The sequence below is a fragment of the Gossypium raimondii genome, chromosome 3 (genome assembly GCF_025698545.1).
Source record: "Gossypium raimondii isolate GPD5lz chromosome 3, ASM2569854v1, whole genome shotgun sequence".
In the NCBI taxonomy this organism is placed as follows: domain Eukaryota; kingdom Viridiplantae; phylum Streptophyta; class Magnoliopsida; order Malvales; family Malvaceae; genus Gossypium; species Gossypium raimondii.
Window position 1 is genome coordinate 52,862,545 of NC_068567.1, and position 72,089 is coordinate 52,934,633.

Consider the following 72,089-nt stretch of genomic DNA (forward strand, 5'->3'; position numbering starts at 1 on the left):
AGATTCGGGATGTTATTTTCACATGTGTCCCAATAGAGAATAGTTCTCCATATACAATTTGGTTGAAGGTGGAGTTGTGCGCATGGGAAATGATTCATCGAGTAAGGTAATTGGTATTGGTACTGTTAAAATTAGGATGCACGATGGGATGATTAGGACACTCTCAGATGTCAGGTATGTACCTGATTTACAAAAGAATCTCATCTCCTTAAGTATTTTAGACTCGAAAGGTTGTAGAATCAACATCGAGTCGAGCTACATTAAGGTGACTTGTGGAGCTCTCGTTTTGTTAAAAGGTAAAAGGACTGACAGTTTTTATATTCTAGAAGGTTCTACAGTGATCGGTGAAACTGGATGTCCCTTGTCCGTTACGGAGTCAAAGTCAACTCGTTTGGAGCGAAGACAACTTGGTCATAAGAGGGAAAAATGCATGACTGTTTCATTGAAGAGAAGTTCTCTTTTGAATGCAAGTTTTGAAAAGTTAAAGCACTATGTTCGTGAAAATCAGACCCAAGTTAGTTTTGATTTGGCATTGCACAAGTCGAAGGCTAGAAATTTTCCAACTTCTAAGCACAGATTCGACTCAGTTAATTCCCTGCATAGTTCAAGATAGGCCCGTGGTGGGCTTTGGCAAAGATGGCATTGTGAGAATTCGTCTCAAAGTAGAGATTGTTAGACTCGTGTGGCCCAAATTCCAGTTAAATAAGAAATTGCTTGCAAGTTAAGTTAAACAAAATATAATTTCTTTTTAGAAGATTTAGTATTTATTAGTATAATATATTTAACATTTATTAGCATAATTTTTTTGACCTACGAATTTAGCTTATAAATAGTCTTTACGAATTTAGCTTATAAATAGTCTTTTTTTTATAACCTTAGAAAACACACCCATTAAAAAATTAGAACCCATAACACTGTTGGAGAATTTTGTGTTTACGTTTAGAGGGTTCTTTGTTTTCGGGTTTCGGGGTTTAGTTTTTTTATCTCTATCTTTTGTACTCTTCGTTCTTTTGCCATTATAGTAAAAATTATATTTGCCCGTGGTTTTTTATCCTCTTTGGAGGAGCTTTTCTACGTTAAATTTGTGTGTTTAATTTCTCAATTTCTTTCGTTATTTTAACTTGTTTGTTGCTTAATCGGGTCGATTCCCAATATGAATATTATCTAATAATAATCTTGGATTAGAAACGTATTTTGATGGCAGTACATAAATGTTGTACCAGTATGAATTATGTACATTTTATATGCATATGGCTAGTGGGGGTGAAAGATGGCAATAAATCATGTGCCGTGTCCTGGAGGTCGAGGTGGGCTAACATAACATGCTGGCTGGCTATCAAACACCTTCCTATGGCTGCTAAAAAGTTTTAATTCCGCTAAGTTCCAATTGATTCGTTGGAAATGAAAATGGCCTCTTGCCTTCATTCTTTCTGTGCATTTAATTTCAAGAAAAGAGAAAAACGTGTACTCTTGCAAAAATAATCATTTCTCTCCACAATATATATCAAAATCAAACCAATATTATTGTGTACTATATATATGTGAAATAATTAATATACGCGTCATGCAAAAGTTTTCAAATTGTTTTAGGAAATGGATAATGATTTTTTCACATGTGCGATGTTCATATATATGATTTAGATGTAAACCATTAATACAGATATGTGCTCTGCTGGCTTGATTTCGTCCATACAAAAATATGTGTATGTATGGAGTTTATAACTTCTGCATCAAAGTTTATCAATTTATGTATGGTGAATCATCTATATACAATACTTCTTAATTGTGACAGATACGTCTTTATAGAAAGGTGTGTGTGAATATTATCAAATTCCTTGAAAATGAATCATCAATAGTAATACTATTGCTTTTATTGAATTTAATTACAAACATTCTATTAAATACATATGAATTTTCACATTTATTTGAATTTAAGTGTATATATTGATAAGTGTCTAATATGAATTTTACAATAGTAATTTTAATAATTTATATATTTATAATTTTAAAAAGTTAAATTAAATTTATATAATTTTAAATGGTTAAAGTGTATTTTATTATTATTAATTTAAAATTTTATAAATTATAAAAGTCTAAATTAAAATTTTACTATTTTAGGAAACCATGCCCTTTGATATTTGCTAAGCTCCGCGACTGGTAGATATGATAAAATCTTTTAAAATAATTTTTCATATATATATGAACGCTTATATATCCATACTTATGAGAATTATATTGTCACTTTCATTGCCACCATTGAAACCCTCGGGAATATAAGTGGGAGAATTGAGGAGTTTGAACGTAAAAAGCTAACCCATATATGCAAATTAAGGCAACAAATGAAAGAGAAAATGGGATTAATTTAATTTGATGGTTGGATGTATAAATAATCTGATGACATGTAAGGGGTTGCATGGATGACGATGATATGATATGATATGGAGGGGGCATTCCCTCCATCATCTCACAAACTGTTTGTTTCACCCTTCATCCCATACTGACCATGTGGATTGCCAACTTATTGACCTTGACCATTCATTACCTATACATTAATTATTTGTTCTTGAATATATATGGATAAAAGTATTATGGAAGCTTTTGTATCAAGAGTTAAATTGTATTTTATTTTATTTATTTAAAAAATGGATAAAGTAATCCATGTACATTAGATCAAATAATAAATTAGTCCTTTTGTTAAAAAAAATTCAGTTTTGCTATTAAATACATCAACATGAGGTATACATGGCACACTATATATCATTGTTTGGTTATTCCTTCAACTATGTTAGTTTTTAACTGTACAAATGGATAGACTTTTCAATAGAAAAGATCAATTTACTTTTTAATGTAATATATAAGGACTAGGTTGCTCATTTTTTTTAATAGAAAAAGCAAAATGCAATCTGACTTTTAATACATGAACCTCCATAATACTTTTATCGATATTTGTGGCAATTTCCCTTTTCCTCGGTTTGTTCCAAAATTGTTCCCTTTGTATCCTTTAGATGATATTGAATTACTTTGGTTTTTTTGAAAGAAAATGATATTGAATTATATTATAGATTAATATTTGATACATTATCGGTGTATAAGTCTCATGCACCATCATTGAACCACATTAAGCCACCTCACAATGAGCAAAATAATTGAGTATTTTAGGACTTATAAATAAATATAGATAAGTTTATTTAATTATAATTAAAATTAATTATAATTAAAATTAATTATATTTTTTCTCAACTTCTTTCCAGTGTATAGAGATAGGAAAACTTCTCCAAATTAGGTTTTGGCCTTTGGGATTTTTTTCTCAATTTAGAATTATTTAATTGATTTTCAACCACCAAACAGTTATTTATAATCATCTATTTCTAGGGACAACTAAATTTGTCAGTAAGGCAGGTGAAGATCAAAGGTGAAGAATTTACTATGGACATCTATTCCTATAGAGATATAAACACCCATGAAAAGTAAAACAACTGAAATCAACAATAATTCATCACCTATGGAAGTATTGTTGTTAGCAATATATTTTATTACAATAATCGTTAAATCTGCTGGAGTTGTAAGTTTTTTTTTCTTTTACAGTAATCATTAAATCTATAATGTTAACTTTCAAGATACTAAATGAAGCCAAAAGATTGTCAGAATAATTTAATGTGGGAGAAGGAGAAGATAAAAATTCACAAAAATAATTCTAATTGTTTGGTGATTGGAAATTAGTGAAATATTTTAAATTGAACCAAAAGAATCCCAAAAACCAAAACCTAATTTAGAGAAGTTTGCTACATCAATATATAGGGAAAGGCTTGACAAAAATATTATTAATTTTAATTATAATTAACTAATCTTATCAATATTTATTTATAAGTCCTTATATTTTATTATTTTACTTATTGATAAGGTGATTTAATGTGACTTTTTAATAGTACATGAGATTTATACACCGACAATGCATCAAATATTATTCTTATATTGTTTAATGCAACTTTTAATCATTATTTAAAATTATAATTTTATAATTCATTGATGGATGTTTATGAATAATTTTCTATCATAATTATTGAAAAGTAATCAACAAAAGTATAATGAATAGGATCTCAACCCATTTTTTGGGATGTCCAAGGAATTAAATTTTACAAATATGATTAGAAGAAATTAGATATAAGAATTGCTAAGTTATTTAAATTCAATTTGAGTATAAATATGAATATATATTTAATATAAGTATACTTAAAATATTTAGAATTTCTTATATAGTTAGAGGATTTTACATGTTAAATACAAATAGAAAATTTTATAATTACATTCGACCTTATTTATAAGAGTCTCATTTGTTTGTTGAGATTTAGTCTGCTATAGAGAGATAGTTGTTATACACTTATAACAACAATTATAGAAAGATAATTGTTGTAAACCTATCATAGAATTTATATTGTGAATTTTCATGAAAAAAGTGAGAATTATGTTAAAAAAGAAGAAGGCTAAAGTACTAGAAAAAGCCCTTTGGAACTAATTTGAGAATCAATTGGGGCCCTAGTTGAAAAGTACAATCAATTGGAAGACACGGTTCTACCGTGAACATGGAATGCTCCTCACCTCAAGAAATACTATGTGTAATTTCTTACTCCTTGAATAAAAATATTATCTTTATAAATACTTGTACTTGGTATAGTTTAAAGGTTTTACGGTTTAAGATCGGAACCTTCAAAGTAGCTAGCAGACCTACGCTCTCAACTGACATTATAAGAGCTCGCAGAATTAAACTTGCAACTCCGACACAGCTAGTGGACCTACGCTCCCAACGAATGTCATAAAAGTTTGGCAGTTTAAGATCGTAACCTCCAAAGTAGAAAACGAACCTACACTCTCAACTAACATTATAAGAGCTCGCAGAATTAAGCTTGTAGATCCAACACAGCTAGCAAGGCTACATTCCTAGGTGGCACTTAAGGCTTACTTGATTTGAGATAGTAACTTAGTTTCCTTCGAGTTTGCTGATTTAAATTCACAACACAAATGTATAAGAACATTCAACTCAAAATTGATAATAAGTCACTTTAAAAAAAACCATTTGTCATGACCCGATAGTTAGGGGTGTCGAAAGTGAGGTTTAGGACTTCATTCCTATAAAGCAAAACCATAAATATTTTTATTAAATATTTACGAGGTTAGTTTAGTAGTGAATTAGATTTTAGTTAAGTAATTTTCATGAATTAGGAGTTATTAAGTTACAGGGACTAAATCGCGTTGAGGTCGAAAGTTGAATTACAAATTTAAATAAACTAAAGGGACAAAGTAGCAATTATACCTTTAATTCTTTTAACTGGACGGTAGAAGGGTTAAAACAATTAATGATATGTTATATATATATATTGCAATTTTAGTTAACTATAGTATATTTATATAATAATGATAATAAATGAAATGAAAGCAAAGTACTAAAAGAAATAAAGAAAAAGAGAAGGGAGAAACGCACGGCGTTAGGGTCTTAAGCTTTCCAACTCCAATTGGTTAGTCAATTTAGTCCCGTTTTCTTGTAATTTTTATATTTTTGAAATCCTGGTATTTAGAGCTACCCGACCCTTGTTGTAATTTTTAGTGTTGTTCAAGATTTTGGATGTTGCCATGGTTGAGTATTTTAAGCATCAAGGATTAAATTGATAGATTTTTAAGTTAAAAGTGAAAAAGGGCTAAATTGTAGAATAAATTGTTAATTTTGAGTAATAGGGCTAAATTGTAAAAAATTTAAATTAAGGAGTATAATTGAAAATAGAGAGCTAAAATTTAGCTTAGATTGAAATTGGTATAAAATTGAGGTTAAATATGTATATTAAATTTAGTCTCGATTTAGGGACTAAATTGAGGATTAAGCGAAATATAGTAGAAAAATTGAAATTCTTGTGATTTGAGTGGTATGTTATTAATTAATTGGAATTATTTTATTCCGTAGCAAATGTCATTTCGGAATCCTCGAGTAAGAAGGGGAAAGACAAGGTTGACATCGAATAGCTCGGAATTCACGGTTTGTGTTTCTATAATCCGAACTCTTGTAAATTGTTGCATTTTGAACTATTATGCATGGTAAGACATGAGGTGAGTAGTTTTGTTAAAATTGGGATGAAACAGATTGAATTGAATTGATGAATGTTTATAGGATTTAAATGTGTGTATTGAGAAATGTATGTATTTGTATATATATGACAAATTGAACATATGTTTGAGAATTGTGATTGTTAATGAACTAAATTAAATTCCTATATGTTAGAAATATATATATTTATATATATGGAAATAAGACATTGGTTATATTGAAATGTGAAATGAAACTCTATTAACTGTTCGGGCTAAGTTTGATATAGATGGCATGCCAAGGATAGGAAGAGTTCAGAGATTTCTTCGACCTCGAGTCGATGAAGCACTGGGTGTCAATTTACTTCGGTTTAATTGATGATACATGGATGTCAACTTATATAGCGCTAGGACCAGTTATTACTTCAGATTTATCCAATGAGGCATTGGGTGCCAAACTGGTGTGTTGGTTGGATCCATGTATCCGTCTGAGTCTGAGTTGTGTTAATAGGGAAAATTAAATAATTAATTTATGTGTTTGATATTGAGACAAAAAAGTTGAGAAATGATTATGAGATGAGAAATGAAATATGAAATGATAAAATGAGATGTGAATTTTGAAATGAGTTCAAGTATTGATCTAAAAGATGAATCATGCCATTGCATGAGTTGAGATTAGTAAATGCTATATATATATGAGATACCATTGATATGTATTTGAACATGTGGAATCTAGTAGATGTAAATGAAGAATGATTAAATTCGTATTATCGAACTTATATATATTTATAACATTGCTTGTTACATTGCTTGCATTTTAACTACTTATATTAAGTTTAAATTGTTCAAATTATAAAAATAGCATTGAGATATACTTAGCGTGCGGTTTTGTTTTTCGTGCACAGGTTAGGTACTTTTCAAATTTTCGCCGACTCAACATCCAACCTCAATCCCGAGCTCAAGTGTGGTGATATTTTATTTTGTAATGGCATGTACTTAGGAAGTTTTTTGTTTGATGTTGTTGATATTTGATAGTATTTTGGTTTTTAAGTGAAATAATGGTCATTTGTATATATGGTGGTGATTGAAGTAGTGTTTTGGTATGTTGCATAGTTTAATCTGTTGGTATGTCTTTTAGCTTGATAGCCTAAGTAGCTAAAAGTTACATCTATATTGGCAAATTTGGTATGAATGATAGTTTTGAATGGTTGATGTCTTGTATATTTGTTTGAAGATATAAAATGTGGTACCAATGAGGGTACATTGGTTAGGCACTTAAGATGGTTGTTTTGACTTGTTTTGAGCATGTTTAATCGAGTTTTGAATAGGTGAAATGGATGGTGATTTGGTTGTTTCATGTCCAAGTAAACACAATGCGGTAAAATTGAGTTCTAAGGTACATTTAGACACAGACGGCCTGAAACACACTTTGTCACACGGCCGTGTGTCACACACGGGCAACACACAAGGGAGTGTGCCTTGACCGTGTTGAAAAATTAGTATAGGTGTACTTTCCACACGGCTAACACATGGCCGTGTGACCCAAATCAGTGAGTTACACGGGCAGAGACACTGGTAGGACACGGCCGTGTGTACCAAGTCAGTGAGTTACACGGGTAGAAACAAGGGCTGGGAAACGGTCGTGTGTCCCAACTTCAAAAGTTACAGGATCTACCGCATTCCACACAACCTGGCCACACGACTGTGTGTCCCCTGTTTCTAGGCATTTTGAGATTTCACCCTAAACTTCTAGAATTATTTCAAATTAGTCCATGCCTGTTTTTAGACTTTTTAGTGTCTCGTAAACTCATTTTAAAGACTGTAAGAATATATTTTACTCTGAATTGGTATGATATAGCATGATTCGTTATTGAATTGTATAAGACATGATTATGGAAATATTAAATTAGCATACATTGCCCCTATAACATGTGATGTTAATATTTAACTTGTACCATTACTTGCAATGAAATTAAATGTTTTGATTGGTTGGTAATGCCCGTGACCTTAATTTGAAAACGGAGAGGGGTTAGGGGTGGTACACCATTGAATTGCACTAATTCAATTAATAAGTTCAAATTTTTTGTACGATTAGTGTTACGTAAAAAGATAAAATAAGTTCGCAAAAGGGTATGATGTCATAACAGTAACAAGCAAATTTGAAAATTTTCAAATTTCATTTCAAGATGAGAAAACTAATAGAGTTACAATTAAAGCACATTATTAGCCCCTTCATGGTTACTAGGGATCTCATTTTCTCCTTCTTTTCCAACAACTTTGTTGTTGTCATTACCATCAGTAGAAGCAACGTTGGCTTCAACAAGGTCCTCATTGGCTTCATTGTTGACAGCAAGAGTAGTATTGGTTTCAGCTAGGTCTTCATCTAGTTAAAAGTATTTTAAGTTCCTCCATTTGGATGCGAACTTATCCCAAGAAGCTTTTGAGAGGAAGCAGATATTGAAACCCAGTTGGTTTATATCCACATTGCAAAGTGCATCGATGTCAACTTTGCGAGCATGAAATGGGTCACCCATAACTTGGGCATGTAAAAGTATGTTTGACTTGAGCTCCTGAGCAAGGTTACTCAAGTTCTTCAAAGTTTCCCTTTTGAATTCTTCCTGGGCTTCTGTTTATTTCTGTTCTAACCTTGCCATAACAGCTTTGTGTTCATCAACAATTTGATTCATATTAGCCTTGGGCTCTTCGGCTATTTTCTTCATATCAACATCCAAGGCTTCTTTCCTTTCTTTTTCAGCTGCGACCTCTTGTGACAACTCATCAATTTCGACCTCAACAGCCCCTAGGTGACCAGCGAACTCAGCATTTTGCCTGTAAAGCTCTTCATTCTCCTGGCTTATCTTGAGGTATAGCTTATGAGTTCTTTCCAACTCTAACTTAATTTCCTCAAGCTTCCTCTAATTAGCCTCAGCACTCCAACATTTTCGCTAAGGCTTATACTAACCATTGTAGCTTCAGCCAGCAAAACATGCAAGGATGAGGTACGCTTTGACAACGGAGGCTTCTTCGCACCACTTGAGGACTTAGCAATACACATATGCCTCTTTGTAGCCTCTGGTAAAGAAGCCTTACACTTCTCAACCACTTCGTTGGGATTATAGGGATACTTTGACGTGCTCAAATGTCCCACCACAGGAATAGCTCACCATCCTCTCTAACTAAGGATTCCTCAACAGGGGGTAAAAAAGAAGTAATACAGGGAGGAGCAGAAAAAGGAGAACTACCGTGAGCAACAATCGGAGAACTTGCATGAGCCATAGATGGTGAGCTTGCTGAGGGTGAAGCAATAATAGGGGCTATCATAGTAGAAGGCCTAGCATGATCTACCCTCATTTTATGATGATGCTATAGTCTTCCACTATCTGCCTCATTTTTGTTGCTAATAACCACATTTACAGGCCCCGCGTCGGTTCTACGCTTCTTGTTCATGTCCCTCAAAAAAGTACGTTGGTCTATAAGTGCGTTAATTTTTTGGGTAAGACTGGTAGTTTCCTCTGAGTCGCTTCCAGAGTCGCGAGTTGTGCTTGCACCACCAATAATTCCAGGGTCAACCGGAGCAGTTATCAAATTCATATATGCACCGCTTTCTTCATGCAATGAGACCGTTGAGATCTAAGGATGGATTCTCGTCCTGCAGAAATTGTAAAAGAAGTTCATGGGTTCCTCTTTATATCCTATTAATATCAAACCTAGGTCATCTTTGGCCTCGTGGGGATATATCTGTCTTTCAGGTCATGCACCAACTGCCTTAGCCACTTCCCCGTTGTCACCCTGCTTCCACCTATTGGGGCTAAAGCCCTCTAAATAATATCAAAACACATTTCTCACGGTTATAACATCCTCTACAACTAGGGGACTGCTAGTGCAAAACCTTTCGAGTTGGGTTGAACCATTATCTGTTGTAATGCTTCACTTAAATTAACACATGTCCTTGCTTGGTGCGAACCACTCTATTGGAAAAGCAAACATGTCAGCGAGCCTACATCTCACCCGAATGTATTTCCCCTGATTTAGTTAAAAATTAGTACACCAATTGGCGATTATAGTCTCGACCTTTTCGTGATGAGGGAAATAGTAGAAGCCCAATAAATTCCCTCGGTTCTAGGCCTTTAATAGATATAAACATTGGAAAACTACAAGCTGTGGCACTTCGTTGTGTCGGCAGTAGTTGATGAAGTAAGTCGATCGACCAAGAAAACCCGCAAAGTTGACTGGGAGCGATCTTATACTCTTGAAGAAGATGAAAGAAGAATGAATTCAGGGGAAAATGGAATCCAACTTCCAAAGCAAGGAGGGGGAGCTGGAAGCTGCCATCACTAGTGTCGCTCAGCCTATGTGGCCCATTAGGAATAGAGAAATCATAAGTGAAGTTGGGGATTTTAATCCCTCTCACGGCTAAAGCTCGAGTCAATGAGAAATGAAAGAAAAACACTCAACACTAATTTAGGGTTTATATCAACTATAGAAATCCTAAACTATTATGAGTAAAAAACCAAACATATTCTCATAGGATGACAAAATTGGGGTTAGAGTTTTAGGGTTTTAAACTCTTACTCATAAACAATATAGATGAGCCTCCAACAAAAGCACAAAAAATTTTCCAAAACAATCAATTGAATAATGAATAATAGTTTCTGTTTTACAAAATTCAGTTACCTTCTGTTCAATTAACTGGTTGCTCTTTATGTAATTTTTACTCTTTGTAAGTTTAAGGGTGTGCTTGGTTAGATGGAAAAGTGAAAGGAAGGAAAATAGGAGGTGAGATCATTTTTCATCCTAATACATAAAAATCAATCTTCCAAATTGGAATGATGAGGGAAGAGAAAATGAGAGAGATGTGCATGCTAGTTCAAAGTTATGCATTTTTCAAATGTTTTATTTTCTATTCCTTCAATTTTTCACATTTACTAAGCAATGGATGGCAAGAAAAAGTAATTTTCTTTCCATTTCTCCAACCAAGCATACTTATGGAAAGAAAAATTATGTTTTATATCATTTTAGTTTTCTATCCCCTCAATTTTCCATCTTTCTAATTTACTTTCCTCTCAACCAAGCAAAGCATAAGGGTGTGCTTGATTGGGTGAAAGGAGAGATGGGAGGAGGGAATTGAAAAATGGAAGAAAAATAAAATTTGAGTATGTTTGGTTGAGAAGAAAAGTGAGAGGAAATAAAATAAGAGAGATGATCATTTTCTATCCTAATGCATAAAAATCAATCATTTCGAATTGGAAAGATGGGAGGAGAGAAAATGAGATGTGTGTGTTAGTTCAAACTCATGCATTTTTTTAATGTTTTATTTTCCTTCCTTCAATTTTTCAACTCTACCAAGCAATAGATGAAAAGAAAAAGTATTTTTTTAATTATTACATCTCTTCTATCAAACATACCTATGAAAAGAAAAATTATAGTTTTCATATCCTTCTAATTTTCTAATTTTCTTTCCGCCAACAAAGTAAAACCTGAATGAAACAAAGGAAGATTTGATTTTAGAATAAACTAGGTTGGGCAAAGTTACTCCAGTTTAACGAATTGCTTTACTTTTATTATTATTATTTACTTTGTTTCTTTTTTTTTAGATTTTTAGTCTGGGGAGGCTTTTGCTTTTTTTTTAATTTAATTATTTATTTTATTAAATTTTATGTGGTGTCACATCATAACAACACCGTTACTTTTTCGTTAATAAATAAGTAATTTGACTCGAAAATGGAACAATGAAGACAAAATTGTTCCAAAAAAATTAAAGATCGAATTGTCTAAAAATAAACGTTGAGGGCAATTTTGCCATTATGCCAATTGTCTATCATAAATGTATTTGAGGCATATTTATATAAACCTTGACATTTTAATAATTCTTTATGTAAATTTTACACATTCTTGTATTTCTATCATCTTATTTGTTTTGTGTTTAATTATTTTTACCGTATTGTGTTTGTATCACATAAATATAATAATGTTTTGTCAAAAATTATCAATGCTAACTGATTGACATATTCTAATAACTCAATTTTGTGGAAAGTTTTAATTTTTCTTACTTTTTATCATTTAAAAGTATTATAAAATATCATTTTAATAAATTTGATATCATGCCCACTACAACACATGGTTTATATATCTAGTAAATAATTTAAAAATGAAGGGTCTATCTGTAACATAATTAATTTTCTGAGTTTATAATTTGTAAAATAGAAATACAGTAGACATATATCATTTGTTTTCTCCAATATAACCACTATTATATGCAAAACTAAGACATTTTGATCCTTAAACCACATAATATCTTGCAGCGTATAAAATAATAACTAGCACCTTATTTGGAGGGAAGGTGAAGCTTGTAAGATGTAAAGAGTACTTTTTCCCCCTAGAATTAAACATACCTCGGATATTTTATTGAGGAAAGTAATGTTACATCACTATCCAATAATTTTTGTGCTATATTATTGGCCAACACACAGTGAGTCTGGGTGTGCAAGATTATGTATCTTAATTGAAACACATTCTATGTTTGGGGTCCCTAGGCCACTAAATGGAAAATAAACCTCCCCCCATCTTCATTCCTTTTGCTTCTTAAAGCTGGAAAGAAATGAAAAAGTAAAATTATCCCCCAAAATATTTTGTTGTTCACTGAAAGAGACCCATGTTACCATAACCCCCTATCACTAAGGATTTTGTACACAAAATAAATCATAAGGGGTGCATATGACTACTTGATACATGTTTCTGCATTATTTCTGCTTACTCGAGTAATTCTTGTGCTTTAAATGGAGTTGTAATTTGATTTAATAATTACATATATATGCATAGAAAAAGAGAAGTAGGGATCGGGGAAATTTAATTGGGTTAAGTTATACTCCATTTGTTATATTTTTTCGGACTGTGATACGTGATAGCATAGTAAGCTATTTGGAGAATGTCACTTCACTTGTTACTAGCCAATCACCAAGGGACTGATGGTCCCGAAGGCTTGACCCCAGTCAACTTTTTGCCTTACCAGAATGGATCATTCCCGTGAGGCAAACAATCACTTGTTCTCTTGTTCAAAACGTGATTCCTTAGGCCACCAAATCTCACGTTGGTCTAACCACTCTACTTCAGGGATCATATGGAATGACCATATGCGTTCCATCACAAAAATCCTTCTCACACGTCTCTCAATGATGGTCTAATAACAGACCCGCCACATTAATCTCACCTAACATTGAATCTCTCTTATATATACCCTGAAGTGATGAAAAAAGGATCAATCCTCAATCTAGCCCTGTTACTACCTCCAAAATAATTCTTTGCTATCTCAACCTCCTTGCTTGTTTCAACCTTCGACTCTTTGTTCAGATTAAATGAACCGGCCTCCACTAAGACCACCCCTCCCTCTTCTGTGTTTCCTCCATTTATTAAACCCATACACCAACACCATTATTTTTTTTAAAATTCATTATTATTTGATTCAAATTTAATCAAGGTATTAGACATATTAACGGATAAAGGGGTGATTTATTGACTTGGTGCGAACAAGGGGGGGAATCATGGACAATTGGCTCCGCAGATTGGTGTTGATTTGGGTGAGTTGACCAGGTAAGGGCTAGGTGGTGGGGCAATGAATGTGATGAAATGAGTGTGAGTGAGGTGGTGAGGGACTGATTGGGTTTGAGCTGGATCTAGTGGTGGGAACCAATTTCACATGCTTGCACATGATGTCTTAACTTAGTTACCCTCCCAACTTCATCAGCATTTTTTCATTTCTATTCACTATTTTGATGAGTGGCCACTGCCCTATCCCCAGGGTAAGGATTTTGGACACTAATTATTCCACTCAACTCCACTCCCTCCTTAGCTATTTTCTCCACTTATGATTAGCCATATCTTTGTCATTGTCTAGCTAGTGCCTAATAGCGTACAAATCGTTCCATTTATTAGGAAACCGTGTCTTCAGCAAATCGATGGAGATATGTTTTGGTTCCAAGTACGTTGATTTTGTGTCAACAACTAATTAGTTATAGAGGAGTTGGAGCGTTTAAATACAACTTTGAGTTTTATAGATTAAAAAGCAGCATTAAGATATTTTATTTTCCATTAGAGATTTGAGTTTGATTTTGCATTTAATTAAAATTCAATATTATTATTATTAAATATTGAAAATTTTGAGCTAAAACAACAATAGCTTTCAACGAATCCAAATCATTACTAGAAATTAGGTGACAACTTCACCTTTTTAAAATTTCAAACTTAGGTTAATCAATTCAAAAGTTCATATCATTGTTTACAAAATAATAAATACATAATTTTATATTAATATTAATATATTTTATAATTAAATTTAAATAAAATTATTAAAAATTAATTTAAATTCGAATCAAGCGTGCATGATATCGGTAAAGTTTTTTTTTAGTTATGGTGAGAAATAAAGAAATTATAGTTTTCATCATTTTACCAATTTCACATTTGATATTTCTTTTTTCTAACAATCTTATTATAGGTTGTAATTATATTTGCTCCTTTTTACACAATATATTGAGAACTACTCGTAGTAATGCGAGTCTCAAGGCCTAATTTCAGACCCATGAATGTGATGGGCTCATATTACATCAAGACCCAACAACAATGTCAAAGGCCAAGCAAATCAAACCAAGATTCAATCAAATGTAATATTTGAGGATGAATCTTTTCGAGGAAAGGGGGAATGATACATGCATGGATGGGGTTTGTTTCTTGTGCATGATTTCTTTCTTATGATTTTTAGAAGTAGTTTTCTTCTCGATTTTCTTCAATGAGTCATGGAAATTCATTCTTCACCCTTCAATTTGTCAATGATTATTTCTTGGGGGATTGATTAGAGTTATTAATTGAGTTTGTTGGGATTTATATCTCAAAGGATTTAACTGGGCATTTATCCTTCTATCCATCATAACCATCAGTTTACTCGTCCATCTTCCACTTTATTCTTTTTTAATTTCTATTTCTTATTTATTTATGATTTTATATGCTTTTTTATTCTCAAATTTCTTATTTTACTATTTTTGATTTCTTTATTACTAAATTTGTTCATTTCTTTTTTCAGATCATATCCAAATCTTTTCTTTTCGAGTTGAACATCTTGAATAATATCCTCGATCCACTTCTGCATTCATTCACCTCATTCCTTATCATTTGGTATCAAATTTGCGCATTTTAGGTGTTCTTTTTGTTTTTATAAACTGATTTCCAACAAACAGTCTCAAAACAATTTTTTACCCTGAAATACCCAATTTTGGCCCGGGCTCACAAAAAAAACCCAAAGTAATATCATTTGGCCCGATCGGAATTGCCCATTACTTGAAAAGGTTGAAGGTCCATCTACAAGCTTATGGAAACATAATCTTCAGGGATATGCAATCTTAGATATGATATGCAATCTTAGATATAATATATAATCTTAGATATGATATGCAATCTTAGATATGATATATAATCTTAGATATGATATGCAAGAAGATATGATTTTGTAATCTTAGAGATTTAATTTGTAGATACCCTTTAATCTCGGTAGTTGATGTAATTGATCATCTGTTGGATTTGGGGAGGCTCAACTATAAATAGAGGCCTCTCCCTTCATTGTAAAGAGAAAAAAAAAAGGGAGGAATAAAAAAAGAGAACGATTGGCAGTTTTTTTAAAGGTGGCTTACTATTTTTTTCATTTGATTATTTTTTACTTATTTACGATTTTAAAAAAAAGGGAGAAGGTGATACCACTGCAATTTTATTTATTTTATTTAGCCCTCCGCCTTTTAATGTTTTTGTAATTAAGTTTTTTATTTTTAATTTACCATTTTATTTATTTTTATTTCAATTTGGTCTAATTTGAGCGGCATCGTTTAGAGGAGAAGGAAAATTGCCCTTCCACCCTCTATGTAATTCGAGCGTTCAATTAAGTCCTCCAGACTTTATTTATTTGAATTTACCGGATCTTTCTTGGCGATCCAATTTAGTCTATTTTCATATTTTCTTTAAAATCAATATTTTGATAATACAATTGTATTCTTTTAATTTTATTTTATAATTCTCATATGCAATTATTATTATTTTTATATGTATATTTAAGCATGTATTTATGTTTTTTATACTAAAATTTTAGATACTTATATTTTATATACACATGTTTAATTTATTTAATTAATTTTAATATTATATTAATTGTTTAAAACTTATGTATTTTTTATGTGTACAAGTATATTTTTTATTAAACTTATTAATTTATGTTTGCATATTTTTATTATTATCTTGCCTATTTATTTGATATTTTGCACGTTATTATTTTTTTATTTATTTGTTTATTCATATTATTTCTAAGAAATTGTTGTATTTATTATTGATATTTGTTTAAGGGCATTCATTCACTTATTCAACATAACATTACCCTATCTCTTATTTAATTTTAAAATAAAACGCTTCAAAATAGAGGTAATACTCGTATTTAGGATTTCTCAAGGAAATTGAGCCCTAATGTATTGGGTTCCGATTTTTTTGAAAATCTAACAATCGAGGATTTCTCTTTAATCAAAAAAAATAAGAACTCCTTATTGGGAATTCAACACGTTGTGTCCTAGTGCATTGGATGTGACGCATTGATTTCTCGAAATGAATATTTTTTTAAAAAAAATAATAAAGGAAATATTCCGAGTTTGGGATTTTAGAGGAATTGTGCCCTAACGTATTGGGTCGCGATTTCTTAAATCTTGAATAAATGGATATTCTTTTACATTTTTTATTGCACTAGTATTTTGCCTTAATTCATTTTTGGGGAAAATTAGAATGTCGTGCCCTAACGTATTGGGTGTGGTATTTTATTTCTCTGAAATGATAAGGGTCTTAATACGTAACGTTTTAAGTTTTTGCTAAGGATTACGATTTTCAAATTTTCGACATTAAGACATTAATTAATTAACTAGGTACCAATTTTTTGGCGTAATGAGGGTGCTAATCCTTCCTCATACGTAACCGACTCCCGGACCCGTTTTTCTAAAATTTGTAGACCAAAGTCATTTTTAGGTGACCCAATCACACCTTAATAAAAGATTGGTGGTGACTCCCAATTTTCATTTTTTAAAGTCGACAACCTAAATCTTTTGTTTTTCAAAAGAACGGTTTCGACAGCTTGGCGACTCCACTGGGGACTTTTTTTTTAAAAAAATAAGAGAGTCGAGCCACAAAGTTGATTAATTCTTGTCTTATAGTCGAGAAAATATTTTTTATAAAAAACTCATGACATCCTTCATTATCTTCTTGTTTAAATATTGTTTGCATTATACATTTCATGAGCTGAACAATTTTAACCTTTTAAGTGGGAGTAAGAAGCTATGCCTTCGTGAGGTTTTCACCTTCGTGTAGGGTAGTGGATTGCTTCCGGGATACATCCGTACTAATGTCTTCGTGAGATTTTCATCTCCGAGCAGCCATAGGAAAATGTATTCCTCTGAACCAAACTCGATCCGTATGAGCCTATAATGGGTGAGGATTGAGGAATCTGCTGGTTCAGGTACCTTTACTTTAGAACTGAACCGCATATAATGAGCCTTAGGAGCTTACCTTAGGTAGAACCGCACTAAACCCTGGTAGATATCCGAATAGATGTTTCACTATTTCTTGATTATTTTCTGTGCTTATATATGTTACTGACCTTTTTGTTTTATTTTGATTGCATGACATGGCATTTCATTTCATCATAAAAAAGAGGTGTTGATTCACGTTCAGTTGTTAAATAGAGAGCTTGTCATAAGAAAATGGGTTTCTTGACAAAGTGGAAGACAATATGGTTGTCCGAATATGGTCCAAGAACACGTGATAAGAGAAGGATGATAATTTAATGGAGGACTACACGACTATGGCTCCGTTGCCCAAGGATTCAAGATGACAAAAATTATTCGAGAGCTGATGAACCTTCTTAAAGAGAAGCCAATGAGCATCATGAGGATGAGTGAGCAACAAGTTACGGCCCGAATTGAGCAAAAAGGAGATAGAAGAGACATTTTTTGAAGAGTTCGTGAGATTTATCTTAACGCTCGAATGAAGAAGAGGATTGAATATCTCTGCCTATGAGGGTAAGGCCGTATAAATATCCATTTTATGTAAAGAGATTTGTTTTCTAGTAAAGTTTTCTAAATGGAATTGAATCAGAATCAACATCTCTTTATGCATTCATTGCATCCATTCACATTGCCTGACATCATAGACATTAAAGTCTACTAAAAGAGTCTAATCGATTAAAATCATTCCTCAATTAACTTGGAAACCAACCAACCTACCAAACACCGCTACGGTACTCAATCCAAAACTAAGTAATGGACCAATGATTGGAAAGACCTGAACAACTCCAAAGGGAGAGCTAGGACCAGCTACTGTTGCAAGTGCGTTAGCTAAGGTCCAACAAAATATGATGGATAATAAAAAAATGAAGTTCTGTGAAAGAGTTAAAAGAAACATTCACATCAATGACATATATGAGGACACAAATGAAAAGGGACCTTGCTAGATATCCGCCCTTATAAATCTGGAGTGTTCTAAGCAATTGAACTGCGAAAGAAATTCATGTAGCATTTAGGGCTTACTTAGAGTAATGTTCAGAACACACTTTTTGCTTTTAGCCTAGAAGCAATAAGAATTCCTTTATGAAATAGGCTTATGTCTGAACGTCATTATTCTAATAAGATACATCTTTGCATTCATTTTTGAGCCAATATTTTTTCATTCTTTTTGAAATAATTGTTATTTCATTCTTTTGGATTTTCTTCCACATCATTCTTTCATTATAGTTATTCATAAATACATTCTTTTGTATATTGTTATATATTTATTATGGGTCCCTAGATATCAATAACATGAGTGACGCTGCTACAGGCTCAGAATTTCCTTTTGAGTGAGACCTGTGTTTTGAGGGATCTCATGACTTTGAAGATGACATAGATTGTAGCCTATTTCCAGACCTGTTAAGGATGGTAGAACAAGTCGAGAAACAGATCTTACCCTACAAAGAATCATTGGGATACATGACTTCTCCTTATATGGGGCATGAAGGTCATTTGGTCAATCTAGCCAAAAGAGTCTGACGATCATCGATTCATCTTTGTGGTCGTCAATTACTTTACTAAATGGGTGGAAGCTGCCTCGTATGCCAATGTCATAAAGTCGACAGTTAGCAAATTCGTGAAGAATCAATATGGAACGCCAAAAGGATTATATCTGACAGTGTACTAAACAACAGCACAATATCAAAAGTTTGCAGTCTGTTCATGATTAATGCCATATCGCCAAAAAGGGGATGACAAAAAAAACAAAAAAACAAAAAAAAAACAAAAACAAAAACAAAATCTACCAGGGCAATGTCTTTCTTTTGGGTCCATTGCGGTTTTTCCTATTGAAGACAAGATTCTTTCTCTCTGAGTTTTTGGATCCAATATCGATTGAGGAAGAATGTTCAAAGTTATCCGTCATGGTCAAATATGCCAAAAGTAAATGATGCGAGCTCACAAAAAAAGTCCGCCCTAAAGAATTCCTTGAGAGGGACATGGTATTAAAGAAGATCCTTCCCATACAAAGAAGAACTTCATCCTAAGCTGGAAAGGATAACAAGGACATGCCTAATCCTATGAGTTCAGATTCAATAAAAAATAAAAAAACGAAAAAAGAAAAAGGAGAGGCCAAGGTGAAAATTCGCAAAGGACGCCTTGAGACCAAAGAGGATTTGAGTTGAAAACCCGAAAAGAGCAGCTCAAATATTTGATCAGAATGGGGCATGAGGTAATCAGAGCAGTTCAGATTTTGATTTGGGCATATGATGATATTGCTATACCTGAATTAACAGGAAAGGGTAGGCGACATCTTGGGGCATCGACAAAGTACTATAGATCTCCTAAACACATGTCAAACTCAGAATGGTCTTCAGAAAGTTTGTACAGAGAAGCTCAAACTGCAATATCTGGGGTACCCAATTTTCATACTATTTATGTTGAATTTGTTGTTCTTGGAATACTTCATTCTTTTCCAAGATACACATTCCCAATCAATTTCTTTGATATCCTTCTTTACTATTTTATTCCTTTCGAGCTATGATCAGAACTAACTTTATTCTTACCCATTGTTATGACATTTTTTCAAGCATGTTGTATTGGAATAATGATTAATGGACTAATAAAACTTTCACAATGGAGGTTTTGCATATTACTCTAGAAGTTTCTAAATAATACAGGAACCTGAAACAAGACTATTTTTTAGAAAGCACCAAGTTTAAAGGCTGGAAATCTGATAAGGAAGAGTCTAAATTAAGACTTTCTCTTTGGATTTTGTTGTCAAAAACATTGATTGAACAACATGACAAGATGTCATTTTGGTGACAAAGCTTAAATGAACAAGCAAGTAATGATCACCAGACAATAGGAAGAGGTTACCTCAGAGAAGAGAGTCTTTATTTGCGCATGAGTCTTTGGTACAATGTCCTGGGAATGGTGTAAAGGACCAGAAAGATTTAGATCTTGTATCCTTGAATTGTTATAGGAAAGGATTAAGGAAAAGCCACATATTTTTACCTAAACTTTGAGGTTTACAGTGGGGGCAACCTGGCTAAATGTTTCTTCAGAAAAGCCAGTCAAGTAAGAAGGCGTTGTAGCACACCAGTCACAAAGTTTTAATAAACTTCGAGTAATGACAACCTAAGCGGGATCATTCTCAAAAAAATAAAATTTTGCATTCATGAAAACACCATTCACACATGTCTAGTTAGGAGCATTTGATGCATTTTGATCATGCCATCCTAATCATTAGGCATAATTAGGTTCATTATATAGGTCATGTTCCCCAGAGAACAGATCAGTGAAGATAGCAGATCTTGCCTTCCTGCATCGACAGCGAAGCAGATCGAAAACAAAGCCTTGCCTTCCTCGGTTGTAGTGGAGCAGGTTAAAGATAGCAGATCTTGCCTTCCTGCATTGACAGTGAAGCAGATCGAAGATGACGAATTTTACCTCCTTGTGGTTACAATGGAGTACATTGAAGCCAGTAATTCTACTTCCCTGGACAACAGTGGAATAGATTGAAGATTTCAGATCTTATCTCCCTAAGCAGTAGTGGAGCAGATCGAAGATGGTGGATTTTACTTCCCTGTGGTTATAGTGGAGTACATTGAAGCCAGTAATTCTACTTCCCTGAAAAACAGTGGAATAGATTGAAGATTTCAGATCTTATCTCCCTAAGCAGTAGTGGAGCAGATCGAAGATGGCGGATTTTACCTCCCTGTGGTTATAGTGGAGTACATTGAAGCCAGAAATTCTACTTCCTTGGACAACAGTGGAATAGATTGAAGATTTCAGATCTTATCTCCCTAAGCAGTAGTGGAGCAGATCGAAGATGGTGGATTTTACCTCCCTATGGTTATAGTGGAGTACATTGAAGCCAGTAATTCTACTTCCCTGAACAACAGTGGAATAGATTGAAGATTTCAGATCTAATCACCCTAAGCAGTAGTGGAGCAAATCAAAGATGGCGGATTTTACCTCCCTGTGGTTATAGTGGAGTACATTGAAGCCAATAATTCTACTTCCCTGGACAACAGTGGAATAGATTGAAGATTTCAGGTCTTATCTCCCTAAGCAGTAGTGGAGCAGATCGAAGAAGGTGGATTTTACCTCCCTGTGGTTACAGTGGAGTACATTGAAGACAGTAATCATATCTCCCTAGTCAGCAGTGGAATAGGTTGAAGATTGTAAGTCCAATCTCCTTGATATTGAAGTGGAGTAGATTGAAGCACCAATTCTTATACATTTGAAGATGCAGTAGGATGGAATGTGGCTGCTTGAAGAAGAAGAGCACTAAGATCCAGTATGGATCGGGCAAAAATTGGCCATTTCTAAAGTCTTTGCTCATTCTCATTACCGACAACGACAAAGAGGGGCAGCTGTAATACCCAATTTTGGCCCGGGCTCACAAAAAAAAAACCTAAAGTAATATCATTTGGTCCGATCGGAATTGCCCATTACTTGAAAAGGTTGAAGGTCCATCTACAAGCTTATGGAAACATAATCTTCAGGGATATGCAATCTTAGATATGATATGCAATCTTAGATATAATATATAATCTTAGATATGATATGCAATCTTAGATATGATATATAATCTTAGATATGATATGCAATCTTAGAAGATATAATTTTGTAATCTTAGAGATTTAATTTGTAGATACCCTTTAATCTCAGCCATTGATGTAATTGATCTGTACCGTTGGATTTGGGGAGGCTCAACTATAAATAGAGGCCTCTCCCTTCATTGTAAAGAGAAAAACAAAAAGGGAGGAATAAAAAAAGAGAACGATTGGCAGTTTTTTTAAAGGTGATTTACTATTTTTTTTTCTTTTGATTATTTTTTACTTATTTACGATTTAAAAAAAAAAGGAGAAGGTGATACCACTGCAAATTTTATTTATTTTATTTAGCCCATCCGCCTTTTAATGTTTTTGTAATTAAGTTTTTTTTATTTTTTTAATTTACCCTTTTATTTATTTTTATTTCGATTTGGTCTAATTTGAGCGGCGTCGTTTAGAGGAGAAGGAAAATTGCCCTTCCAGCCCTCTATGTAATTCGAAGTTCAATTAAGTCCTCCGGACTTTATTTATTTGCTAATTTACCGGATCTTTCTTGGCGATCCAATTTAGTCCATTTTCATATTTTCTTTAGAAATTAATATTTTGATAATGCAATTGTATTCTTTTAATTTTTATTTTATAATTCTCATATGCAATTATTATTATTTTTATATGTATATTTAAGCATGTATTTATGTTTTTTATACTAAAATTTTCAGATACTTTTATTTTATATACACATGTTTAATTTAATTAATTAATTTTAATATTATATTAATTGTTTAAAACTTATGTATTTTTCATGTGTACAGTATATATTTTATTCGCTTATTAATTTATGTTTGCATATTTTTATTATTATCTTGCCTATTTGTTTGATATTTTGCACGTCATTATTTTGTTTATTTATTTGTTTATTCATATTATTTCTATGAAATTGTTGTATTTATTATTGATATTTGTTTAAGGGCATTCATTCACATATTCAACATTATATTACCCTATCTCTTATTTAATTTTAAAATAAAACGCTTCAAAATAGAGGTATCTGGCGTATTTAGGATTTCTCAAGGAAATTGAGCCCTAACGTATTGGGTTCCGATTTTTTTGAAAATCTAACAATCGAGGATTTCTCTTTAATCAAAAAAAATAAGAACTCATTATTGGGAATTCATCACGTTGTGTCCTAACGTATTGGATGTGACGCATTGATTTCTCGAAATGAATATTTTTTAAAAAAATAATAAAGGAAATATTCCGAGTTTCAAATTTTAGAGGAATTGTGCCCTAACGTATTGGGCCGCGATTTCTTAAATCTTGAATAAATGGATATTCTTTTACATTTTTTATTGCACTAGTCTTTTGCCCTAATTCATTTTTGGGGAAAATTAGAATGTCGTGCCCTAACGTGTTGGGTGTGGTATTTTATTTCTCTGAAATGATAAGGGTCTTAATACGTAACGTTTTAAGTTTTTGCTAAGGATTACGATTTTCGAATTTTCAACATTAAGACATTAATTAATTAACTAGGTACCAATTTTTGGGCGTAATGAGGGTGCTAATCCTTCCTCGTACGTAACCGACTCCCGGACCCGTTTTTCTAAAATTTGTAGACCAAAGTCATTTTTAGGTGACCCAAGCACACCTTAATAAAAGATTGGTGGCGACTCCCAATTTTCATTTTTTAAAGTCGACAACCTAAATCTTTTGTTTTTCAAAAGAACGGTTTCGACAAGTTTTTGAAAAAAATACTTTTCAGTGGGTAAACGTTTTTCAAATGATCTGAATTTTTCATATTTTTTATTGGCACTATTTTAGAATATAAAAAAATATTTTCCATGAAAAAATAATAAAAAAGGTGCAAAAATAAAAAAAATATGGGAAAAAAGAAAAAAATTAAAAAATATTATATTGGTTGAATTTTGTGCCAAAAATTTCCAGATCAAATATACATTATTTTAGGGGGCTCCAGTTTAAATTTCATGATTTTTCGAAATCGGGAACACCTCAAACGAAGTTTGTCAAGTTGCTTCTCAATTTTTCGAGCTTTCAGGTTTTAGCAATTTTCATTGACTCTTAGCCTTAGGTTTTCATTTGTTTTTGCCTTTTATTATTCCCTTACACATTCTAACACTTTATTTTTTCTTATGTGAGTAGGTTAAAGTACGTTGCACGTTCCTTCCTTCGTACAACATAATTCTTTGGTGTCTAGCCGATTTTGGACTCCTAGTGCTACTAGGTTTGCTTTTCTAGTTTGATTCTAATACATTCTAAGTAGTTGATATAAAACCTTTTCAAATACTCAAAAGATTAATTCTTACTTCATTGAGAATTTGATTTTTATTTTTGAGTGCATAACAATGAGGTTTGCTTAATTTTTCTTTTCTTGAGTGTTGTGTTCCTTTTAGGCTTTCATAATGATTCACGATACTATGATTGAGAAGTTGCAAAGGGATCAAGAGGTTCAAAATGCTCGAGATCAGAAATGTGACACTATTCTAAAAACGATTAGCAAAAATTTGGAACGTCTAAGTACCAAAATTGAGTGTCATAATCGTAATTGGGGAGATAAGGTTGATCACCTTTATCTTCATGCAAATAATGCTCGACGTGTCTCTCGTAAAAATGATGAGACTTTGGTTAATAATGATTGTAGGAAACATTTTTTAGCTAAACCAAATTTCAACATTCCACCATTTCGAGGGAAGTATGATCCCGAGGCATATTGTGAGTGGGAATAAAAAATTGAACTTATGTTTGGTTACTATAAATGCTAAGAAGAGGAAAAAGCGCCATTAGTGACTCTTGGATTTTCATATTATGCATTGAGTTGGTGGATTCAACTCGGAATTGATTGTCAAAGAAACTACGAAAGGATAATTGAAACATGGGATGAGTTGAAGCAAGTGATGTGAAAGCGTTACATTCTTTCTCATTACTACAGAGAGGTCAAAATGAAACTTCGACGCCTTATTCCAGGTAATCGATATGTTGATGAGTACTTTAAGGAGATGGAGATGCTCATGCAAAGAACAAATGTGCAAGAAGATGAAAAGACTACCATGGTGCGGTTTGTAGATAGCTTGAACGTTTCGATAGCCAATGCTCTTAATCTTCAAACCTACATTGATCTTAAGGAGGCGGTACACAAGGCAATTGAGATTGAGTAGCAGTTTCAACAATGTCAATCTCGTCCATTTGGTGCATCACAATATTTGGTGCATCAAAAACCTCCTTATGCTAATAATAAATTTCTGCCAAAACATGATGAGACTAAATCTTTTGAGTGGAAAAGTGGGGCTCCTACAAAACCTTCTTCTACATCTTCTAAGTAGCCCACTTCTACTAATTTTTCACCAAAACAAGAAAGAGCTCGTGACGTTGAATGATTTATGTGCAAACGGCGTAGACACTATAGTCGTGATTATGCCAACACGAGATTTTATTTAATAAAAAAAGATGATAGTGAGAATTTTTTCCTTGAATCTCTGGAGTTAGATGAGATAGAAATGTCATGTTCTCCTACTGGGATATATTGTATTGAACTGAATATTCATAATACTTGTGAGGGGGATATGAGAAGTGAGGAAGAAAGAATTGAAAAGATAGAGACAAAAGAGACATTGAGTGATAAAAGTCTACTTGATGGTCCACTTTTGTGAGTGAAAATACATATGAGGTAAAATTAGAGAGTTCTTAAGTGGGAAAAGGAAATGAAAAACAAGAAAATATTCATGCAAAAGTGAGGAATGATTATATCTTAATTAACCATAACTCGAATTTGTTTAGTGGTTTTTCCTTGTTACAGGATTTTAAGGATCCATTGACAGACTTCTAATTACGTTACTCTACCATCGATCGAAACTTTTACTTGTGGGAGAGAGATAAGTTGAACATTAATAATTCTCCACAAGTGCTACAAGGTAAGAAAGGTAAGAAAACATTAGAAATTGATTTAAGAAGGCATACAATAAATGTTTTTGATAAGTATGCTACTAATTTTATTTTTCCTTACAACATGCTTCTCGTTGGTCAAATCTCATTAAACCTTGATCTGAAAGTTCAATTGATTTTATGGATTTATCTAGATTTGTAAAGGTTAAAAATAGTAATTATGTTGCACTAAATAGGTTTATTAAAGCATTTTATATATTTGCTCTTACAACAAAATTTTCTATCTTCACATTTAACGATAAATTTTTACATAATCTTAACATTCTTGATTTTTATAATTATGTAAAATTCTTGACTCATCGGTGGAAATTCTTATGGATGACCATGTATATTAAAAGAAAGTTACAAGTTATTTTTTACTCGAACACTCATGTGCCTAATATTTCTTTGTTTAGTGTTTATGGTTTGTTTTTGACAGAAATATACTTGATCCATGCTCATTTAGGAGATCAAAATCATATCTTTGATTTTGGAGATAGTTTTTGGCACACAAGAAAGTTTAGGTAAGTATTTTTTATTGTTATTTGTTCTAATCCCTTTTCTTTTTGTGCAGCTAAAGATTCGGGGACGAGTCTTATTAAGGAATGTGGGAATGATGAGAGTCTAAAGGCCCAATTTTAGACCCATGGATGCGATAAACTCATATTACCTCATGGCCCAAAAATAATGTTAAAGGCCAAACAAATAAAATCAAGATTCAATCAAATACAAGATTCGAGGACGATTGTTTTCGAGGAAAGGGGGAATGATACATGAATGGATGGGGTGAAATTTATTAAATTCCATTCACCGAAGCTGCCAATTTTCAAGCTTAGGAAATCATAAGACTTGAAATGAATTTTTAGATGTGATCCTAGCATTTCTAGGTTGAGATATCTGCATGGAGTTCGAAAATCTATCTTTTAGCTTCGAAATGAACTTTGAATCACTCGATTTTGAGTTCAGGAGGTCAAGTTATGACCGCTTTAGTGAAAACTGTGTGAGCAGAATTTCTAGACGAGATTATGATGGAAATTATGAGTTTTGAGCTTTTAATTCGAGTTTAAATCATATTGGGTTCGAGTTTTGAGCTTAATTTTTATTATATATGAGCCCAATATTGTATTTATCAGCTATTATTATTTTATTATTTTATTATTCCAAATTTTTAATAATTATTAAATAGTTTAAGTTATTTAGGAGTTTTATGTCAAAAAGAAAGTTTAATTTAAAACTACTTGTTTAGATTAATTAGATTTCTAGTAAACTTAAGAGTTTTATTTAGATTTATTTAGCTAGCCTATATATAGGCCTTTGTATTGTACACAAATCACACAATTGGTTATTATTCAAGTTCTTTGAGTTTTTCTTTTCAAGAATTATTCTTGAGTTTCTCTTAGAAGAGTTTTGGCCAATCTTTTTAGATTGTGGGGTTCATCTTCAAACTTTTTCTTACCAAGGTTTCTATCTTAGAGGGAAAATTAGAGTTGTTTGAAAGGGGTTGTGGATTCTTCGTGTTTCCAAGGCTTCTTAGGACTTCTAGATATCACGTTCTATCTTTTCTATCTATCTTATTTATTGTCTAATCTGTGATTTTATTATTTTATTTTATTTATCTTAGCTATTTATTTTAATTATTTTATCTGACTTGGATTCGAACGTGTTTCAGGTGGTGTTAAAATCCAGCTTTCTTTCCGAACGTCTAGAACCCTAAGTCAAATATGTTACTTGAACAAACTTTACGATCTGCTTCTATATTCACTCACACTCATTCGTATGACATTCGTATCATAATGCATATGCCAATCGAGTTAAGACTCAATCGATCAGATTTGATCTTTTTAATTTTACTTGATTTTGTCATATACTTTAGTTAGCAAATATAGTTGGTATCTTTAACTCTTTCGTTTAAAATGCTTATATGAATTTTTGTTAACAACACTTATTGAATACAAAAAGAATAAAAACTATTTCGACATGATAAGTTAAAAGTGAATATTTTTAAGAAAAGAATTTTCACCTCAACATTTTAACCTAAATAATTAAGGATGCCGACCCTTTGGACAAACTAATGATATGATAAAAGTAAAGGAATTAAAATTTGTCAAATTAAAGTATAAGTAGTGAAACCTAAATTTAAACATAGTACAGGATCATAACAGAAGTTGACATAAAATAATATTTACCTAGCACAATCATTTGTCATTTGATCTAATAAAAAGTTTGATGATTTTAAAAAATTATTTTAATTAAAATTTTATTATAATTATTCTAATAAATATAAAGTTGAAATTTTAATAAACATATAATAAATAATTAAAGCATAATTAAAATTATATAATTGATGTTTTGTTCTACAAATATTTGATAATATCTAAAAAAACAACTAATCATACAAAATAAATTGAAAATGCTTGAAAAAGTTTTCAAAATAAATATTTTATATAAAAATAAATGAATTTCTCTCCACTTACTAAAATTCAAAATTTCTTAACCTCTATTTTCTTCCATCACTATCATTTTGCTCTTAAATTTCTCTTATTTTTCATACTCTCTAGAATTTTTTTTAAAAATCTCAAATTTTCAATACTTTCAAATAAATCTCCATCATTTAATAACGACTATTCTTTTATCTCAATACTATCAATAACAAGCAATCATTTTAAGTAATTTTGTATCAAAATCAGTCCAAGTCTAATAATGTTTAAAAACTCAATTTACAGCTGAATTTTGGATTCTCGCCTTTTCTTTTCTTGAAATTTCTGATTTCTGGGTTATGGGATACTTTGGTTTTTGTTGTTAATACTCAAAACCGAATTTGGTGTGGTTGGATTCACTTCATGGATGAAAAGAACTAATTTTCTTATTTTATTTTGATGTTATTCCAATGGAAAAGAACCAAGTTTCCCTCTCGATGGTGATGAACGGTGTAAGGGAGAAGTAAAAATCGTGAAATAGAACCCCCAAAAAAATGGCTTTGGGTCATTAGTTATGGTGCCCTTGGGCAAATGGCTTTTTAAAAGCTCCAAGTTTCTCTCCTTGTTGAAATAGGTCAGCAGCCCAATTTGTTGATATGGGCTATTTTTCCAATGATCTAATAACGAGTTTTTACTTTTGTAATTCTGTTAGTTTTATTTACTATAGTGAAATGATGTGTTTTGCGGATAAGGGTTAATAAAAATAGTGCGTTTAGTAGCACCTAAACATGGTATTTTAGGACAGTGAGTAAATGGTGTGTTTTAGTGGTGATAGGGTGGCAAGTTTGTTTCCATTTTTTTGCTTTTATTTGGCCAATCCGTGAGAGAAAAGGCAGTTATAAAAATAATTTGAAAAGTTTCTTCCTTCTCCATTCTTTCTGTTTTCCTTCCTGCTTGTTTTTCTCTTGTTCATTTTCTTTTTCGATCTTAAATCCACATCAAAGGTATCAGAGCTACACGGTCCTCATGACCAATGATGGTGTTACAACGCGATTGCAGAAGGAGATGGGTCTGCTACAACACGAGCTCTCCCAGCTCGACAATAAGCTCGAAGCTAAACTGGAAATGAAGTCTCTCATTTTAAGGAGTTTTGTAATGATTTCAAAGGGGAAATCTGAGGTGAGATCTACTCTGAGATGCATTCATTCTTCAAGTAGTATTTTGGCTTACCAACCACCAACATTCATTAGGGTAGCACGGGGAGAGGCAAGGGTATTTTTAGAACACCACAACCAGGGTTTCCTTCCAAAGACCATTTGACGATGTCAACCACTATAGATCTAGGCCACACAAGTTCTTATTTAGGCAATGGCTCTGGTGAAGTTGTGGGGCAAGGATACCAGTTGACTTGTCCTCGATCTGATAGTACTAACTTTTAAGAGTGGTGGTCCAAGCTCAAACAGATTTTTGAAGCTGAAGGGGTGGACGATTCAGCTAAGGTTCGACTAGTAATGCTACATCTAGACGACAGAGCTCTCGAGTGGCACCATTTCTTCTCTCAACGACATGGTGGCCTTTTGTAGTTGACATGGGAGGTGTATGTTTGAGCCCTCCAAGATAGGTTTGGGCCACGTAGATATCTAGACCCTATGACAGAGCTGTTGGGCCTTAAACAAACAGGTACGGTGGATCAGTAGTATGAGCAATTCGTAAGTCTCTTGAATCAGTTACATTTACCTGAACTTTATGCCATAAGAATCTTTGTGCATAATCTCAAACCCGATATTGGTCAGTACTTACGGTTATTTAAACCAACTACTTTAGAGACGAGGCTTTTAATAGTGTTCTTGAGGTTGAGGACATTGTTGGTCCTATACTTAAGAAAAGTCCCTCGGGAGGGGGTAGGTTTAGTGGCCCTAAACGTCCTTTGCCTCCTGTCAAAGGATACACTCCCTCCAGCAGTCAGTCTTCCAGCCATATCACTACCAGAAAACCAATTAAGGCCTTGACCAGGTGGAGATGGAAGACCATAAAAAGAAAGATTTATGTTTATTGGTGTTCTCCAAAATACACACCAGGACATAAATGTACTAAATCTCAACTTTACCAATTGGTAATTGAAACTTCAGTTGACCAAGGTACTGACCTGAAGAGCCCATCTTCTGATCACATCCAAGACTATCCTGAAAAGTTAGAAGTAGTTGAAAATGAAGAAGAATCATTAGCCTCTCTATTGTTCTTACACGCCCTTAATGGATCTCAAGGTCACAATACTATGTGATTATCTGCTCAAATTGGCCACTGTGAGGCCATTATCCTGGTTGATTCTGGCAGTACCCATAATTTAATGGACTACAAATTAGTGAAACACTTACAACTGTCTATGGACCCTTCTTGTAAACTTAAATTTATGGTTGCAAATGGGATCCAACTAGCTACTCAAGGAGTCTGTCATCAAGTGACCTGGAAGACACAAGGTCATCAATTTTCCACTGATTTCATGTTATTTCCAGTAAAAAGGTGTGATCTTGTTCTTGGTATATAATGGCTTCTCTTCTTGGGGTCCATATTTTGGAACTTTTCTTCTCTAAAAATGCAATTTGAGTATCTAGGACACTGGTGTACTTTCCAAGGCATTCTTCTAAGTGCACTACATGTATCTTCTAGTGCTCAGCTATGCAAATGTTTCAGTCTCGGGGGACAGGGCCCCACTCCCATGTTGTTGACCAGTTTGGTTCAAACTGCCTTAACATTGCCTTCCAACATTGTGCACCAAGACATCAAGGACATTTTGAGTGAATTTGAATATGTATTCCAAATACCTAAGGGTCTTCCTCCAGTCAGACTGCATGACCATAAGATTCCCCTCCTGAATGAATTTTAGGTGGTCAAAATTCGTCCATATCGATACCCTTCTGTCCAGAAAAATGAGATGAGAGACTGGTCAAGGAGATGCATGATACTGGTATTATCAAGGATAGTAACAACCCTTTTGCTTCACCTATTGTCATGGTAAAAAAAATATGGGAGCTCACGTTTATGTGTGGATTATAGGCAACTTAACCAACTAACGGTTAAGGATAAATTTCTAATTCTTGTAATTGAAGAGTTGCTCGATGAGTTAGGACAAGCAGCCTGCGTCTCCAAGTTGGACCTCAGGCCTGGTTACCATCAAACTCGACTGTGGGAGGGGGACATTCACAAAACAGCTTTTTGAACTCATGAAGGGTATTATGAGTTTTTGGTCATGCCTTTTGGCTTAACCAATGCACCTTTGAGTTTTTAGTCTGTGATGAATAGTATATTCAAGCCATTTCTTAGGAAGACAGTATTAGTTTTTTTTTAATGATATCGTAGTTGTAACAACCCGTTTTTAGTGAAATCAGAACAGTGGTTTAGGGGCCACAAATCTGAGTCCGTAAGAAAAATTATTAAAATATTATTTCATGGTTTGCATTATGATAGAAATATCATAGTAAAATTTCATAAATAAATTTTATCAGTTACATTTTTAATTAGATAGAAAGGATCAAATTGCATAAAGTGAAAAAGTTGAATTCTAGTAGTTAAAGGGATCAAATAGCTATGGAATTCAAAATTTGAGGTCCTTATATGGCAAATAGACCATTAAGAGGAGTTAGTAGATAAGTATGATGATTCATCCATGGAAAATTGATTAAAGAAAAGGACTAAATTGGAAAGTAAAAATAATAAAAGATGATAAGTAATTAAATAATGAAAATATCATCATATTATCATCTTTCCCAAATTATTTTACATGGAAACCCTAGTTAGAAGAGGTCGAAGGTAGCAAGCGTATTTGGCCCAGTTAGGTGAGTATTCAAGTCTCATTTTTAGTAATTTTTATGTTTCCGATATCGTAATAGCTTAATCTAGCTATCTCGAGGATTAATTTGTAAAGTTATCAAAGTATTAGGGTTTTTCCATGGATGAATATAGTTGAATTATGAAGTTTTATGGTAGAAAATGAAAGGTTGTTGATAGGTAAACAACTTTTGTAAAGTAAATTTTAATGAAATTATGATTTAGGGACTAAATTATAAATATGTAAAATTTATGGAAAAATTCTAAATTTTATGAAATACATGGGCTGTTAATGTTACATGTAAAAATTTTCTAGGCTTGGAATAATGATTAAATTGCATGAATTTCATTTTCCGAGCCTAGGGACGAAATTGTAATTAATCAAAAGTATAGGGGCAAAATAGTAAGTTTTCCTAAGATGTGAATTGGATTGAATTAAATATGAATTGTATTAAATTGAGCTAAATTTACTCGTATAGATCCGGATAGACCAAATACTGAGTTGGATCGAGGAAAAGAAAAAGTATCGAATTAGTATATTACAATTCACGAACAATTGTCGAGGTAAGTTCGTGTAACTAAATTGTGTATATTTATATGTTTGAATTTAATGTTGTATATATGAATTATATAAATTTCATATATATATGAAATTGATCATATAACTGATAATGCTCGATAAATAACAAGTCTCGTTTGGATAAATGTGATTCGATGGATACAGGGTTTTTGAATTGGTTGAGGTTTTTCATATGTTGCAGACACACCATAGCTCGAAAGATCGTCTCGTTATTAGCTCTCATGAGCATCCTGATATTTGGCTCTCATGACTTTCCCATTATATGGTTCTTGCAAGCTTCCCGTTAATAGCTTTTTGGAGCATTTAGATTGGTTGTGATCCTGCATGTGTTGCAGACACACCACAGCTCTTATGAGTGTCCCGATTTATGGTTCTTTAAAGCTTCCCAATTAAAGGCTCATTCATGAGCTTCCCGATTAATGGCTTTTCGAAGCTTCCCGATATTGGCTCGCTTGAACTTCTCGTTACATGGCTCACATGAGCTTCCCATTATATGGCTCGAGGGAGTGCTTCCTATTTATGTGCTCTTATGAGCATTCCCAAATATGAATTAACAGATTACAGACTTGTACACTTCATATGTACTACCCTTGTATCCATCAAAATTTTAAATGATTCAATGAGTAAAGTTCTGATATGAGATAATATGAATTCAAGATGAATTACTATGAGAAATACTTGAAATACAATGATATATATATATTATTCATGATATATGGACAAGTGGTGTGAAAAGATTAATTATATAGAAATTTGTTTATTGTTGAGCTCACACATGTTTCTTGATGTTTATATGAAATACATGTCTGACAATATTGATGAGGATATGTGTTAGGGTTTTTGGCCAAATTGCTTGAATATGCTTTATATGCTTACCTTAAATGAAAATGAATGGTAAGTTAATTACCAGTTATACGAATTTACTAAGATTTAAAGCTTACTCTATTTTATTTTCTCTGTTTTATAGTAACTCGGAAGCTCGTTAAGGTTGGAAGGTGGTCGGAGACAGATCACACTATCCATCGGCTCAATTTGGTATATATAGAGTAATTTCATTTTGGTTATAATGGCATGTATAGGTAAAATTTGGCCAATGGTGGCATGTAAAAGTTTGATTGAAAATAACCATTGGTATGTCTAGTGTGTTGTACATTTTAATGAATATATATAAGTATGTAGTTTCTTCAAATTGATTTGTGAGTATGGGTGTATGAATGAAAGTGAAAATAGGATTATATATACTCATGAGAATTTGGTAAGTAAGTTTGTATATTTGGTTATATAAGGTATTATATCATGCATAAGACTTGGATTTGATTTGATTTGAATGTTTTGTATTGGCTGGTGAATATGTTTAAGTGGTAATTTAGGTGGAAGACAAGTTTGGGTGAGAAATATGGCTTGGAAATGGCCATATTTCATCCACACGGGTAGAGACAAGGGCGTGTGTATCAGCCATGTGTGACATATGGCCTAGCACATAGGCGTGTGTTTTGGCCATGTGTCCCCTGCATCATTAAATTTCAAAGCAGAATACTCAATATTTTTCACATGTGCCTGGCACACGGGCGTGTGGCTTGGCCGTGTGACCCCTGCACCTATTTACTGCAAATTATTATGTTCACATGGCCTAGCACACGGGCGTGTGGCTTGGCCGTGTGACCCAAGTCAGAGAGTTACACGAGTATGGACACGGGTTGGGACACAGCTGTGTGCCCTATTTCGAATGCTCACATGGCCTGAGACAAGAGTACTGACACGGCCTGACCACACAGATGTGTGTCCCCTGCACCTGGGAAAAATTTTGAGATTTTGCGAAAAATTTTCTAAGTATCCGGTTTAGTCCCGACTTGTTTCTAATGTATGTTTTGGGCCTTGAGGGCTTATATAAAGGACTTTATGAATAATTTCTGACATGAATGGTAACCAAAATGAAATGTCTGTATTTGATCTGTATATTCTGGTAATGCTCTGTAACCCTATTTCGGCGATAGATATGGGTTAGGGGTGTTACACTAGTTTACTCTGCTAGTTGGTCAAATCATTTGTAACACTTAATGGAGGATCTTACTATTCTGAGAAACCACAAGTTGTATGCCAAAAAGAGCAAATGTAGTTTTGGCACTACACAAGTGGAATACTTGGGGTATATTATCTCCTAAGGTTCTGTTTCCATGGATCCCTCAAAAGTTGATGGAGTGCTTACTTGGCCTGTTCCAAATTCAGTTAAGGGGTTTAGAGGATTTTTGGGGCTCTTGAGCTATTACATGAGATTCATTCACCACTATAGGACTATTGCTAAGACCTTAACCACTTTAGTTGAAGAATGAGACACCTTGGAGTTTGTCTGACAAAGAACAATAAACTTTTGATAAACTTAAAGCTACAATAACTCAGGCACCAGTATTAGTCCTTCCTAATTTTAATGTTGACTTTTGTGTCTAAACTAATGGTTGTGGTCAAGGGATCGTGGCAGTCTTACAACAACAAGGGAGACTGATTGCTTTCTTTAGTAAGGGTTAGGAATCAAACACCAAACGATCTATATATGACAAGGAGATGTTGGCAATGTTTTTGGCTATCAAGAAATGGCACTCATACTTGATAGGTAGGCATTTTAGTATCAAAACAGATCATTAAAGCCAATGATTCCTTGTTGATCATGAAGCTATTACACCTTACCAGCAGAAATGGGTTGGGAAAACGGTTGGCTATGATTACTCCATCCTTTACAAGAATAGGAGCCAAAACACAATAGCTGATGCACTTTCGAAAAGGGACCATGCACAGGAAGAGCAGTTGTTTCAATGTGTAGGAACCATTTCATGGTCTGTAGTGTGGGACCTTATTTTACAGTCTTGTGTTACTGACCCTACCTCACAAAAAATCTGTCAAGAATTTCAATGGGACCCCCATCTCCATTCAAAGTATTCTTGGGATGGTAAGGTTTTAAGGAGAAATGGGTAAGTGGTCGTTGGTTAGGATCTAAATTTGAGAAACAACTATTTGACTTGTTTCATAGCGAGGCTATGGGGGGTCATTCAAGGGTGCATGCAACAAAACACCAAATTTTAGGACATCTCTATTGGAAGGGTCCCTCCAAAGATGTTAAGAAATGGGTCAAAGAGTGTCTTATTTGCCAGAGATACAAATATGACAATTCATCCTCTCCTGGTCTACTTCAACCCCTACCAGTACCTGATAGAGCATGGGTAGTAGTCCTTGTGGTAGTGGATATTCTCACTAAATATAGAAGGCTCACCAATATGGAAGGGAAAAGATGATAACCTTGCGGTAGTGGATAGGTTCACTAAATATGGGCATTTTATAGAATTATCCCATCACTTCACTACCTTACTCATGGCTGAACAGTATTTGGAACATGTTTACAAACTCCATAGACTTCTGGAGTGTATCATTTCTAATAGAGACAAGGTCTATATTAGTTCATTTTGGCAATCCCTATTTAAACATCTTAGGGTTAAACTGCATCTATCCACTGCTTACCACCCCTAGACAAATGGGCAAATAGAGGTCCTCAATCAATGTTTATAGGCGTATTTGAGATGTATGTCTGGAGAAAACTCTCTGAATCGGCACTCTGGCTTCCCTTAGCCGAGTGGTGGTATAACACTACCTACCACTCCTCCCTACACACTACCCCATATGAGTCCCTTTATGGCCAAGAACCCCCACATCACTTACCTTAATGGCCAAGAACCCCCACATCACTTACCTTAATGGCCAAGAGCATCATTATTTGTTGTGGTGGATAAGAGCCTCCAACAAAGGGAAGCAGCCCGTAATATGCTTAAGTTTCATCTTACACGGGCTAAGAAACGAATGAAGTACATGGTTGATAAAAGAAGATCTGATAGGGTATTCCAAGTGGGAGATTAGGTCTACTTCAAATTGCAACCATATAGACAACATTCTTGAGGAAACGAGGCAACCAAAAGTTGGCCCCCCATTACTTTGGGTCGTATCCTGTGGTAGCTAGACAAGGGTAGGTGATTTATACCTTCAAACTTCTAGAGGATGCTCTGATACATCCCACATCCCATGTTTTACAGCTCAAGAAACATATTGGGTATTCTCCCAATTCTACTACACTTCCTCCTACTGAATCAGATGGGGCCATTGCTAAGATTCCAGTTCGAATCATGGAGAGATGAATTGTTAAACATGGTGACTATGCAGACACCAAAATGTTAGTTGAATGGGCTAACACCTTCCTTGAAGATTCGACATGGGAATAGTTTTTTGATCTCGAACAACGGTGTCCACTGTTTGATCCTTGAGGACAAGGATTCTATTCGAGCAAAGGAGTATTTGATATGGGTTATTTTTCCAACAGTTTAGTAATGGGTTTTTACTATTGTAATTATGTTAGTTTTATTTACTATAGTGAAACGGTATGTTTTGCGAATAGAGGTTAATGAAAACGGTGCGTTTAGTAACACTTAAACAGGTTATTTTGGGACAATTAGTAAATGGTGCGTTTTAGTGGTGATAGGGTGGCAAGTTTGTTACTGTTTTTTGCTTTTATTTGGCCAATCCGTGATAGGAAAGACAATTATGAAAATAGTGTGAACAGTTTCTTCCTTATCAATTCTTTATATTTTTCTTCCTGCTTCTTTTTCTCTTGTTTATTTTCTTTTTCGAACTTTAATCCTCATCATTTTTGTTTTCAATCGCATTGCCCCTTGTTCCAATTAAAATCTCAACAACTAAAAAAAGAAGTCTAAAAATAATCATTCGCTTAAAGAATTAAATTTTCGATATTAAATTCAGGATACAAAGATTAATTTTCGATAAACCTTGCAATATTATTAAAATTTTGTGAATATTATATTAAATATTTTGGGGGTTACATTTTTTTAATTATCCTTTATTCCTTCTACATTGCCTTACGATTTCCTTTACTTTCCACCTTGAGTTAATACATGTTAGAGTCTACTGTAAGTAGCTGTAGTTAGTTAGTTTGTTTTGGTTGTTAGCCTTTCTGTTAACAGCGGTTAACATTCAATGTTAGTATAAGTAAGTAGTTTAGCAAAAAAATGAACATCAGGTAAATTTCATTTGACAATATTTCAAAGAATTAGTTTCTCATCTATTTTTAGATTTGTTTATTCTCTGTATTCTTTACCTTTGTTCAGCATTTCTTCCATGGTATCAATCGCCTGAGATTCTGTTGCGCTTCTTACTGTGCTCTCAATGGCTCAGTCTATAGATTCTATTGCTATTGATGGTCATTCTCCACCTGTACGTGCTGTGACACCTCTGCTACACTCTGACTCTGTTACGGTTCGTTTGATTCAAAATTTCCCTAAACATGATACGATTAAATTGGATGATGGAAACTTCATCCAGTGGCAACAACATGTTAAACTAATTTTAGAAGGATATAATCTCATTGGATTTTTTGATGGATCTCGTTCATCTCCGCCACAATTTGCACCGGGTCCGAATGGCCAGATGGTTTTGAATTTAGAGGCTTTTATTTTTCATCAGCAAGATAAACTTCTTGCATCCTGGTTACTCTCCACAATTAGTGGTTCGTTACTATCATGCTTTACTGATGTGCGAACATCTAATGATGTCTAGACCACCGCTAATCAAGTGGTTGCCACCGTATCTGGTGCTCGATTATCTCAAATCAAACACGATCTGTATTTCATTAAGAAAGGTACAATGACGATCAAAGAATATGTTGGAAAGATTCAAAATAACTGCGCTCTCCTTGCGGCCTCTAGCCACAAGATTTTGGACTTCGAAAAGGTTGAGATTATTCTCGCGGGATTGTTGTCGGAGTACAATGTGATGGTTACCCTTGCGTCCTTCTCCTATGAACCCCTCCCACTTTGTCGATTGATAAATATTCTTCTTCAGTTTGAAACGAGACAACAACGCTTGGTTGTCGAGACTTCTTATCATGCGAATCTCGCTGAGTCGATCCCACCTTAGGTACCAACGATGGCTAACCCCTCTAGGTCTATTCGACCCTCACTTGGTGGTCATTGTCACGGTTCAGGGGCTGTGTCCAGTGTCATATTTGTGGCCACTTTGGTCACCTCGTAAAATGGTGTTTTTATCAGTTTAACCGAAGCTATGAAAGTTTAGCGCCAACATTGGATCGTTTGTCTTTTAATCAATATTTTGGTACACGTAGCGGTGGTTACCAACCACAATTTGTGCCTCAAATGTCGTCATTGGGTTTTGGCAATGGGGTCAGTTACCAATCAGAATTGGTGTCTCAAGTGCCATCATCAGATTTTGGAAGAAATGAAAATGGGTTATTTTCTCCCTCTCATTTTCCTAATAATGATGCTAACCCTAGTGTTTCTTCATTTACGCCGGCGGTTCATCATGTCCCCTTTGGTGATAATAGGTTGACTCTTCCACATGGTTTTGGGCCTCAACACTCTAACCATGTGGGTTATGATAATGGTGGGCTGCCTATGTCTCATTTGGGCAATCAAATATCAACTCTAAGGAGCTATGATCAGCGGCCCTCAGTTGGGCCGCAAATGCCTTGGTCCACTAAGCCTAGGGCCTATGTTTCTCATGTTTAACCACTGGAATTTGCTGCAATACGTTAATATTTTTCTCAAAACCACGTCCTAATGTTGATCTTCCTCGTATTCCTGATGTGTCAGGCCCTGACTCTTCCACTGGTACTGAGTCTCGAATGCATTTGGCCCAATATGGATCTCCAGTTCAAAATATGGGTACTTTGACGTGGTATCCTAACTCGAGGGCTACGCATCATGTGTGTAAGGAGGACTCTGCTCTAAACTAGTTCACACATTATTCAGGTACTACTCCTATTTTAGTGGGTGATGGGACTCGTGTTCCAATTAAGAGCATTGAATCTTCCACTTTGGCTGCGAACAATAGGTTACTTCATCGCTCTAATGTTTTACTTGTACTGACCATCCGCAAGAATTTATCATCTGTGTCTCAGTTTGCTCATAAAAATGATGTGTTTTTTGAATTCCATCTATTTCATTATGTAATCAAGAATATACAGACTCAGGATATCTTGCTGCGGGGCCACATTCTTGATGGGTTGTATCAATTTTCCTCGGTGTCTTCTAATGGTAGCTGTGCGTATCCTTCTGTGCATCACACTGGTATTAATTCAGATTTTGCGGACAACAAATTTTTTTAGTTTTGGCATCCGCGGTTGGGTCATCTGTCTTGCCGTATTGTTCAGTCTGTGTTACATAAATGTCATGTTGTTTCTAATAAGGATGTTTTTGGGTCTATATGTACTGCCTGTCAAAAAGGCAAATCTCACAAATTACCATTTTCTACGTCTACTACTCAATATAGTTATTCTTTTGAGTTAGTTGTATTGGATTTGTGGGGCCTTGCTTCTGTTGAATGTGGTAAAAACTGTTATTATATCTCATTTATTGACATGTTTACTCATTTCACTTGGATTTATGTTATACAGAAAAAACCCCAAGCCCTTGAATGCTTTCTTCGGATTCAAAAGATGGTGAAAACTCAATTTAGGAAGGAAATGAAACAATTTCAGAGTGATTGGGGTGGCGAGTATCGTGCCTTCACATCTTTTCTTGCTCAACATGACGTTACTCATCGAGTCTCCTGTCCCCATACATCTGAGCAGAATAGAGTCGTGGAGTGAAAGCATCGTCATATTGTTGAGGTCGGTCTTACACTTCTTGCTCAAGCCAATCTACCTTTGTGATTCTTTGGGTATGCCCCCACACATGTGCAGTGCATTTAAGAAACAGACTTCCCACCCCTGTCTTGAAGGGCAACTTTCCATACATGGCTCTTTATGGTGAAGATCCTTCTTATAATCATCTACGCGTGTTTGGATGCTACTGTTTTCCTTATCATCGACCCTTTCACAATCATAAATTGGAATTTCGATCTCAACCAAGCACATTTTTAGGGTATAGTTCTCAGCACAAAGGGTATCAGTGTCTTATACCAGGCGGTAAAATTGTCATTTCTCGCCATGTTATTTTTTATGAACACCACTTTTTACATCTTAATCATCCTCTGTCTTGAAGGGCGACTTTCCATACATGGCTTTTTATGGTGAAGATCCTTCTTATAATCATCTACGCGTGTTTGGATGCTACTGCTTTCCTTATCTTCGACCATTTCACAATCATAAATTGGAATTTCGATCTCAACCATGCACATTTTTAGGGTATAATTCTCAGCACAAAGGGTATCAGTGTCTTATACCAGACGGTAAAATTCTCATTTCTCGCCATGTTATTTTTTACGAACACCGCTTTTTACATCTTAATCATCCTCTGTCTACTAACCTAACAAGTGAGCATGTTTCTACGTATAATCCTATTATGCAACCTTTCTCCTCATCACTTGCTCTCCCTAATGGTTGTTTTGCAGAGGTTTTTTATGATGTCGTTTACTTTTGTGTTACATCCGCTGGTAATGCTATAGACTTAGCTTCGACTAAAGATGTGCTTCCACCTCGGGGCCTTTCCTTCCCCGATACCTCACGGTCTAGTTTGGCCACTCCTACTGTTGCCTCTACACCTCCACCACTTGGTACTACTTATCAAATGATTACACTCTCTAAAGTAGACATTTTTAAACCTAAAATCTTAGCTGTTGAAGTTTCTAAGCATGAGCCACGCACAATTGATGAAGCGTTTGCTCATGAGGATCGGAAAGCAGCAGCTTAGGCTGAGTATGATGCACTGATTCGTAATCGCACTTGGGAGTTAGTGTCTTTACAACCTTGAAGGAAGGTAATTGGTTGTAACTTGTTATTTAATGTTAAAAAAATCCCGATGGTACTATATCTTGTCGTAAGGGTTGTTTAGTTACTAAAGGATGTTGTCAGGTACCAGGATGTGATTTTAGAGAAATGTTTAGTCCAGTCGTTAATCTAGCCACTATTCAAACTATTCTATCTATTGCAATATCCAAACACTGGCAACTTCGACAAGATGATGTCAACAATGCATCTTACTATAGAGGTTTATATGCAACAACCTCTAAGATATGTACAGTATGGTCTTGTGTGTCAGTTAATAAAAGCTTTATATGGGTTGCAACAAGCTCCACGTACCTGGTTTGGTAAGCTAAAGAATTGTCTTGTCTCATTAGGGTTTGTTTTTTTGAAGTCTGATGCCTCTCTATTTATTCGTGTTACCAGCAAGACCACTATGTATGTCCTCGTCTATGTGGAGGATATTATTGTTACAAGAGATTCGTCTGAGGATATTAATACGTTTGTTCGAAAACTTCACACTGAGTTCTCCCTTAAGGACATGGGAGATTTGCATTATTTTTTGGGGGTTGAGGTTACACGTTCTACCATCGAGACCCTTCATCTGTGTCAGCGTAAGTATGTCATTGATCTTTTTGACCGGTGATCTCTGACTAATGGCAAAAAATTTCTTAGTCCAACCATTATTTGATCTATTTTACCTTTGTTCAACATTTCTTTCAATACATTACAGCCACCCTTAGTCCAACCATTATTTGATAATGTCACTACACAATCACCTTCTTCTCTTCATAGGTCGTTAAGTAGCACTAAACCACCAATATGGATAAAAGAATTTGTTTGCTCAAATCAATTCTCCTCCTCTTTACCATTATGCAAAGGTTAGTACCCAATCTTCATTTCTATTTCTTATTGTGATTTACCTCTTGGTTTAAAAGCTTTCCTTACTTCCACATCAGTGCATCACCATTATTGAACCTACGACTTATCATGAAGCCATTAACGACAATCAATTAGTAGAAGCCATTAAACTAGAATTTCAAGCATTAAAAGCCAATAATCATGACATATAGTCTTGTTACTCCTTGGAAAGACACCCATTGGATGTAAATGGTTATATAAAGTCAAATATAAATCCAATGGAACAATTGAAAGGTTCAAAGCCTGCTTGGTTGCCTATAACAAAAGAGGGGTTGATTATTAGGATACATTCTCCCTTGTTGCTATTAAGACTGCTATTGCAACCACATCCATCCATGATTGGCTCATATATATCAGAAGGATTGTACAATTCCTTTCAACATGGCAATTTACATAAGCAGATGTTTATAGGGGACATGTGTATGTCAACTAGTAAAATCCCTATGACTTGAAGCAAGCCTCTCGTCCTTGTAATTTGAAGCTTATAAAGGCATTCTTGAAAGTTGGATATTTGCAAACTAAACATGAATACTCACTATTTACCAAGAGACAAGAATATAAGATTGTCATCATGTTGATTTACGTGGGTGCTTTGTTGATAACTGGAAATGACAACATTAATTTTAGAATTGAAATGACACAACATAAATTATTGTTTCTCAATCTTTAACATAAAATATAAGCTGAGTATAGGATCATGGAAATAAAAACAACAAAAATTTGTGCCTTTTTGGTTTGTTAGAAGAAATTAGACTTGAAATTTTGCAACTTTGAAAATTGCAACAAACCCTGTGTGTTCCTCATCATCTGCATTTTATCATCACCACAACCATTTTTCTATCTTTCACAACAATCACCCTAGTCATAAAAAGAAAAAAATCCTAACTTTCAAGTATTGCCTTAAATAGAAACCCCTAGTGAAACCAAATCCAAGTTTACCAAAATACATCACGTTCTATCGAAAGAAGAACTTGGAAACTACAACAATGAGAGAATGAAAAACCATCCGAAAAGTGAAGAAAAAACATAAAAGAGAAGAGAAGGAAAAACCGAAGCATGACCATGCAAGGCTCGGCTAAGACTTGATTCAGTAGGGTACAATTGATTCAACTCCTAGATAAGAAGCAAGGAGGTGAAGAGCTCTGGCATGGTAACCCATACTAGAGGGAGTAATATAGAGATAACAATGAAGCAAAGCAAGGCCGGATGTTGAAATTCCCTGTCACTTTAAAGTTTGCTTGCTCCGCCTTATCATCCGTCCCACTCTACTATAAATATAAAATTTTGAAATCTACTATCACGTTTCTAAATGTTGGATTTATCCATCCCAACCGCTTTTCGTTTAAAGTTATTTATAATATTTTCAATAATTTTAAAGTCAAGCAAATATTTTATCATAACAAAAAATAAGCCTAAACCTTAAAAGGATAGTTTTATAACATATTTTTATTCTTTTAATAGTTATATGTAATGGAAAATAATAATTTTATTTAACAGAATAAGACAAGACAAATAATAACGACAATCGCTTCATATTCACTGTCTAAAAAATGTTTATCATGACCGTATCTATATCACATAAATAAATCCATTTTATCTAAAATTAATCTATTTAAAATCTATTAGACAATCGGAATACTGTCATCCTAAAACAATGGCCATCGGTTCTTATGTCAGCCACAACTAATGTGTAGTTAAGCAAAACTCTTTCTGGAAAGAGAGAAAAGGTTTCTCAAAACGGGTTAATGAAATGAAATCAAAGCTATAGGCTTCTTCAGAGAAAGAGAAGCAAACCACTGTTGGGACTCAAGCCCTTGCCATTTTGAACCCATAATTTTTGGGCCAAACAAAGTCTAAGCCATTGGATAATATTTCCATAACCTATGATAATCATTGGGTTGATTGATTTAAAAAATCTTTGGGTTGAGATTTGTTTCCATGTGTCTTCCCATCGTGACTCAGCATGCTTCTCAAGTCTTTAATTATGACACTTAAAATGGTCTAAATGCTATTTCCTTTACCACTAAATTTGTTATAATTTTAATGATCAAAAGTTTCCATTTTGATTTTTGAGTTTTGATTTTATTCTTAATAAAAATTTGAAAAAGTATATTATAAATAGTTTTTAAATATATTCTTTAATAAAATTTAATTTGTTAAAATATTTAAAATAATTGAGGTTAAAGTAAAAAATTGACTTCCAAAATATCAATTCTTACAATTTTTTTTGGGATGGAGAGAATAATATTTTTATTAAGAATTTAGTCATTGTGTTCTTATTTTTAGGAATTTAGTCTTTTATTTTTCAGATTTCAAAATTCATACCCAATTATTAATCTTGTTAAAATTATTGTGTTGAATTTAGGTCATCGTAATGCTATTTTTATTTACATTGCTATCAAGTGAGTTTTTATTTCAAAATGTTACACCAACCAATTTAACAAAAAAAAACAGTGTTAATAATTGGATCTAAATTTTGAAATATAAAAAGTTGAGAGACTAAATTCTGAAAATAAAAGTATAAGGATTAAGTTTCAAATTCATGAAGAGTACAAGGACTATGATATATTTTAACATTTTTATTGTCACTGGTGACATTGATGTGACCATTGTTATTATTAATATACTAGTATGTTTCTAACCTACACTTCGCCTTAGGTTAATTATTTACTTGCCTCAAGTTATATAGAGTACAATTTTGAATGCTAAAATATGACCCAAGCCCTTATACACTTCATACATTAGAAATTTAATCATCCTACTTTTATTTTCAAGAATTCAATCTCTCAAAATTTTTGAATTGGCTAAAATATAAAAATGGTACCTAAACTTGTCCACTTCTCCTAGATTGGTACTCGAACTTTTTTTTTCTATGAATGTACTAAATTGAATGGCATATTAAAAGATTGCTTGGTCATCTTACCTTCCAAGTAAGATTCACATTGTGAAAGATTGATATCTTTAAGCGAACTTAAGATGTTGCCTTTCACAAGTCTAGTGATTCTTTCTTGCTTAATATGACCAAGTCTCAAATCCCAAAGATATGCCTTATTAGATTGAAAAGTTTTAAGTTTCTGATTCGATATTTCAGTCTTAAGCAGTGTGTACATCTTTGGTTTGATAAAATAGAGATTATTTGACATCCATCCATTACAGATAAGACTGTGAATTCTAAATATTGCAATTCCATTATTAAAAGTCACAATCAAGTTGTATTTATATAAACATGCAACTGAAATTAAGTTTCTTTTGAAACTCGGTACATAGAAAATGTTTTTCAAAATAATCTTCCTAAAATTATCAAAATAAAGATGTACATCTTCCATTACTTCAGTTGCCACAGTTGTCCTGTTTTCGATCCACAACGATAGACTCTTACCTTTAAGAACTTTCATCTCCTCAGACCTCTTTAGAGAAATACAAACATGATTAATGACTCTCGTATCAATGGCCCAGTGGTCTATTGAATCCTCTACTAAACAAGCTTCTATCATAAAGAGTTCCAGACCTTTGCCTTTAGTGGCTAGATATTTCTTCCACTCTTTACAGTTTGCCTTGAAGTTTCATTTCTTACTATAGAATAAGCATTTAGACTTAGATAAGTCTTTAGGCTTTCTAGTTCTCTTCTTTTCCACTTGTGGTGGCCCAAAGACCTTAGCCTTGCCTTTCTTAGCACGCTTTCCCTTCCCTTTTGAAGAAGAGGTGACAATTATATTTTCTTCTACTCTTCAGACCGACTAACCGCCATTTAACATCAACTCATTAACTCATAGTATTGTAACTCTTTCATAAGTTGTGTAAGCATCAGGTTTTTTTTTGCCAAGGTTATATGCGGGCCGAAATCTAGCAAAATCCTTGGAAAAGCTTTTGAACACAATCTCAATTTGATTGTTCTAGTCCAAATTGGTCTCATTGTCCATAGTCTAAGCAAATTATTCCATGAGAGTTACCATATGGTCTTTGACCGGAATACTAGGCTTTTGTTAGGCATTCATCACGTTAGTTATAACAGGCTATCGAGCCAAGGTAGCTTGGCCTCCAAACATGTCTTCTATCACATCCAGAATCACTTTGGCAGTCTTACAACTCTCTAGTTGCTTATATAGGGTGTTGGTCACACTTGCTAGCATATAGCAACGAGCTATCTCATCAGACTCCTTCCAATGTTTTCTAGCCTCAACTTGAGTGGCCAGAGGGAACTTATTATCAAGAAGTATTTTAAAGTTCTCACAGTTTAGAACAATTATTAGGTTCCATTTCCATTCCTTATAATCATTTCCGTTCAGTTTGTTTTTAGTGAGTATGTTCAATAAGGGAGTTGGTGTAATTTTTTAACTAAATATAAAACATTCATATATTAATATCTTTGTAAGAAAATGTTTGAAAACATTTTGTAAAATCATGATATGTATTAAGATGATGCAAGCGTCTTAAATTAAACCTTGAAAACATTTGGAAGTCGTTGCAATGAAAATTCATACATCCATTGACTCAAGTCACCTTGGGGTAATCATGATTAATCAGTAAGAATATGGATTTCCATCCAATTAGTACATAAACCTAATTCATTAGGAATTCACACGTACTAATAATCGTGTAACGTTTGACCATCATTCTAACTTAAGCATAGCTCTTTGAGGATTTAATTAATGACCATCTCCGGACGTACTTACGTCTAGAGTGTGAAAATTGCAATAAAATATAGAAAGACAGGGCAATTTTTGCAAGTATGTAACACCCCTAACCTGTCTCCATCGTTAGATTAGGGTTACAGAGAATTACTATACAATCATAAATATTTAAACATCATAACATTCAATAATTTAAATATATCATAAACCGTTCAATCACGTACATTCTATCCCTAAAGATAGCTTTGAGGCAATTTGAGACTAATTTTAAAAAAATAGAATGGAAAAATTTGCAAATACTGAAAAATAAGGGTCACACAGCCGTGTGGTCAGGCCGTATGACATAGCCCCAGGCCGTGTAACTTTCAGACAAGGGACACACGGCCGTCTCCCAGCCTATGTCCCAGCCTATGTACTCATTCGTGTAACTCAATGAATAGGGTCACACACTCGTGTGTCAGGCCGTGTAACTCCCTGAGTTGCCCCATAGGCTTATGTGCTAAGCCGTGTCGCAAGGTTGTGTGTGTTATATGGCCGTGTGACAGCCCGTGTCCCAGGCCGCGTGAACCTAAAATTTTACCTAAAATCAAGTCATTTCATACCCAATTCATGCATAACTAACCAACCCACTTATGCACACTTTCAAGGGACTAAAGCATCATTGAAAAACACATAATCATGCCATTTCAAACAACTTAATTCACCTAACGAATATGCCATTCAAAGGCACCATAATTGTATTCAAACATCATTGACCTAAACATGCCAACATTACCTTATTTCATGCAGAAAATCTAATTCAAATACTTACCAAAGCATATCACAATTGACCATTATCAAACCATTACAAATATACCAAAAGAACCTTATATGCAACCATTTGAAAGTTACCAAAATAACATAACTTGGTAAGGCATTAAAGTGCACCCAACCAAACATAACATCCAAAGAATAAACACAGAAAAACACCATTACAAAACATCCTATACATGCCATCATAAACCTTGGCCAAAATACTCAAAATCTACCGAATTGATTGTTGGATAGTGTGATAGGTCTCCTACAAGCTTCCAACTAAATTGAGCTTCTGATAATCTATAAAACGAAGGAAAGAAACTACGTAAGCAACGAGTGCTTAGTAAGTTCATATAACTCAAAACATAACTTACCATTTCATTTATACAATTTATAGAATAAACATAAGTCAATACCAATGCCATAAGCTTAGTATAAGCCTATACAACATCACTAACTCACAAGTTAGTATAATTTCCATGATACAAATGAATTCAACCTTAAGATAAGTAGTTTCCGTATGTAAACATATCATTTAACTCATCAATATCTTCATGAGATCATGATTCATTCCATTTGCATACTTACCTCTTTATTTTCTTTTCTTACCCATTGAACCATCTAGAATTACATCAGATACTTGGGAAAGCTCACACATAATATGCCTTTACATAAAATCGTAGCCTTTCCTTTACATCATTGCTCACAAGAGCTGTGAAATGGGCCTACTCATACGAGCTATGGGTCAGAATGTAAGCTACACGATGCTGCTCACACGAGTCCGCAACAAATGCAAGACCTCAGCCATTGGTAAGACATTCAAGACCAGCACCTGAAACATGAAATCCCTAACGACATGTCATTTGTATCATAAGAATTCTTAAGGTTCAACCGGGATTCGATATCTGTCAATTTGTTATAGCATTGATACATTCATATGGTAATTCATTTATATTGAAACAACATAGTAAACGTTCAAATTAACTAACCTTAAAACAATTACAGTTCATACGAACTTACCTTGATAACTAGGGCGTAAAAATACAGTCCAACTAATTCGAAGCTTTAGCTTTTCCTCGATTTATGTCCAATTATGGTTTATCTTGATCTAAATAAATAATTTCATTCAATTAAGAACTTATATAATTCAATTTAACCCATAATTCATATTTATGAAAATTTACTAATTTTCCCTAGTATTTTAACTTTTCACAATATAGTCCTTAAGCTCATAACTTAAAATCTAAAAATTTTAACCTAAATCCAAGTTAACCCATGTCACAAAGGACCTTAAAGCAATTCATAATCATTAAAATTCACAAAAAACCTAGGATTTATACCTTTAACAATTTAATCCATATTTCAAAAATTCATCAAAAATCACTTAACAAAACTTATTTATTTTTCAACAAGTATTCATAATTTATCAATTAATATAAAAAATTATTCAAAAGCATCCATGGAAAGTCCCTCAACCTTTAACAATTTTACAAAATAACCCCTGGGCTAGCTAGATTAAGCTAAAACGAACTAAAAAATATAAAAATCATTAAAAACGGGGCTTGAACACATACCATGCAAGTGAGAACAATGCTTGGCCGAAACCTAGCTAATTTTCGATTGATGAATTGGTTATGAAGAAACAAATGTGAGGAAGATGACGATTTTAGCCTATTTGATTTTCACTTTATTTATCATTTTACCATTTTACCATTTAAAAACTATCAATATTTCATTAAAACCTTGTCCATGCACATCCAATAACACTTTAAATGGTATATTTACCATTCAAGTCCTTTAGTTTAAGATTTCATAGCCATTGAACCCTTTTAACTAATAAAAATCAACTTTTGTATCTTTTATGATTTAGTCCTTTAACCTAATTAACCATTTAACCATCAAAATTTCTTAACAAAATTTTAATACGACCTTAATATACTCCCACAGACATTAAAATAATAATAAAATAATAACTCACTCATTGAAATTGTGATCCCAAAACCACTATTTCTGACACAATTAAAAACAGGTTGTTATAAAGTATACGAGTCGAATTGTAATGTAGTTTTACAACGAAGTAGGTGAGTAATCCGAGGATCGTACCCAAGGAAGGTGAGTGCTAGATCATTTCTAACCTAAACACTAAAATATCTAATTAGTACTTTTAAATTAGTTGTAGTACGAAAATATAAAATAAAGGATTTTTAGGGTTTTATAATAATAAAGACAAAATAACATTAAAGAAATAGACTTGAAGAGATAGAAAAGGAGAATAAATCAAATCTTGACTATGGATGATTAGCTCAGTTCGGTAATCTACATCAACTTCTATTTCAAGTTCCACATCAATCAACTAGACGCTACACTAGTAGGATCTTCCGATCTTCCACTGACATAACGAGTCAGCAAGAACTACTTATCTTTCGACCTCACAGTCCAAACTGGCTTGGGGTGAAGGTGTTCACAGATGGGCCATACCAATTTTGGGTTAATTTTCACCTTGATGACTTCTTGGGGTTGTCAGGCCTAGGGTTTGTTCCACGTTCTTCCTTTCCCAAAGAGCTGATCCGTTGAGTAACCCTACAAAACAGTTAACAGATCATACCTCCACTCGCTAATCCCCCATAGAGGGATTAGTTTTTCATGGCCTTCATAGAAAATATAGAATCGATGTAAAGAGAAAGCATGCTAATTAAATCAACAAGATAGAGTAAATAAAAGAGCCTAATTGTATTGAGATTAATCGTGAATCCACAAAGTTTGAATGCTTCCACAATTCAGATCTCTTGAAATCAACAAGAATAACTAAAATAAATCTAAAACCTAAGAATGAGAGAAAATACTAAACTAAATTTTACATAGAGAATCTAGGCTAAAGGAATGGTATCCATAAAAAGTGACAAATGAGCTTATTTATAGCTTTCAAGTAGCTGTCGTCCCTAACCCTAGGTTAGCTGATGCTCCTGAGCTTTAAGTTTGATTGTGCAGACCAAAATGCCCTTGCTTCATGTTTAATTTTTATCACAGAGTTGATGTCACGAGACACCAGAACCTGTGTCATGACATAACAATCAATATACTTCTCTTCAGCTATCTTCAGGGGTATGTCGTAACAACGAAGGCAGTCTTGAGCTTTCTCCATTATGCTCCCTATGTTGCAACATCGAGTTATCCATGTTGTAAAATAGCGACTAGTATCCATTTAGTACACCTTCTAATGGTTTCTTGCACACTCAAAAAGTGCGTTAGCTCACCCTTAGGCCTCATTCGGCCCTTAAGGTCAATAGAATACTCAATTTGCAAATGTTATTGAATATAAATAAACCTAAGAAAACTTAACTAAAACATTACAAAAATAATTGTATTCAAGCCCCTTAAATGTGAAAACTAGTTTTATTGGCTACACCGAATTACGACAGATCACTTAACTAGAATATCTTGAGTGTATAACCATAAACTCAACACCTATTGCATCATGCACCACAAATGAGTCATCTTGAGACAATATCACCAAGTAGCATGCTGTGACTAGTTGTCCTATTTGAAGACAAAATTTCTTAATATATCGCAAGATAATACCTACCATAAAGAGTTAGCTCCACTACCAAATTTGGGGCCACTCATAGTGCTTAGAGATTTATCTCTTGTAAGGATACTGAACTCGATCTTATAGTGCTTCACTTTCAACAAATGGTAGTGGAGCAATTGCCTCATCTCCTTGTTAATAGTGGTGCACTCAAAAGTGCCACCCACCACGAACTCTCTCTCCAGCCTAGGAAGCTTTCTAATCCTTTTCGCAATGACTTCTTAAGTGCTAGCTTCCCTACCTTGGTTGTCCTCAGCCACTAGAATCAAGAAAGAAATTGAAATTGAAAAGGTTTTAGAAATCGAATCTTACCTTGGGAACTTTAAAATTGGACAAACAATGAAGGCAATGAAAAAACAAAGAACTAAATGTTGGAAAAAAATCCGATTTGAAAACGGTTTTCTTACACAGCAGAAAACAAAAAATTTCAAAATCGACCCAGTTTCTGATATTTATAGCAATAAATTTTAGATTGAAATCGTACCTATGTTTTCAGATAGAAGGATCCTTATCATTCCCAACTTTCAACCAAACGATATTCTCCACTATTCTCGTACCACGAATTGCCTTGAGTGTGAGCTCAATTAAATCGAACCAAACACAGAAACTAGAAATAGTTTTGTTTTCTTTTAGGGTTAAAATAAGAATTCTCTTCTCAATTAGAAATTGACAGAATCGTTATTCCGAAAAAATATATTTTAATAGTTTAGAATAAAATCTTTCTAGTTTTAGGAAGAGTAACAATATCTTAAAGTTGTGTTATAGTTTTACTAGTGCCATCTATTTATAAATAGAGAAGTTAGAACCCTTGCTGAATTAAAGAAGTTTATTTCAACTAGAAAAATGAAACCCTAGTTCTACTAGGATGTAGGGGCGACAACCCTAGTTAAATATACTAGGGTTTTTCGTCCCCCTTATTACATTAGGGCTTTTGGGTTCTTCCATATCGGATCCAATTACAAGTACTTTTCGGGCTTTTAACCCAATATTTTATAATTTGATCCACCCCAATATTTGTTTTCCTATTTCCCCAAAAAAATTAATATTTATATATTAAATAATTTTCTCAACCCAAATATACCCCTGAAAAAATTATGACGATTTTACCCCTAATCAAATTTTCGAGAAAATATATTTAATATTTCACCATTCAACTTGTTCACTATTATCACATGGTTTATTTTCATTTTCGGGCTTAAAAATAGCTCAAAAACATAAACTCAATCTTCTAATCATTTTTGAGAAATCCTTGTTCATTTGTAAATGAATTCATTTCTCACATTCATCTCCATTTTCATTTTAAGAAAACCACATTCATTTCCAAAATATTCCATTTTCTCCAATTTCATTTTCATTTTGGAGAAACCATAATAATTTCCTGAATGTTTCTTATTTCTCCATTTCTATTCATTTGATTCATTTATGGTTGCAATGAGCTAGCGGAGGGATCGATTGGACATATGTGATTAAGGCTCAAATGATTTATAATTAAGTTTCAGTTTTTTTTCTATTAATTATAAACTCATTTAGTTACGATGTCATTCCATTATAGTATTGTGACTAAGCTCTCCTCAACAACATACTATTATGAAAGAAACTTGATCTGTGTTCGTCTAATGACCTTTTCATAAGTGTGTTACCCTCATAGGATAAAGTTAATCTCTTTGGGATAATATCTATTCTCCCAATATGATCCTATTTTATCTCATGCTAACCATTACATCTTCCTTCATGAAAAGTCAATCACTATCAAATAGTAATCAAGTCATCCATCACAAAGATGAACAACTTGTGGCCTCGTTTACTTTGCATCAACCATGTAATGCCAATGAGAGGATATCATTTACCCATGTTTTGGGCTATGAATTCCAATATTGTGAATGATGCTACATACTGCAAAAGTCGTACACCCAATGAATCAAATTTTGGTTCCTTATCTATTCGAACTCAAGCTTTTACTTACATCAAAGTTTACAAGTCATGCATCATAGTCCGTCATCCACTCAGGATTTAGGTATGCCACACTATTAACATCACAAGTGACTAAATCCATAAACAGATTCAAGATCTATTCTTCTTGGGTTTAGTCTAATGTACTGTCAGTTGAGTCAATAATATTTCTGTCTCTATCTTTTGGGAGTCATTGATGTGATGCCCAAGACAAAACATCTCCCCAATTGGACTTGATAGACGACATATTAGTCTTTTGATCAGTTTACTCATTTTTGATTAAACTAAGGACATGTTTAGGTTCGTCTACTAATATAAATTGTCTTTCCATATTATGATCCTACCACATCCACATAATATCGTTTAGTATTAGTTTAAAAATTGACAACTAATTAGCAACATTTGCTTCCATTTTGCTTTGCATGCAAAAACCACTTGAGGACAATATACAAAGTATTAATGTAATTCATGAATAATTTTATCAACCAATCTATTCGAAAAAAATTACAAGTGTACTTAGACAAAAACACTACAATTATGACACCAGAACTAACACTAAAATGAAGAAATGTGATGGAAAATAAAAGAAGAAAAGATAAATTTTAAAGAAAATGAAGAACACATAAGAACTTGAAAATTGTTGATGATCATTGAACTAACTATAAATACGACAGAGGCAAGTGCACTTATCGAGCAATAGTATAGCTACGATGAGTAAAGATATCGTATCCACGAGGACTAAAAGTATTAGTAACTACTGTTTTCTTATTATTTAGCTGAAAATTTTGAGTGATGGGTTTTAAGTCTAAAATTTCTAAACTAATTTAACTAAGAACACAACAGAGAATGAATCAAGGAAATAAACGAATATTAACCAATGAGAGAGACAATACACAGGAAAGAATCCACCTAGACTTCACCTATTATTATGAACCTGAATTAAACGAATTATTCACTTGTGTCTTGATACGTAGAAATCCCTAAATTATGTTAATATATTTTTTGAGAGTAAGAACATCTGACTCTAGGTTGATTAATTGAAATCTCTTTCTAATTAAAACCCCTATCGTCGTATTAACTTGATCTATTGATTCCCTATTAGATTTGACTCTAATCCGGTAGATTTATGTCTTCCTATTTCAAGGATTGCATGCAACCTCACTCAATTATGCTAGATCTACTCTTAAATAGAGACTTTTCCTCCATTAAATTAAGCACATTAAACATGAATTAATATCTCAAAAATATTAAAACAAGAAATAAGCACACATAATTGAGAACAAGAAGAAAGTATTTATCATGTTAATCTGAAATAAAATAATAGAATTCATCTTAGGCTTTATCTTCCCAAGGTATCTAGGGAATTAGTTTATAATCCTGAATAGAAACATCTCAAAGTCAAAAAAAAACCACAAGATATAAAGAAACTCATAAAAACTTCAAAAGAAATTAAAAAGAGATCTTCGATCTTGATGGAGATCTGCTTCTGAGTTGATTCTGATGGTGTTCTTTGATCTTCTCTAATGGCTCCCTTATCTCCTGTTCTAATTGGTATTTATAGACTTTATAATGCTCAGAAAGCCTAAAAATTGTGTTTTTCGCATATTTAGGAAGCAGGGTGAGAAATCAACACGGGCTGGCACAAGAGCGTGTGTCTAGCCCATGTGACACACATGGGCTTGTGTCCAGCTCATGTGGAACACATAGGCATGTGTACAAGCCGCGTGGCTCCTGAAAACAGCTCTATTTGTCCAATTTTCGCTCATTTTTCTCTCCTTTTGCTCCCAAATTGCTCCCAAATTCACCAATTTGCATAAATAATCATCAAAAAATGCTTTAAGAATGAGATTAAAATATGTTACTCTTCTAGCTTATCAATTATGCCCACACTTAAGTGTTTGCTTATCCTTAAGCAAAATCCTCAACTCACATTAAAATTAATCTTTCTCAACTTGTAATTCTCAGCAATAATCTTTCAAAATATTTTGCAAATACTCATGAATTGGAAATTCAACTAAAAGAGCACTAATGATTCAAACAATCCAAGTTGAAAATTTTTAAAGCATGAAAACATAGGTATCTCCCATTATCTATGTAATTACCTTTAATTCAAAATCGACAAGAATTGACATCCTCACTAAAGATTCACTCAAATCACTCAAAATGTTTATGGTTCAAGAATAAACACTGAACAATTGAGCAAGAAATGTAATTACCATAAGCTTGCTTGAAAATCAAATCTCCACCATTATAAAATGATATAACACACTAATCAAAAGGTCCTTAAGAGGTTGTAATGGGGCTTAGGTTAAGGGTGTGGAAGAAAGGCCAAAAAAGTTTGTTATAATCGAGATCGAGTTGGTAAATTACAAAACTAGAAAAAATAAATAAATGTTGAATTAAAAACAAGTGCATCAATCAAGAACTATTCAAAAATAAAAAAACGAGCTTCTTCTCCAAATATGAATTGAACTGTTCAAGCTCAATCAAAAAAGAACTAAATAATAATTGATAAATAACTATATTTTTTATTTTTTTCTATTTTTCTTTTATCTAGAACAATAAAAATAATTTAGCAAATCAAACAGAAGAGCATAGTTAGGCAACTAACCAAATTAAATCTCGATAAAAAGGGAGTCAATAAAATGGGAAAAGTCTCAACGAAAAAAATGATTTATGGGCTAACATTAATAGGTAAATCAAAAAACTGTGTATTAGGCTCAACAGGGTTCACTAAGGGTTAATTAAAAAGGTAAGCTTTTTATGGGATAAGTAGGTTAAAACCTAAGTTCCTTTATCATCTCAGTATATCAAATCAAAAGTGTGGTCTCGAAGCAAGTTCTAGAATAACAAATCAGGTTGACACACTTATAACCAATAATAAAATGAGCATGAAAAAAATGTATGCTCTAAAGGCTCAAAATCTCACAAAAAATTATGGTTTTGATGTCAAACTTGCAAATCTTAAACTTGAAGATAAAACTTCAATTTAGAGAAACAACTGAAAAAATAACTTATCATTCTTGATTCTCTCATGTCTTAAAATTTAAATCAACCAATTACACAAATACCTACAAATTAATCCAAAACACATCAATAAAAATTCGAACTCAAAATTAATTCACTCTAATGGAAGTTTGAGAAGATTAGTTAAATACAAGACATAATTCAGGGATTTTCTAATAATTATATGAATAACCTCCCCACACTTAAGATGTACATTATCCTCAATGTACAAATAGATATAATCACAGTATAAGCGGAATATCATAAGAGAGGGAGAAAACTAAAACTGCCCTAAATATTGGATTAAATCACCAGAATGGTGAAAAGAAAAAATGTAGGAAAATTTAAATGCAGTGCATGATTCCGAGTAAACTAATAAGAAAATAAACACAAATAGTGAAGAAGATTAAAAGGTTACAACTCAATTAGAAACAACCATAAAAATAAAAATATATTTCAAAAAATAAAATAAAATAAACAAAATAAGTCTAAGAAAATAACAATAAAACAACTAAAAATAAAAATAAGCATAAAAAGAAAATGAAAATGAAAATGAAAATCTACTGCAAAGTCGCGTCAATACTGTCGAACCTCTAAAAGCAGTGCTGCTCGAAGTGAGTGAACCGCTCTGACATGACCTCTAAGGTAGCAGTAGAAGAAGCAGGACAGTGACTCGAATATGGATGATGAGGTGGATCCTCATGATGGAAGGGGACATCAACAGTGAAGCCCTCGGGCTCATCCTGGTGGTCAGAATTAAATAATCGGTACTGAGAAGGATCCACTCAACGAAGTCGCTAAGTCATCCTCATATGGCTAATGCTCGATAATCCATGTAGGGACATTTAGCCTACTAGTGTAAGTGATGAGGACTACTCCGGTGTGTCTAGAAGACCAAGATGACGTATGAGTCGAGTCACATAATGACCTAAACAAATAAGACCCTTCCTGCTGATCTCTGTCTGATGGCAAAAGGTGAAAGGGATGAAGTAGACGAAATCAAAAATAGGCCCCATGGCCATGCTCCATAGAAAGTAAGCATCAGTGGTACCAATGACTCCGGTGCTCTCTCTCGTACCGATAAATGTGTGGGTCAAGACGGCATGAATATATCTCAAAACCAGAGGAAGAGAAATCGTCTTTGAATGACTCGGGTCATAATGCGTCTTACTCGTCATGAGGTCTACCCAGCAAAGAGATGGTGAGTAGTGGATGTGCTGGTATAATCGAAGGAAACCCTCGGCACTCATGAACTTGGCAGTGTATAGTCCCTATGCAGAACTCTAGGACACTCATATGTCATGCCATACCACTGAGTCTGAAAGGGATGGTGCCTGGCTCGTCATGGGTCGTCATCACCTGCTGTAGGAGAAATGTCAAACAGAACTCCAAAGTTAGCTCCATGTATGTGGGCTTGGTGATGGAAAATAACCTATCCTATGGAGCTGTGACAATGATGGCGTGCACACTATCAGCTAACTAGACCTGCTCCAAAGTGGCCCAATCAATACAGTAGCATAAGCCGAGTGGCCCCAACTGAAGAAGCTGATATAAGTCCTCTTGGGGATCCTGGGAAAACCTTAAAAATAGATGGCAGACATTGGCAGAAGCGCCCGAGAAAGAGGTCTGGCCTAGGGTCTTTCACTTTTTCAAAAAGGGAACAACAACCTTGGATTTGCTACGTGTGTTTGTTATGATGAATCTGCAAAAAGATATGACCAAATAACAATTTTAGTGTTCAATGTAGAAGTACGAGTCGACACAATGGACCAGGTCAAATAAGCATAAATCAAAAAGTGAATCCAACTAAAATCCAAAATCATAAGGTCAAAATACCGTAATGATAATAAAATAAAACTAAGGAATAATAAAAATAAAGGAATATAATAAATCAACAAAAACAAAAATAGCGGATTATTTCAAGTCACCAAAACGGAGGTAAAATAACATAGCAAATAATAAAAATAAAAGTCATGAACAAAATAATAATAAACAAATGGAAAGCATAATAAGAAAACAAAGGAAAATACATATAATAGAAATAATATAAATAAGAATAATAAATAAAATAAAATACTGAAAAAGAAGGGGCAAATGGTGGTTGACCGACAGTGGAGTGGTGGCGGTGATTGGAGATTCGCGCATAGAAGGTACGTGGTTCCGAAGAGGATGTGGTGGGGGCTGGTCGTGGGGGAAAAATGGGGAAGGGGAAGGGTGTGGGGGTGCGACTGTGATGGGGAAGAGGAGAGGGGTGCGAGGGGAAGAAAAGCTAAGGGGTGTGGTGGTCGGTGCGAGGGAAAGGAAAGGGGAGAGGGTACGGGTTGACGGTGTGAGGTGAGGGTGAGGGTGTTGGATTTGTGTGATTAGGTGAAAGGGAAGGGGTTAGGGTGTGAGGGCGCCAATGGTGGTATAGTGATAGGGGAAGGTTGTATGGACGGTGGTCGGAAGGCGTGGGAGTCGGTCAACGATGAAAAGTAGAGCTGCAGTTAGGTTGGGGATAGTTCAGGAAGAAGACAAAAAAAAAGAAAAGAAAGGGGGTATTAAGATTTTACAGAAGACACGATCGTGTTTAGGCCCGTGTTGGGCCACACGGCCGTGTGGGGTGTTCTCAGCTCATGTGTGATTTGAAACTCAAGCCCAATCTTTACACAGCTTCGGACACGCCTATGTGTCTAGGCCATGTGTGATTTCCTTCGCTTCTCCCACAACCATGTGAGAGGCCATGTGGGTCACACAGCCACCCACATGCTCGTGTGGCCTGGCCGTGTCTCTTGCCTATGTAGCTCTCTAACTTGAAATAAAATTGAAAAAATTGCTCCAAGATTTACACGGCCGTGTTGCACGCTCATGTGGACTATTTTAGGCCGTGTAACCTTCAAATTTTTGAAGAAATAAGTCTCAGTATCCATACTGCCAAGGACACGCCCGTGTGTCCAGGCTATGAGGGTCACATGGCCATGTCGCCAGGCCGTGTAACTCACTGTCGAATTCCCCATTATACACATAGCCTGGGACACGCCCGTGTGTCCAAGCCGTATAGGTCAAATTTTTTATTTTTTATAATTAAAAATTAATTGAATTAATTCAAAAATAATATGAAATAAAGTTAAAAGAATAAGTAGAATGTTAGACACTCGGGTTGTCTTCCAAGAAATGCTTATTTAGAGTTTAAGCTTGACTTACCTCGTATGTGCACTTTTACGGTGGTTCGCAGAGCTAAGGCTCCTCTTTCTCGCTATCAATTATTCTACCAAGATAAGATTTAAGTCTAGTATTGTTTACCTTAAATGTGCTGAATTCAGGATCAGTTACCTCGACTGTATCGTAGGGGAAAACATTCAGTATCGTAAATGGGTTTGATCCGTTTGACTCAAGCTCCGAGGGGGAGATTTGTGAATCCGTTTTGTCCAGCAATACTTTGTCCCCAACCCTAAATCGATTTGTTCCATTCACATGCTCATCATGGCGTCAGTTTGGCTCTTCATCGTGCTTTTTTAGTTTCTCTTTGACATGTGTTCGTCATTCATCTAGTTCATTGAGGTGTAGTATTCGTTCTTCATAAGTTGTTCTATTTCTGTCGCATTGACTAGAACATGGCTCCATTATATTTTTTTGAGGGGTTTCCTACAAAGAAGGTTAAGCCATATGGTCACTAACATTAATAGAATATTTAAAATCATCTTGATCACTAGATGTTCTCACGAAATCACGAGCTTGGAGAGTAATCGTTTCGTAACCTACACGAAGTACAAGTTTACCCTACCAACATCTATTATAGTCTTAGCAGTTGCTAAAAAGGGTCGTCCTAAAATTAAAGGTACCTCACTACCTTCATCCATGTCTAACACAACAAAGTCAAAAGGGAATATAAATTTAACGATTTTTACAAGCACATCCTTAATAACACCCCTAAGATATATGATGGTTCTATCCGCTAATTGATTACCCATCCTAGTTTGTTTGGGTTTCCCAAAACCTAGTTGTTTAAATATTTTCTAGGGCATGACATTAATACTAGCCCCTAAATTAGCCAAGGTATTATCAATATTTAAACTACCAATTAAACAAGGAATAGTAAAATACCCTGGATCTTTCAGTTTGTTGGGAAGTTTATTTTGTAAGATGGTCGAGCAAACTACATTGAGTTCTACAATCGATGAATTGTCTAACTTTCATTTGTTTGCCAACAGCTCCTTTAAGAATTTGACATAATTGGGCATCTGCAAAAGAGCTTCAACAAACGGTAAGTTAATATGTAATTTTTTTAAGAGTTTAACAAATTTACCAAATTGTTCATTAATGTGGTCTTTCTTCATCGCGTTAGGATATGGCACTTGAGATTTATATTCTTGGGCAACCGACTTTTGCTATTTCTAGCTTACCTCAACCTTATCGCTATTCACCACAATTTCTTGCCTCAGTTCTTGTTCAGATTCAACTAACCCTTCCTCATCTCGAACAGTAATTCCATAAAGCTACTCCCTTGGGTTGTTTCGGTATTGCTAGGCAGGCTATGTCACACCACTAACCCATATCCGTCGCCAAAATAGGGTTACGGAACATTACCAAAATTTACAGATCAAATAATAGACATTTCATATCAACTAGCATTCATATCAGAAACAAATCAAAATCAATCATATTGTCCCTTATGTGAGCCCTCGTGGCCCAAAATACATATTAGAAATAAACCAGGACTAAACTGGGTACTCAAAGAATTTTTTGGAAAACATTATAATTTTTCAAATGTGCAAGGGACACACAGCCGTGTTATCTAGCCATGTGTCACACACGGTTGAGACACACGCCCGTGTCTCTACTTGTATGGACGAAAATAGGTAATTTTACAAGCCACATTTCTCACCCAAATTGACATCAACCTATACACATTAAGTTGCACATCACCAAGCCATAACAAGACATTTAAATCAAGCTAGAATCATGTCCTAAACATGTGTTATCACGACATACAACCAAATGCCTTTAAGCACCTCAAATAACATCTTATAACATGTCAATCAACATCCACAATCACCTATTGGTCCAACCACATATATGCATAAATATGCCAAATATACCAATTCAAACCAATCATCAATATATTTTTAAGTTCACCATCACTCAAACATATCAAACACACATCAAACATGATAATCCATATATATATATCAAACATCAGTCATTCAAATGGCTAATCACAACAAAACATTTACATGCCAACATTTGGCCAAATTAATCTATACATGCCATTATAACCAAAATTGATTTACTATATATACCGAAATGGGTCGATGGATAGTGTGAAGTAAATCAGACCAGCTTCTAACCAAATCGAGCTTTCGAATTACTATAAAATAGGGAAAATTAAAAATAGTAAGCATTTAAGCTTAGTAAGTTCGTATAACATGGAATTTAACTTACCATTATTTCACATATAAGGTAAGCATGCAAGAATTATACAAACCAGCTTGGCCAAAAGCCCAAACACATATCCTCATCATGTTAGCCAAGTAATCACATATAATAGCCCTTAATCATAGATGAACAAAGTCATCAAGCAAGTTCCACATTCTAGTAGCAACCAATCCATCCATCAGTATATCAGGTAATATCATTTCCATGTACTTCATGTATATATGGGTAATAGTTCGTTTCGAACTCATATTATCTCATATTAGAAATTTGCTCGTTCAACCATTTAAAATATCATTGGATACACGGGTAGTAAACACGAAGTGTACAAAACTGTAATCCGTCAATTCATGTACATGTATGTTTATACAAACATGTAAACGGGAAGCATATATGAGTTGTATAATGGGAAGCTCTTCCAAGCAAAATATCAGGAAGCTCGTGAGAGCTAAATAACAGGAAGCTTGTGAGAGCCAAGTATCGGGAAGCTCACGAGAGCCAAATACTGGGATGCTCATAAGAGCTGTGGTGTGTCGTAAACACATGTAGGATCACAACCAATTCGGGAACCCTAATGACATGCCATTTGTATACTTTGAATTTTAAGGTTCAAACGGGACTTGGCACTTGTCGGATATGTGGTCGATATTATACATGACATTTTATACAAATCACACACAATAATATTCAAATTAAAACATATAAATAGACAGTTTAGTTAAATGAACTTACCTCGAGAAGTGTACGTAAATTCGTAGGCCACTAATCTGATACCTCCTCTTTTCCTTGATCTAACTCCGTATTAGGTCTATATGGATCTATATGAATGAATTTAACTCAATTTAAAATAATTCATATTCAATTCAGTCTAATACATATCTTTGGAAAAATTACTATTTTGCCCCTATACTTTTAATTAATTACGATTTTATCCTTAGGTTCGAAAAATGAAATTCATACAATTTAATTGTAACACTCCAAACCCAGCCTAGACGTTATTGCCGAATTCTGTGTGTCACATTGAAGTGTTTTTCAAAAACCATGTTTTTATTTTAAAATTCTCACCAATTCATTCACATTTATATATGCATAAGCAATTTAAGATATCCCACATTCAATCCAATATTCATTACATATTCATAATCAATATAACTATATGGATTTTTCATAATTATCCACTTACTCATCATGTGAAATTCGATACCCTCAATAAGCATTTATATAAATCAAACACTTATATAAACTCAAACCTTTTCATGTAATATACACGAGCTCACGTCTATTTATCAATCTTCTTTCATTCAATATACGTATGAGTATTGTACGTACCTGTACCACTTATTTCATTTACACTTTTATTCTCGTCTTGACTTTGCCCGTTGAATCATTCAGAATTGCTAAGGATACTCAGAAATCTCATATAACTCGCACAATGCCATATACCAAATATGGTCTTACATGCTATCATATATCGATGCCAAATATGGTCTTACAATTTCATGAAATTAAACACAAACCCAAGCTAGCTAAATTTTTATCATTGCCACAACAGCCCAAATTTTTCATTTATTCACACTTTTACTACACGATTTATCATTTTTCTCAATTTAGTCCAAAATTGACATTTTTACTCAAAATCACTTTACCAAATATGTAAAACTATCATCAAATTTTCAAATTTCATCATCAAACATCAATTAACACATGTAATCAACCATGGAAACTATTAATATCTTTAACAGTTTCGAAATCAGAGGTACGGGCTAGCTAGATTACGAAGCAACGATCTCAAAAATATAAAAATCATTAAAAACGGGACAAAAACGGACTTACAATTTAGCTAGCAAGCTTGGCCAAATGTTATGCATCCATGGAGGGTTTTTTTCTTCCATATTCAGTTGTAAAAATGAAGAAGAAAGATGATGCAAATTGTTTCTTTCATTTAATTTAACATATAATTGCCTTTTTACTTATTTAACCTTTAATAACATTAATAATTACACCAAATGCCACTCCACTATCATCCACTAACCCATAAATGCGCTAATTATTACATAAGAACCTTTACTTTAATGTTCTATAGCAATTTGACACTTTTAGCTAATAGAACACAAGTTTTACACTTTACGCAATTTAGTCCTTTTTATTGAATTAACCACTCAAACGGTAAAATTTCTTTACGAAATTTTCACAAGAACATTCTATCATACTGTAAACATTAATAAAATAATAAAATAATTATTTTGACCTCGGATTGTGGTCCCAAAACTATTGTTTCGACTAACCCTAAAATCAGGTTGTTACACCATGGATAAGGTTTCCACATTTTTATTTTAGGAAAGATGATAAAAATGATAATTATTTAATTATTTAATTCATTTATCATCATTTTATCATATACTTTCCAAAATTAACCTTACTAATTTATAAAATTCCAATGATGAATAATCATTCTTATCTATTAACTACACTAAATGGTCTATTTGCCATATAAGGACCTCCAATTTTAATTTCCATAGCTATTTGGTTCCTTTAGCTACTAGAATTCAACTTTTTCACTTTATGTAATTTGGTCCTTTTCATCAAATTAGACATGTAAACGATAATTTTTTTAACGAAATTTTCATACGATATTTCTATCATAAATTTTCTTCATACGATATTTCTATCATACAACTCTCCCCTTAAAAGAATTTTTGTCCTCGAAAATCTTACCAGTAAAGATGTTCGGATATTGCTTTCTCATAGTTTCCTTGGGTTCCTATGTAGCTTTTTCTATTTCATGTTGTTGCCAGAGGACTTTTACTAAAGCTACATTTTTATTTCTCAATTCTTTTACCTTTCGTGCAAGAATTCTTATCGGTTCTTCACTATATGTCATGTCAGGTTGAATTTCAACATCCGTCAGAGGGATAACATGTGAAGGGTCAGATCGATACCATCGTAACATGGACAGGAGAAAAACATTATGATTTTTTTCTACTTTTGATGGTAAAGCTAATCAATACGCAACAGGTTTGATTCTTTCCGTAATCTCATATGGTTTAATAAATAGTGGACTTAGCTTTCCTTTACGATCAAACCAAAGAACTTTCTTCCAAGGTGAAACTTCCAAAAATACCTAGTCACCAACTTGAAATTCTACCTCTTTATGTTTAAGATCGACATAAGATTTTTGACAATCTAAAGCTACTTTTAAACTATTTCGGATCACTTTTACTTTTTCTTCAATTTCATGAATCAAATCAACTCCATGTATCTTTTTCTCACTGAGCTCAGTCTAATATAAGAGAGTTCTAAATTTGCGACAATACAGAACCTCATACGGTGTTGTCTTTATGCTTGACTGATAACTATTATTATATGCGAATTCGACTAATGGAAAATATTTCTCTCAATTGCCTTCAAACTCTAAAAAACAACACCGAAGCCTATCTTCAAGAATCTGAATCACACGCTCAGATTGACCATCAGTCTAAGGGTGAAATGCGGTATTAAAATGTAGTTACGTACCGAAATCTTCTTGTAACTTTTCCCAGAATCGTGATGTAAACCGCGAATCTCTATCCGAAATAATAAAGACTGGCATTCCATGCAACCTGACAATTTCAAAAACATATAGCTGAGCCAATCTATCAAGTAAGAAATCCATACGTACCAAAATAAATGTGCAAACCTCATCAAACGATCGACAATAACCCATATGGCATCTTTCTTTTTCAGAGATAGGGGTAAAACCTATACAAAATCTATTGTAACTCTATCCCATTTCCACTCCATTATCGCCACTGGCTGTAACAGTCCTAAAGGTACCTGATGTTCAACTTTAACTTGTCGACATATCAAACATCTAGATACAAAATCAGAAATATCACGTTTCATTCTCGACCACCAGTACGTCTGTTTCAAATCATTGTACATTTTATTACTTCCAGGATGAGCAAACATACTACCACTATGAGCTTCATGCAAAATTTTTTGCATAAGCTCTGGATTTTTCAGTACACAAATTTTATCTCTAAATAGCATACAATTATCAGGTCCTATCTGAAATTCTGAATCAGAAATTGACTCACATTGTACCCGTTTAGCTTAAAACTCATTATCATATTTCTGAGCTTCGCAGATCTACTGTAGAAACGTCGGTTTAGCTTTTAAATTAGCTAAAATTGAGCCATCATCAGACAATGACAATCGGGTATTAATCACTCATAAATTAAACAAAGTCTTTCTACTCAGAACATCTATAACTACATTTGCTTTTCCCGGATGGTAATCAATAACTAAGTCATAATCTTTCAACAATTCAAGCCATCTACACTGTCTCAGATTCCAATCTTTCTACGACATCAAATACTTTAAGCTCTTATGATTAGTAAATATATGACATTTTTCACCAAACAAATAGGGTCGGCAAACTTTCAATACAAAGACAATAGCTGCTAACTCTAAGTCATGTATTAGATAGTTCTTTTCATGTGGCTTTAACTGTCTAGAAGCATAGGCTATTACTTTACCTTCCTACATCAAAACAAACCTAAACCACTCAATGACTCATCACTGAAAATCACAAATTCTTTACCTGATTCAGGCTGAACCAGAACTAGTGTTTCGGTCAACAGGGCTTTCAACTGGTCAAAACTTTACTGACATTTATCAGACCATTCAAACTCCACATCCTTCTGTAATAACCGTGTCATTGGTGTAGCTATCATCGAAAACCCTTTTACAAATCTCCGATAATAACCATCTAATACCAGAAAACTCCTGACTTTAGATACGTTTTTTGGTAGTTTCTAGTTAACAATTGCTGAAATTTTATTCGGATCAACTCTGATGCCTTCTGCCGATACTATGTGTCCCAGAAAACCAACTTCCTGAAGCCAAAATTCACATTTGCTAAATTTAGCATACAGTTGTTTTTCTCACAAATTTTGCAGAACAATTCTCAGATGTTCGGCATGTTCAGTCTCATCTCGGGAATATACCAGAATATCATCAATAAATACCATAACAAATCTACCAAATACAATTTGAAAATTCTATTCATCAAATCTATAAATACTGCATGTGCATTAATTAAAAAAACAGCATCACAAGGAATTCATAATATCCGTACTTGGTTCTGAATGTTGTTTCCGGTATATTAGAATCTTTCACTCGTAACTGATAATAACCAGAATGGATATCAATATTTGAAAACATTGTGGCACCCTTCAATTGATCAAACAAATCATCAATACGAGGTAGTAGATATTTATTCTTGATTGTAACTTTGCTAAATTTAGCATACAGTTGTTTTTCTCACAAATTTTGCAGAACAATTCTCAGATGTTCGGCATGTTCAGTCCCATCTCGGGAATATACCAGAATATCATCAATAAATACCACAACAAATCTATCCAAATAAGATTTGAAAATTTTATTCATCAAATCCATAAATACCGCATGTGCATTAATTAAAAAACGACATCAAAAGGAATTCATAATATCTGTACTTGGTTCTGAATGTTGTTTCCGGCATATTAGAATCTTTCACTCGTAACTGATAATAACCAGAACGGAGATCAATATTTGAAAACATTATGGCACCCTTCAATTGATCAAACAAATCATCAATATGAGGTAGTGGATATTTATTCTTGATTGTAACTTTGTTGAGCTATCGGTAATCAGTGCATAATCTTATGATCCATCATTTTTCTTAACAAAAAGAACTAGTGCACCCCAAGGTGAAAAACTAGGTCGAGCAAAACCCCTATCAGTAAATTCTTAAAAATGTGCTTTCAATTATTTTAACTCTATAGGATTCATTCTGTATGGCACTATCGATATCAGTGTTATTCTCGGTACAAGATCTATAGCAAATTTGACCTCTCTAACCGGCGGTAATCCAGTAAATACTCTGGAAACACATCAGGATACTCACGAACCACAGACACTTTAATCTTCGACTTAGACACTTTAGTATCCAATACATAAGCAAGGTAAGTATTACAACCCTTTCTCACATATTTCTATGCTGACATAGCTGATATCACATTAGGCAACCCATCCAATTTATCTGATTCAATACAAAGCATTTCACCATTCTGACATTTTAATAAAATATGCTTTTTTTTACAATTTACCACGACATCATGTAAAGTTAACCAATCCATACCCAAAATCACATCAAATTCATCGAATGGTAATAGCATCAAATGAGCCAGGAAATAGTAACCTTGTATCATTAATGGATAGTTCTTGCAAATATTGTCAACTATTACATACTAGCCTAGAGGGTTCGATACTTTAACCACAAATTCAGTGGACTCAACAGGTAAATTTTTACTAGACACTAAATTCGTGCAAATATATGAATAAGTCGAACCAGGATCAATTAAAGCAGTTACATTAGTATCAACAAGAGAAAAAGTATCAGTCATAACATCTGGCGCAGAAGCACGTGCACGAATAACATAACTCATAGCTGGTGCTCGTGCTTCAGATATTACAGTGGAATCTTTCATCGCACCATTACTACCACTCACATTTTCGGGATTATGGGGTGGTCTATCTCTCGTAGCTATGTTGCTCGACCTCGAAGTTTGAATAATATGTTTTTTGGGTTTCTCCTGGCAATCTCTAAGGTAATGGTCAAAGGGACCACATCTAAAACAAGCTCCACTATTCATTCTACACTCATCAAAATGTAGCTTGTTATAGTGCTTGCACTTGGGTTAGGTGTTTCTAACACTACCCGTACTTGCTACAAATGTAGCCTGAGATCTAGGATTGGAACATCGAGTACCTCTATCTCTCCCAGAGTACCCGACAGAAGTAGTAGAATGGTCATGATATTTTTTTTGATTTGTTTGATACCAACTGGTGTGACTTTCCCGCCAATCTTTTACTTGAAGTTCTGGCTTCAATCTCGGCTTATCTTTTCTCTTTGCTCAGCTCTTCAGCTTTATAGGTTTGATCAACCAATACAACAAATTCTTTCAACTCAAGAATCCCGACCAATAATTTTATGTCTTCATTTAAGGAAGGGGACGACACATTCAACCTTGGGTCTTGCACGATTTGGTAGCATCGAAGTTAAAGCTGGAGTGGAAAAAGCTTCCTGTATTTCTACCTTCATTCTATTAATTGATTTCTTTGTTTTCTGAACTATGGATGATGATGTTGAAAGATGTTGATATTTTGGATTTTAATTCCCAACCCATGAGCTAATCTCATTAGGTTGGAAATACTGGATGAATTTTTATTACTTTTTATTACTTTTGATGACCATGATATTATCTTGATTAGATTTACTATTTCATTTGGTTTGGGTTATCTTAAATACATGCATGCAAGCTCTAGACATAGAATGCATGGCATGTTCTTAGACTTGATTTAATTCTGAAAAGGTTAAGTGATTTGGATCGTAATTGAATGATACAAGCGAGTACTCGAACGAATACTCATAACACTCTAGACATAGAGCTGTGTTCTGTACAGAGAAAGGAAGGATAGTGTTAGGTATTATTCTTGAGACTTGTAGACATGCAAAGTCTTGGAATGGTAGCTTAAAGTCTAGCTCTCGAAAGAAGCATATTGCAGTAGTTATAGTCTGAACAGTAATTTCATTAGGATTTTGCCATGGCATTATTATGTTATAAAGATATAATCTGACTAATTCCAACATTCTCTTTCAATAGCATAAATCCTCCCAACTTTGTCTCGTAGATTTTCCATAGAAATTTATTCAGTATTTGATCATAATATTTCATACACTAATACTCTTCAAATTATTATTCTGTTCATTTTGCTATAGCTTAATTAGTATAGTTCATAGTGATAACTCAACCATTTTAGTCTATTCTTATCCCTGTAGAGACAATCTCACTTATAACTTTATTACTTGATTCGACGTGTATACTTGCACATTCGCATTACATATTCACACACGATAGCGATGTCGAGGACAGTTTACCTATTTTGAAAGTTGTCTAATGTCGCGACATAAATTTCTAGTGTCACTGTAACTCCCCAAAAATTTAAGTCTTTAATTTTTTTTTTTTGCATGATATGACACAAATTGCTTATTTTCTTTAATGGTTAACTGATTTGGGTAGTATGGAAGTGTTTGAGAAGCCTGGGATCAAGTCTTGGCTTCTGTAGAATTTTTAGTTTTGCTCTTAAATGAATCCGGACACTCGCATATAGGCCTTATTAATAATAGTGCTCATTTTATGACACACAAAGAGCCTATTGGTCCAGTGGTAGGTGGAGTGTGAAGTATTCTTGAGGTCTGAGATTCGAGTCCTGTGTTGCACCGTGGAGTGTTTATTTTTATCACATGTGCTATGAGGTGGGGGAGTTTGACTGAAATGCTGTGGAATTTGAAATGAAGGAGTGAATCATGGAGAGAATAGTGGGATTGTGATGTGGTGGAGTGATTTTAGGAGAAAATCGTGGAACTTAGGGTGATGAGTAGTGTTTGTGCCGAATTTGGTCACTAGGCCCTAAGATAACCAGTTTTGGAGTTTTTGGGTTGTTTTCTTTCTGCCTGTTTCGGTTTCAGACAGCTTTCTTTCACTTTTTTGCTTTTGGTGCCGAAGTTTTGCTAAGACTTCGAGTACCTCTGGAGTTTGTTCGTTTTCTTTTTCTGCTCTTCCCTTTAATTCCTTTTTTATTTTAGCTGAATAGCTCTTTGGTTCTCTCCTCTGTCAAATCCTCTTTTCTCTTCCCTCTTCTCTTTGTTGTTTCTTTTCTCTCCTCTACTTTTCCAAACCTTCACTGAATAGTCTTGAGTAGTTTCGTGTTGCATCTTTCTTTTGATTTGCTCTTCTTCCTCTACCCCTTTTTGGTCAACTATTTGTCGAATATTACTTTTCTCTCCCTCTTCATCTCTTCAATTTTTTTTCGGCTTGACAACTATTCTCTGATGGTTCGAATTCCTCGAAGAGTGAAGGAGTTTCAAGTGATATTAAAGTCGTCGAAACCTTTCTTTCATCACTCGATCAAAGGTAACTATGTAGGCTAGCATTCTAAAGTGTAGGCCGAGTGCTTTCTGTAGTTCTACAAGTTATCATGTGTGTATTTAAACCACATGAATAAACAATCCTATTTAATAAAATCCATTTGTAATGCAGATTCCGTCAAAGAGATTTTAGTCAACCTTCGTCAGTGGTATAAGTGGGCTAAGCCACATTTGACAATCAAGGCAAGTGTTAATTTTAGTTTTGGTTAAGGGTGGAAAAGGGGGAGATTAACCCTATTGTTCAGAGACTAGTGGAAAGTGTTGTATGAATGTAGGCTTTGGTGCTCATGGATATTAGTGCGTTTTCACAATCAGGTGTGTAAACACCTCACTATAACTATTGAACGCCAAAAGCCGAAAAGCTGAAAATACGGCATTTGAGACCACACGAGCGTGTGATCGCTCATGTGGTAAGCCAAATCCATGAACCATGGACGAAATACTGTAAAGGCCTCCATGAGCATTTTAATGGCCGCACGAGAGAGTGGGCCCACTTGGGCTGAGTAATGGGCCTAGAGGTCATTTACACTGTTATGACCATTTAGAATACCTGAGTTGCTCGAGGCAACTACGGACCCTTTGAGAGGTTGATATTTGCACCGAGACCACAAAATAGGTAAAATGACCAAAATACCCTTAAAGGGTAGTAAATGACCAAAATACCCTTAAAGGGTAAAATGACTAGTTTACCCCTAATTGATAGAAATGACCATTATACCACTAGAGGTAGGTTGACTAATGTGTTCATGATTTGTATATGACTGTTACTGAGTATGATATTCTGTATACACGTAGATTTAGGACATGACATACTGCATGGGGTTGGGATACTGCTATGGAGGAAGTAAACTTTTACTGGCAGCTTTGTTGCGATAATGTTACTGGCAACTTTGCTGCGATACTATTATTACTGGTAACTTTGTTGTGATATTGGTGAGTTGGCTGGGTGGGTCGATTTTATCCTCACATGGTGTGTTGGTGGTACAGAGTGGTGTGTTGGCAAGATTGGGATGGGTTGCATTATTGCACTGTACTGAAATTGTATTGGGCTAAGGCCCACACTGTTACTATATTAGGCTAAGGCCCAC